The sequence below is a fragment of the Dendrobates tinctorius genome, unplaced genomic scaffold, assembly GCF_039654945.1.
Source record: "Dendrobates tinctorius isolate UK_male_01 unplaced genomic scaffold, ASM3965494v1 ptg000020l, whole genome shotgun sequence".
NCBI classification, from domain to species: Eukaryota; Metazoa; Chordata; class Amphibia; order Anura; family Dendrobatidae; genus Dendrobates; species Dendrobates tinctorius.
Window position 1 is genome coordinate 45516236 of NW_027361688.1, and position 72089 is coordinate 45588324.

Below are 72089 nucleotides of genomic sequence, written 5' to 3' on the forward strand. Positions count from 1 at the left end.
CCATGACAAGATAGCCAACTTTGGTTGGCAAAGGTATATACTGTTGGTCCAGAAGGTACACAAGTTTGGTTAGGGCACAAATCTTTCACACTCTGTCATCCTGCCAGTGTACTCTGCCTTGAGGTGACATAAAGTATAGTGCAAAATTGTCCCTCATTACTGAAACCGTCACAGAACTTCTAGTGGTAATGTCATGGTAATCTTGCAAGGTGGTTTCTTCAGAGGTGTCCTCAATGGAAATGGGTTCCTTGCAGATAACAAAGTTGTGGAGTACCACGCACGCTTTGATCACCTCGTCCACAGTTTCTGTCTTGAGGTTGATCGCAGTCAATAGGACCCGCCATTTGGCTGTCAGAATACCAAAGGTACATTCAACCATTCTTCTTGCTCTTGTGAGGCGGTAATTAAAAATGCGTTTTGGTCTTGTCAATCCTCTGCTAGAGTACGGTTTCAAAAGGTGTTCTGACAGCTGGAAGGCTTCATCCCCTACACAGACAAATGGCATAGGTGGACCAGATGTTTGCGGCAGCGGTCTAGGTGGTGGGAACTGGAAGGTGTTTCCATACAGTTTACGCCCCATGGCAGACAGTTTGAAAACTTGAGAGTCATTGGAGCGGCCATAGGCCCCAATATCAAGCGCAATAAATTTGTACTCCGCGTCAGCGATGGCCATGAGGACAATTGAAAAATATTTCTTGTAATTGAAATATTCCGATCCCGATCCAGCTGGCTTTACAATGCGGATATGTTTCCCGTCCACAGCGCCCAAGCAGTTTGGAAACTGACATATCTGTTGAAACTTGTCAGCAATTTCAATCCACCTCTCTGTTGTGGGCTCTGGTAAAAACTCTTCAGCTAAGGAGTCCCACAGTGCACGGCATGTGTACTTCACAATTCCAGATATGGTGGAAATCCCGAGTCTGTACTGGAAATGCAGTGACGAAAGGGATTCTCCAGTTGCAAGAAATCTGTGGGGAATTAAAAAACAATAAATTAGTTTTAAATCACAGCATTACATACCAAAACTGACCTATAACACTTGGAGATACAAACTACCACCAACAAGATTGCAGTGAAAGTGTGCTCTGATGCGAGCATATCCAATAAATGTGGCTTACCTTAAAGTCACCATCAGACGCTCTGCGGGTGAAACAGAGAAGCGGCAATAGGTGTCCGCTTTTCTTATGAGGTGTGCAATGCGCTCCACCAAGTAATCAAAATTCTCCATTTTCATCCTAACATATCCAAAAAATTTATCCGGGTTTCGTCGAAGGTCCATGCAGAGTGTAGAATAGACCCCACGAGTCATTCTCTTGGCTGTGATGGGGTGGATCCACAAACGTCGTCTACGATGCCTGATGCGCTGCTGTCTCACTCTCTCCTTCTCCAGAACAATCACCCTCAAACGATTCGCCTCCGCTATAAAATCCGCCAAATTCTTCAAAATATTTCCAATGACAACATCCATCTTCGCCAGTAACTTGCTCTTCTCTCCAACCTGCACTTTCTCCTCTACAACCTGTCAAAGAAGGGCTGTAGGAACATGCTATATATAGTTTTCCAGTAGCCAATCCCGTTCGGAAGGCCACAAGGGTCAATTTTAAAAACCGGATCCGGCGTAATCCGTCGAAAAACGGATAGAAAAACGGATGAACCGGATGAGACGGATCCGGTTTTGTCTGTCAAGAAAAAGACGGATCCGGCAGAAAACCGGATCCGTCACATCCGGTTTTACGAAACATTTGCCGGATCCGGCGTTCCGGCACGACGCCGGATCGCGCCTGACGCCGAAAACCTGATGTGTGAAAGTAGCTTAAGATGGTGGGGAATGGTCGGGCCAGTCCATAGCTTCAATGCCTTCATCTTGCAGGAACAGCTGACACACTCCAGCCACCTGAAGTCTGGCATTGTCCTGTATTAGGTGGAACCCAGGGCCAACTGCACCAGCATATGGTCTCACAAGGCTGAGGATATCATCTTGGTACCTATTGCCAGTCAGGCTACCTCTGGCGAGCACATGGAGAGCTCTGCTGCCCTCCAAGGAAATGCCACCCCACACCATTATTGACCCACTGTCAAACCGGTCATGCTGAAGGATGTTGCAGGCAGCAGATCGCTCTCCACGGCATCTCCAGACTCTGTTACGTCTGTCACATGTGCTCAGTGTGAACCTGCTTTCATCTGTGAAGAGCACAGGGTGTCAGTGGCGAATTTGCTAATCCTGGTGTTCTGTGGCAAATGCCAGGCATCCTGCACAGTGTGGGGCTGTGAGCTCAACCCCCATCTTTAGACGTTGGGCCCTCAGACCATCATCAAGGAGTCAGTTTCTAAACGTTTGTGCAGACACATGCACATTTGTGGCCTGCTAGATGTCATTTTGCAGGGCTCTGGCAGTGCTCATCCTGTTCCTCCTTGCACAAAGGCAGAGGTAGCGGTCCTGCTGCAGGGTTGTTGCCCTCCTTCGGCCCCCTTCATGTCTCCTGGTGTACTTGCCTGTCTCCTGGTAGTGCCTCTAGCCTCTAGACACTACGCTGATAGACACAGCAAACCTTCTTACAAGTAATAGAAAAAACTGACGGCACATCTAGAACTAGTCTGAATAGGTGCATACCAAAAGGCAACTTACATATTAAATAGAAAATGGTAGCACACCAAATATGAAATATGTGACATACGAATAGCAAAATGGCTTTAGTAATACATTTCATAATGGCTTTTGTAAGGCATATCAAATATGAAATAAGTGAAATATGAATAGCATAATGGCTTTTGTAATCTAGAAAAACATATGAGATACTTAGCACAAAATTTGGCCAAAAGATGTGAGCCCATTCACCAACGACAAGGTGATCTCAGATTGAATGGGTCCCTATACTGACTGCCTGGTGTGAACTGACCTCTGACTAGTAACATGATAAAGCCTGTATATATAGGACGATAGGAACCAAACATGTGATTGAATGCGATTAAAATTACCACTTGATGAAGGGCGGAGTGCTCAGTCAGAAAACCAGTATACAAGTAATAGAAAAAACTGATGGCACATCTAGAACTAGTCTGAATAGGTGCATACCAAAAGGCAACTTACATATTAAATAGAAAATGGTAGCACACCAAATATGAAATATGTGAAATACGAATAGCAAAATGGCTAGTCTGAATAGGTGCCTTTTGGTATGCACCTATTCAGACTAGTTCTAGATGTGCCGTCAGTTTTTTCTATTACTTGTATACTGGTTTTCTGACTGAGCACTCCACCCTTCATCAAGTGGTGATTTTAATCGCATTCAATCACATGTTTGGTTCCTATCGTCCTATATATACAGGCTTTATCATGTTACTAGTCAGAGGTCAGTTCACACCAGGCAGTAAGTATAGGGACCCATTCAATCTGAGATCACCTTGTCGTTGGTGAATGGGCTCACATCTTATGTACAGCAAACCTTCTTGTCACAGCTCGCATTGGTGTGCCATCCTGGATGAGCTGCACTACCTGAGCCACTTGTTTGGGTTGTAGAGTCCGTCTCATGCTACTATGAGTGTGAAAGCACAACCAACATTCAAAAGTGACCAAAACATCAGCCAGAAAGCATTGGAACTGAGATGTGGTCTGTGGTCCCCACCTGCAGAGCCACTCATTTATTGAGGGTGTCTTGATAATTGCCAATAATTTTCATCTGTTGTCTATTCCATTTGCACAACAGCATGTGACATTGATTGTCAATCAGTGTTGCTTCCTAAGTGGACGGTTTGATTTCACAGAAGATTGATTTACTTGAAGTCACTGTATATTCTGTTGTTTAAGTGTTCCCTTTATTTTTTTGAACAGTGTATATATTTACTTTTGGTGGGGCCTCAGCACTACTCCTGTCCTGCTGCTGTCGCTTACGTCGGTACTGGTCTCGGCAGCTGTGCCACCGTCTAGTGACATCAGGCACTGCAAAGTAGCACAATAAATGTTTTAACTTTCAATCGCAGTGTTTGCCTTGCAAAATGTAGGGTACAGTGTAATGTGTACACATACTAGCCCATATCTGTTTGACCACACAGTCAAAACTCCATATTAGCATGTATTTACACAGGATTCAGTTACAAAAAAGATTCCGGAAAAAGGAGTTACAGATTCATTAAAACATTTTTATTCAAATATTTACCATAATACACAAAAAAGAATATGATAGCAAACAAACAGGTGCCCCATGACATCAAGAGACACAGAGGTGAAGATCTTTTTTTATAAATAACACAAAGCTCTTTGTAAAAATCCAAGGTAAAAATATACACACGACAGTATGCACAAAATGGAACAAGTCTCTTAGATACTCGACAAAAGAAAAAGAGATTAAAAAACAGAGGCTATAAAGGATTAGGTTTAGTACCTCAAGTAATAAGTAGTCATACTAAAGTGCCTAAGTATCTGCATATATATTCATAAATGATCCAAGATGAGCAAATTACATTACCTATACCTACACATAGCGATATATTCAAGTAAGTCTTGTGATAAAACACTCCGGGATCGCCTTTGCTGGGGTCAAAGGTCACGTGCATTCAGCATGAAACTCAGGCGCAGAGCGGGGATTCGTGTATAACTGACCCTGGGTCAGGTTTATTAACGGTGAAAGCAATGCAAAAGGAAATAAAACATAAAACAAATCCTTGCCTGTCCGGCACTAACTAAACAATGGACAACCTAACTACCAACTGGCGGGCTTCTCCCGTCCAGCCAAACCACAGTTGCAGTGGGCACTGCTTCCACTCACGTGTGTGTCTCTCACACAGACAGGCTCTCTGTGTTCCCAGGCTGAGACACTCACACAACCACCTTGCATCCTTATATATCCACCTCCCATTATCCATTAGTAAGCAGGTGCGATACTGACCAGACTAGGCCACATAGGAGAGGAATCTGGGCGAGATATACCTGCCCTCATCCACTATTCCCACATGATTCTCACATATCCCCCCCTTCTGCTCAGACCACTCTGGTCGAGCAATGACACCCGCCAAACAGTGCACTCGGGACAGGGCATCTGCATTCCCCATCTGTACCCCTGGGCGGTGCTCCACCGTAAAAGTGTAGGCCTGCAGGGCAAGGAACCACCGGGTCACCCGGCTATTCCGTTCCTTGTTCAAGTGCATCCACTTGAGAGGGGCATGTTCAGTGATCAGCCTGAACTTTCGGCCCATCAGGTAATATTTGAGGGCCTCTAGAGCCCACTTAATGGCTAGGCACTCTTTTTCCACGACTGCATACCTTTGCTCATGTTTATTCAGCTTCCTGCTGAGATAGAGGACTGGGTGTTCCACTCCGTCCCTCACTTGTGAGAGTACGGCCCCGATACCGGTATCAGAGGCATCCGTTTGTACCACAAACTCGCTGCGGAAGTCTGGAGTCACCAGTATGGGCTGAGAGCAAAGTGCCCGTTTTAGGCTATGGAAGGCTTCTTCAGCCGCTAAACTCCATTTAATCATGACGGAGTCTTTCCCTTTTGTAAGATCCGTCAGGGGGGTAGCGATGGCTGCAAAATTGGGTATGAACCGGCGATAATAACCGGCGATCCCAGGAAGGCTTGCACCTGCTTCTTGTTGACAGGTTGTGGCCAGTCCTGAACCGCCTGAATCTTATCAACCTGGGGTTTAACAACACCCCTCCCAATTACATACCCCAAATACCGGGCTTCTTCTAGCCCGATGTGACATTTCTTGGGGTTCGCGGTTAGACCTGCCTCCCACAGGTCGTCAATCACAGCTTGTACTTTCTGGAGATGAGTCTCCGAGTCCAAGCTGTAAATGACAATGTCGTCCAAATAGGCCGAAGCGTACCGCCTATGTGGCCTCAGGACTCGATCCATCAGTCTCTGGAAGGTCGCTGGTGCTCCGTGCAGTCCAAACGGCATATACACATACTGAAATAGACCTTCTGGGGTAGCAAATGCCGTCTTTTCTCTGGCAGCCTCCGCCAGAGGGATCTGCCAATACCCCTTTGTTAGGTCTAGGGTCGTAATATACCGGGCTTTTCCTAACCGATCTATTAACTCATCGACCCGGGGCATTGGGTAGGCATCAAATTTTGAGACCGCATTCAGTTTCCTGAAGTCATTGCAGAACCGGATGGTGCCGTCCGGTTTAGGAATTAGCACAATCAGGCTGGACCATGCACTGTGCGATTCCTCAATGACTCCTAACTCTAACATTGCCTTCACTTCTCGGGAAACGGCTTCACGGCGCGCTTCCGGGATTCGGTAGGGCTTTACGTGAACTGTGACACCAGGTTCCGTTACGATGTCATGTTTCATTAGCATAGTCTGCCCGGGTTTTTCTGAGAAAAACTTTTGGTTGTGAAGTAGAAACTGCCTGACTTCCGTCTTTTGCCACTCCGAGAGAGTCTCTGCAACCCGTACCTCCGGTACGGTATGCGAGCAGACAGGACGGGCCAGCTCCGCTGACAAGGCAGACCGATCCTTCCAGGGCTTTATCAGATTTACATGATAAATCTGCTCAGGTTTCCGTTTACCTGCCTGGTATACTTTGTAGTTTACTTCACCAACTCTTTCCTTGATCTCAAAGGGGCCCTGCCACTTTGCCAGGAACTTACTGTCCACCGTGGGGACCAGGATCAACACCCTATCTCCGGGTGCAAACGTACGGATCTTGGCGCCCCTATCATAGATTCTTTTTTGGGCTCCTTGAGCTTGTATCATGTGTTCTTTGACGATAGGCATAACAGCCGCAATACGGTCCTGCATTTGTGTGACGTGATCTATCACTGTTTTAAATGGAGTGACCTGACCCTCCCAGGTTTCTTTTGCAACGTCTAACAGTCCGCGAGGACGTCGGGCGTACAATAACTCGAAAGGCGAGAATCCCGTGGAAGACTGGGGTACTTCCCTGATGGCAAAAAGCAAATACGGAAGTAAATAGTCCCAGTTCTTCCCATCCTTGTCTATCACCTTTCTCAGCATCTGCTTCAGAGTTTTATTGAACCGTTCGACCAACCCGTCTGTTTGAGGGTGATACACGGATGTGCGTAACGGTTCGATTTGTAACAATCGGCAAAGCTCCTTCATTATCCTGGACATAAAGGGGGTCCCCTGGTCGGTGAGTATCTATTTTGGTACACCGACCCGACTAAACACATGCACCAGCTCCTTGGCAATCGTCTTGGTGGCCGTGTTACGCAAAGGGATGGCCTCCGGGTAACGAGTGGCATAATCCAAGATGACCAGGATATGTTGGTGTCCACGTGCAGACCGTGGAAGGGGCCCAACTAAATCCATCCCAATCCTCTCAAACGGGACTTCAATAATAGGTAGGGGTACCAAAGGGCTACAGAACCGGGGCTTAGGTGCAGAGGCTTGGCAGTCAGGACAAGACTCGCAATATACACGAATATCGTGATGCATGCCTGGCCAAACAAAACAGTGTAATATCCTTTCGGTGGTTTTCTGGACTCCCAGGTGACCTCCCATCACATGTCCGTGGGCCAGGTCCAGGACCTGCCGCCGGTAGGGTTTTGGCACGACTAATAGTTGCACCGTATCTTCCCCCTTTTTCTCTATCTGATAGAGTAAATCATTCTCCAGAACCATGTAAGGATATGCCAGCCTAGAGCCAGGTTCTACGGGCACCCCATTTATCACTTTCACATTTGTCCTAGCCTGAGAAAGGGTAGGATCCTTTATTTGCTCGCTTTGGAAGTCATCTTTCTGAACTTCTAAATCCGGCAAACGGGGAGGTGGACGGCTGTCAGCCTCCTCCTCTTCCCCGGTCTCCTCATTATCACCCCCCATGACTGAAAACGGGAACTGCAGGTCATTTCCCGCAGACTCTTCCCCCGAGTCTTCCAGGGAGACCTCTTCCAGGGGTTCGGGACCCACACGCTCCCTGGGAGAAGAATCATGTACACTATTACCCGAGGGCATCAACTGATTCTCCCACAATTGCTAGAAGTGGGGAAAATCCCGGCCAAGGATAACATCATGCAATAACGCCGGGACGAGTCCCACTTTATGTTGCACAGACCCATAGGAAGTTGTAATGCATATGACTGTGGTGAGGTACGAACAGGTGTCTCCATGCACACACGTTACAGAGAATTTGTCTGATGGCCCAGTCGGGGCTGGCACCAGACTGGCCTTCACCAGAGTCACCACACTTCCCGAGTCTAACAATGCCACCACATTTTTGCCATCAACAGTTAAATCACACAAGTGTTTTTCCACATCCTTTTGACCGGCATTCACACTCACTACCCGTGCAACCATAGACATGCGGTTTTTAGAGTCTGTGACGTCGCAATGCATGGGTTCAGTAGTGACCAGACAGTTCGCAGCAATATGTCCCATCTCTTGGCAGCGGAAACACCTAACGGGCCCCTTGCTTAGACCATAGTTCGTTACTCTCGGCCTCGCAGTGCGGGCAGTCCCGTTTTCCTCCCCCACTGTCTTAGGGATTTTTCCATCTCCCCTACTCCCTGGAACAGTCTTACCGGTTCCACGTGGAGACGATGAAGAACGAGGTGGGGTAGCGTCGTCTCGTAGTCCTTCCGCCACAGAGTAACGTTCAACCAGATCCACCAGTTGATCTGCCGTCGTAGGATTTCCATGGCTTACCCACTTCCTCAGGGCTGGCGGTAGAGCTCTCAGGTACTTGTCCAGGACGACTCTCTGGATTATCTCTGGCGCTGTCAACACCTCGGGTTGTAGCCACTTCTTCGTCACGTGGATCAAGTCGAACATCTGGGACCGCGGTGGTTTATCCGGCTGATAAGTCCATTGATGCACTCTCTGTGCCCGGACAGCGGTCGTCACTCCCAGCCGGGCCAAGATCTCGGCTTTCAATTTGTCAAAGTCCTGCGCAGCTTCAGGTTCCAGGTCATAATACGCCTTTTGGGCCTCACCGGAAAGAAACGGGGCAATAAGGCCGGCCCATCGTGCCTTCGGCCATTTTTCTCGCACCGCCGTCCGTTCAAACGTGGTCAGGTATGCCTCGACGTCATCATCAGGCGTCATTTTCTGCCAGTACCGACTCACGTGAATCACTCTCGACTCGGCTTCCAGGTTAAGCTCAGGTAAGCTTGCCAAGCGCTGCGCCACCTGCTGGAGAAGCGAACGATCGGTAGCTGTCATGTCCACCAACTCCTTCAGCTGGGCCATCATCACCCGATTAGCTTCTTGCTGGACGGCGGTGGACTGTACCAGCGCTTTCACCACGTCCTCCATGCTCATGCTTGCAACGTGATGCCCGCATTCTCCACCACAATGTGATAAAACACTCCGGGATCGCCTTTGCTGGGGTCAAAGGTCACGTGCATTCAGCATGAAACTCAGGCGCAGAGCGGGGATTCGTGTATAACTGACCCTGGGTCAGGTTTATTAACGGTGAAAGCAATGCAAAAGGAAATAAAACATAAAACAAATCCTTGCCTGTCCGGCACTAACTAAACAATGGACAACCTAACTACCAACTGGCGGGCTTCTCCCGTCCAGCCAAACCACAGTTGCAGTGGGCACTGCTTCCACTCACGTGTGTGTCTCTCACACAGACAGGCTCTCTGTGTTCCCAGGCTGAGACACTCACACAACCACCTTGCATCCTTATATATCCACCTCCCATTATCCATTAGTAAGCAGGTGCGATACTGACCAGACTAGGCCACATAGGAGAGGAATCTGGGCGAGATATACCTGCCCTCATCCACTATTCCCACATGATTCTCACAGTCTCTTAAATACAAAAAAATAGGAGAGACTAGCAGCAAGAATTGAAACCAACAAGGCTCAGTGCCTCTAATATTCAATGGCAAGAAAAGTACTGTGTAACATATAGAATCCCACTGTCATATAAGTACACAATTGCGGTATGCATAATTTACCTGAAGTAAGCACAAACGTAAAGTGAATTAGCCAAAAGACTCTCAAAAGCTAGACATCATGCCACGATCCAAAGGAATTCTAGAACAAATGAGAAACAAAGTAGATCTGTCAGTCTAGAAAAGATTATAAAGCCATTTCTAAAGCTTTGGGACTCCAGCAAACTACTGTGAGAGCCAATATCCGCAAATGACGAAAACATGGAACAGTGGTGAACCTTCCCAGGAGTGGCCAGCCAAACAAAATTACCCCAAGTGAGCAGCGATGACTTGTCAAGAGGTCACAAATGACTACTTAACAACATACAAAGAACTGCAGGCCTCACTTGTTTCAGTTAATGCCAGTGTTCATGATTTAACCATAAGAAATTGACTGGACATAAATTGCCTGCATGGCAGAGTTCTAAGTCAAAGACCACTGACAAGCAATAAGAACATAAAGCCTAGTCTTGATTTTGCCAAAAAACATCTTGATGATACCCAAGACTTTTGGGAGAACTCTGTGGACTGACTAAACAAAAGTTGAACTTTTTGGAAGGTGTATGTCCCATTACATCTGGCGTAGAAGCAACACAGCAAATCAGAAAAGAAACATCATACCAAGAGTAAAATATGGTGGTGGTAGTTTGATAATCTGGGGTTGTTTTGCTGCTTAAGGACCTGGAAGACTTGCTGTGTAAATGGAACTGTAAATTCTGCTGCCTATCAAAAAATCCTGAAGGACAATGTCCAGCCATCTGTTTATAATGTCAAGCTGAAGCGCATTTGGGATATGAAGCAGGACAATGATCCCAGCAAATCCACCTTTGAATGGCTTAAGAAATACAATATTAAGACTTTGGAGTGGCCTAGTCAAAGTCCTGACCTTGAACAGATTGAGATGCTGTGGCATGACCTTAAATAGGTGGTGCATGCTTGGAAACCCTCCAATGTGGCTCCAGAGCATTGCCAATAGATGCTACCATGGAAGCACCACCACTGGCACCATTTTGCTGCAACCAAATTTTCTTTCTTAAGCAAAATGTTGTTGGCGAATACACAGTGGCAGCTATCACTTGCCAGTAGATGTTACTGCACAAACACCACCAGCGGTGCCTTTTCTGCAGGAAAAAAAATTTGACCTGTCATAAGCCCATAAGGATGCATATGTAAGCAGAGCACCACATAAAGCCCCACCCATAAGCCCACCACGAAGCACGAGAATTTCATTAACTGAAAACTGCAAATGCAGATTAATCTACAACCACAAGACTAATTTAATCAACCCAGGTATTATTTTATTTAGTATAACTCTGCCAATCTGACAGTGTCTGTGGTTTACTGAGCAAAATTCTGCTAAAGCCTCTTTCACACTTCCGTTTTTGACAATCAGTCAAGATCCGCCAATTTTGAAAAAAACCGGATCCGCCATTTTTATTTGCTGATCTGTTTTTTTCCCCATTGACTTTCATTATTGGAGGATCCTGACTGATTGCCGTCCTTTGCATCCGTTTTTTTGAGTATCCGCCACAATGTTAGTGTCCGTCAACATCCTCAAAGATTTCCAAACGGAGATTGCAACTTATTTTGGCCGGCGGATCCTCCAGACACTGAATTAACCCCAAATTCTGTCTGGGTGCCGGACAAAAAAAAAATCTCTCTCTCTCCCTCTCTCTCTCTCTCTCTCTCTCTCTCTCCGATTCCTTTAAATTTCCTCATTTTCAGGATCCGTCTAAAAACGGATCCTATGCCATCCGTTCACATCAGTTGAGAATGGATCCACTTGTCTGCCTTTTTGGCGGATTTTAACTGATGCAAATAACTGAAGTGTGAAAGAGGCCTAACAGGTTTGCTTTAAGGATGGGTCACCAATATCTAAGTAATGGACACCCTTCTGACCGATTCTCATATTGTGGTGAATTTAAGAAAATATTGATCTAAGATTATTAGATTACAGTCACATTTTCTATTGGTTGCAATGAGATAAAATGTTGCTGTTTAGCTTATGGTGCTCTATGTAAGAAGTTTGTTGTCTTATGACTTCAATATTTTCTAGAACAAGGCAAAAAAAATACCAGAGTTTAGGGAGTTATGGTCCATTCAGTTTGCATTCTTATGACAATTGTTGTCTGTGGGAAGTGAGAGACAATTAAATCTTGGGATACTAGAAGACGAATATACCCTTTAGTGGTGACAAGTTATATAACTCACACTGTTTAATGGTATAAATTACCTCTCCTATGGTTCCAAAGCTCTTCCTTTAATTATAAAGTCTGGCATACCAAAATTAAAAGCCAAGCAATAAGAGGGGGGATAGCGACCTACTTTGCAGCCTTTTTTGGAATTGTGTTACCTTTTGTATTGTTTTATCTTCAAGCTGAAAATTGCTAAAACTTTTTTCCGAGGCTGATTGAGTGAGCAAAAACACTATCATATGACTGTCTTACTTTTATGGAATAAATTCAGAAAGATAAAATAGAAAAATTTAATATGAAAGAGTAAAAAGTATAAAAATTTTGGGAAGAAAAATACTGTTTTGGGCATTGGGTTACATTGGGAAATAGTCATATGCTTAGTATTGTATATAGATAATAGTTTTTTCTAGTCATATAACTAGAGGATCAATAGTGTTACATGTATACAATCTCACTGGTTAAAAATTATTTTTCAAGAAGCATCCAAAAACTGAAATGGGACCTTTTGAGTGAGAATGATCATATAATATTCCAAGACTTTAAGTTAAAGGAAAATTGACACATTGGACAATAAGTCAAATGTACCAGCAGTTATACAACAGCAAAACTTGAGCACATCAATGTGAAGTTTTTATGAAGCATTTTTTAAAAAAAAATATTTAGTATAACTTTTAATTTATTGATCGGCGGTCTATCTGATATGCAAGCTAAAAATTTTAGTCAATAAGTTACAATAAGGCTAAACTTTTTTTGCACAAATCAGTATTTGTCCGCTCATGCAATTCTGCTTTATAATGTTAACTTGGGACAGAATTTGTATGGTGACAGGGTCCCAGTAAAAAGAGCCTTTCACTGAATTTAATAGTTTAAACTAAGCACTTGTCATGTCGGACGCTGTTCACACCACAGCGTCCGGCAGGCAGAGGTAGTTCCACCTCCAGCCACTATAGCCTCAGTGGCGCCGGCTTGATCTTCAGGCTCTCGGGGGTTAATCCTGCTGGAGATCAGGTTGGAAGGTTAGTCACGCCCACGGTCTTTAAATAGTCTTACTGGCATATGGGCGTCGCCGATTATAGCTTGTGTTTCATACCAAGTGGTTCCGGTCTGGAGTGGAGGTGTTCAAGAGAGAGAGATTCATATCTGGTGTCGTATGATCCGTCGTTATCCTTTCTCCTTCCCATATTTGTGTTTAGTTGTGCCCTGTTCACATTACTGTATATTCCTGTGTGTGTGCGGCGCAGTGCAGTTTAAGTTCTCCCTGTCTGTCTTATTTGTCTGGGAGCTTTGGTGGTGTGACTCCTCACTGGGTGGAGGGTGGAGGGTTAAGTGCAGGGCTGAGCAGGAGATAAGGAAAGGTCGGAGGCTCAGGCATTTGCACCTTCAGCAAAAACCCTGGGTTGAGGGTCAGACAGGGTTTCCCCTAGTAAAAGGGACACCACAGGGGCCCCGGGTATTTCAGCCTTAGTTGAACTAAGCCCCCGTGACATTATAATCGGCCCACATTTTTTCAGGAGTCCATGGATCCATTAGATTCCATAACCCACCACTTGGCGGCGCTGTCCATACAGGTCTCCGAGTTGAAAGGGGCAGTTCAGCAGCAGGGCCTGGTAGTAGCAAAGGTGCAAACGGCATCTGCAGGTATCGGTGCAGAGCCGAAGTTTCCGCTGCCAGAACGATTTTCAGGCGATCGCAGCAAATTTGTCGTATTTCGGGAGGCCTGCAAATTATACTTCCGCATGCGGCCAATATCCTCAGGTAATGAGGCCCAGCGAGTAGGGCTGGTGTTGTCATTACTGAGTGGTGACCCCCAAGCATGGGCATTTTCCTTACCAGCTGACTCTGCTACATTTCATTCGGTCGATAATGTTTTTTCTGCCCTCGGGCTCATTTACGATGACCCTGACCGACTGGCTCTAGCGGAATCTAAAATCCGCGCCCTCCGCCAGGGGGAGCGCTTGGCAGAAGACTATTGTTCGGAATTTCGCCGCTGGGCTGTAGACACACAGTGGAATGACCCAGCACTGCGGAGCCAGTTTATTCATGGGGTATCAGGGAGGGTGAAACAAGCCCTCCTGATGTATGAGACTCCGGCATCATTGGAGTCTGCCATGAGTTTGGTGATACGTATTGATCGCCGTTTTCATCAGGGGGCACAGGAGACGCTACCTCTGGGGGAAAACAGAGGTGCAGGTGTGGTTGAAGTAGATGAGTCCCCTGAACCTATGCAGATTGCTGGCGTGGCACAGGTTCAGCCTCGCGCTCCGGGATTCCGGAAGCCCGGAGCATGTTTCTACTGTGGTAAAGGAGGTCATTATGTTAACGTTTGCCCGGTACTACCTAAGAGGGTCACACCGGCGGAAAACTGTTAAGCTCAGAGGGTATGGAGGAGACCCAACTGAGCGTATGCATATCCTCCATGATGGTATCTCAATGTATGCTCCCTGCCAAGGTTATTATCACCGGCAGAGAGCTACCTATATCAGTGTTTGTGGATAGCGGTTCCGCCACCAATCTCATAGATGAGGAGTTTGCACACACCGCCGGGTTTAAGATCGAAAAACTTCCTCACCCCATACAGGTGGTGACCATTAATGCTGTTCCCCTCCCTCAAGGGGAGATTACTGAGTTTGTGGCAGAGGTGAAACTCCACATTGGGGTCCTACATTCTGAGTCGGTTACATGTAGGGTCCTCCGTAATCTCCCAGCTCAAATGGTCCTGGGTTTTCCATGGCTGTCCAGGCACAACCTGGTAATTGATTGGAAAACTCAGGACATAGTACAATGGAGTGGTTTCTGCCAAGACAATTGCTTGGCCACATGTGTGTCCGCCATGACGCCCAGCCTGCCAGAGGCTTTGCAGGATTTCGCGGATGTTTTCTCTGAGAAGGGTTGCTCAGAACTGCCTCCACATAGAGCCTATGACTGTGCGATTAGGTTAAAACCCGGGGCCAAATTACCTAAGGCCAGGATGTTTAATATTTCTGGTCCTGAGAGACAAGCTCTGAAAGACTACATCGCGGAGAGTCTGAGCAAAGGTCACATCCGGCCTTCGTCCTCGCCTGTAGCCGCGGGGTTTTTCTTCATTAAGAAGAAAGATGGGGGGTTACGCCCGTGTCTGGATTTCCGAGAGTTAAACCAGATTACTATCCGTGATCCCTACCCAATGCCGTTGATCCCGGATTTGTTCAACCAGGTAGCGGGGGCGAAATGGTTTTCCAAGCTGGACCTCAGGGGGGCGTATAACCTCATAAGGGTCCGTCAGGGGGATGAGTGGAAGACGGCGTTTAACACTCCTGAGGGTCATTTTGAGAGTCTGGTTATGCCGTTTGGGTTGACCACCGCGCCTGCCGTTTTCCAACATTTTATTAATGATGTATTTGCTCATGTCCTGGGGAGATTTGTGATTGTATACCTGGATGATATCCTCATTTATTCTAGCGATCGGGACACTCATTTGGAGCATGTTAGGCAGGTGTTACAGTTGCTCCGGGAGAACCAGCTCTATGCTAAGCTGGAAAAATGTTTATTTTTTGTCCAGGAGTTGCCCTTTTTGGGATATATTGTGTCCGCAGCCGGTTTTAAAATGGACACCGCTAAGGTGCAAGCGGTGTTGCAATGGGAGAGGCCGGAGAGTCTGAAAGCACTCCAGCGGTTCCTTGGGTTTGCGAATTATTATAGGAAATTTATAAAACACTTTTCGACTGTCGCCAAACCGCTCACGGACATGACAAAAAAGGGTGCTGATCTGGCGAACTGGCCTGAGGTGGCTATACGTGCATTTGAGCGTCTGAAGAATAGTTTTGCTTCAGCCCCCATTCTGGTGCAACCAGACGTGTCTAAACCTTTTGTGGTAGAGGTTGATGAGTCGGAGGTGGGAGTGGGGGCAGTACTGTCTCAAGGCTCGTCCTTGAGCGAGATGCATCCATGCGCCTACTTCTCCAAGAAGCTGTTGCCGGCCGAACGGAATTATGATATCGGCAACAGGGAGTTGTTGGCCATCAAACTGGCTTTTGAGGAATGGCGACACTTCTTGGAGGGGGCGGCTCACCAGGTCACAGTTATCACTGACCATAAGAATCTGCTCTACCTGGAGTCGGCCAAGCGTCTGTCCCCTAGGCAGGCTCGCTGGGCATTGTTTTTTACTCGTTTCAATTTTCTTGTGACGTACCGTCCCGGGGCTAAAAACACCAAGGCGGATGCTTTGTCTAGGTGTTTTCCGGGGGGAGAACCTCGGGAAGAGCCGGTACCCATCCTCCAGAAAGGGGTAGTGGTCTCGGCTCTCACGACTGAGGTAGAGGCGGAGATTGCCGAGGCCCAAGAGGAGGTACCACCAGGTCTTCCCGCCAACAAATCATTTGTACCCCTGCATCTTCGGCTTAAGGTGTTGAAGGAACACCACGATTCGGTACTGGCTGGTCACCCAGGGGTGAAGGGCACCTTAGAGCTGGTATCGCGTCGTTTCTGGTGGCCCAAAATCCGGCAGGACGTGGTCTCGTACGTGGCAGCTTGCATCACGTGCGCTAGGGCTAAGTCACCCCGAACCCGTCCTGCTGGCACGCTACAGCCTCTGGGGGTACCCAATAGGCCATGGACAGAAATCTCCATGGATTTTATCACTGACTTGCCAGCCTCGGCAGGGAACACGGTCATCCTGGTGGTTGACCGTTTTTCAAAGATGGCGCATTTTGTGGCGTTGTCTTCTTTGCCCAATGCTAAGACGTTGGCTCAGGTATTTGTGAAGGAGGTGGTCAGACTCCACGGAGTACCGTCTGACATAGTATCTGATAGGGGTACGCAATTTGTGGCGAGGTTTTGGAAAGCTTTTTGCTCAAGGTTGGGGATCAAGTTGTCACATTCATCGGCGTTTCATCCACAGTCTAATGGACAAACTGAGCGCATGAACCAAAATCTAGAACAGTATTTACGATGCTTTGTGTCCGACAACCAGGAGGAGTGGTCTACTTTCCTTCCTCTGGCCGAATTCGCATTAAATAATCACCGCCAAGAGTCATCAGGAGAGTCTCCATTCTTTTGTGTGTACGGTCAACATCCTCAGTTTTGTACCTTACGTCAGGGTGACTCCGGGGGTGTCCCGGAGGAGGATCAGCTAGGAGCCCAATTGTCATCAGTCTGGAGGCGGGTGAAACAGCGTTTGTTGAGCATGAGTGCCAGGTACAAACGGGTGGCTGACAGTAGACGCGTGCCAGGTCCGGACCTGTGTGTGGGTGAATGGGTGTGGTTAGCTACGAAGAACATAAAACTCAAAATCCCATCTTTAAAACTGGGTCCAAGGTTTATTGGGCCTTTTAGGATTTCTGCCATCATTAACCCAGTGGCTTATCGGTTGGAACTTCCTGCGGTGTACAGAATACATAACGTTTTTCACAGGGCTTTATTGAAAAAGGTGGTAGGCTTGGTGGACACGACGCCGATGCCACCTCCAGTCATGGTGGATGGCGAGTTAGAGTTCGAGGTCGCCAAGGTAGTGGACTCTCGAGTAGTACGCCGTACTCTTCAGTATTTGGTGCACTGGCGGGGGTATGGTCCAGAGGAGAGGTCTTGGGTTCCAGCCTCAGACATACATGCGGATCGGCTGGTCAGTTCTTTTCACCGTCGTCATCCGGACAAGCCGGGTCCTATGAGTCTTGAGGGCCCTGGGGTCCCTCGTAGAAGACGGGGTACTGTTATGTCGGACGCTGTTCACACCACAGCGTCCGGCAGGCAGAGGTAGTTCCACCTCCAGCCACTATAGCCTCAGTGGCGCCGGCTTGATCTTCAGGCTCTCGGGGGTTAATCCTGCTGGAGACCAGGTTGGAAGGTTAGTCACGCCCACGGTCTTTAAATAGTCATACTGGCATATGGGCGTCGCCGATTATAGCTTGTGTTTCATACCAAGTGGTTCCGGTCTGGAGTGGAGGTGTTCAAGAGAGAGAGATTCATATCTGGTGTCGTATGATCCGTCGTTATCCTTTCTCCTTCCCATATTTGTGTTTAGTTGTGCCCTGTTCACATTACTGTATATTCCTGTGTGTGTGCGGCGCAGTGCAGTTTAAGTTCTCCCTGTCTGTCTTATTTGTCTGGGAGCTTTGGTGGTGTGACTCCTCACTGGGTGGAGGGTGGAGGGTTAAGTGCAGGGCTGAGCAGGAGATAAGGAAAGGTCGGAGGCTCAGGCATTTGCACCTTCAGCAAAAACCCTGGGTTGAGGGTCAGACAGGGTTTCCCCTAGTAAAAGGGACACCACAGGGGCCCCGGGTATTTCAGCCTTAGTTGAACTAAGCCCCCGTGACAGCACTTCCTCCAGTTGGTGGTGCGCCACTAATTCTGAAACAGTTTATCTTTTTTTGTGTCCATCAGTTCCAAAACTTAGCACATTGAAAATCAAGATGGAAATTTTCCCTTCAAGTGAACACCACTATTTCCACTCATTTGGCTGTCCTGGTTCACGGGCTACACTTTTACTCAGGTCTGGTCCAATGTGTTAATAAGGACCTTTCACTGGATTTATTTTAATTTTTATTTAGTAGCTCTTCCAATTAATGTTGCTACTCTGATTCTAGAACAGATTTATCTTGTAAGCCTTGCTCTTCCAAAGTTATGCCCCAGTAATAATGATAAAAATTTTACTTTCAACCAACTAAGCGTCTATCATAAAACTGTTTTGCAGGCATGGCTGTGCTTTGCGGCTATGTACCCACGTTGCAGAAATGCAGCAGAAATTTCCACAACATGTCCGCACTCCTGCCGCTGGTAATACGCATGCGAATTCGTATGCTTTTTTTCCCCACGGAAAACAAGCGTTTTGCAAGCGTTTTTCGCTTGCAGAATGCTTGCGCATTCCAAGCGATTAGCATTGCTTGGAAATGTGATAGGTAGGATGTTAAAATAATAATTAAAAAAATTGTTATTCTCACCTTCCGATGGCCCCCGATCTGCTCTGTGGTGCCCCTAGCATCTTCCGGTCCCAGTAATGGTTTGCGCGAAGGACCTGAGATGACGTGACGCTCACGAGAGTGTGACGTCATCAGCGGTCAAGAAGCATCCAAAAACTGAAATGGGACCTTTTGAGTGAGAATGATCATATAATATTCCAAGACTTTAAGTTAAAGGAAAATTGACACATTGGACAATAAGTCAAATGTACCAGCAGTTATACAACAGCAAAACTTGAGCACATCAATGTGAAGTTTTTATGAAGCATTTTTAAAAAAAAAATATTTAGTATAACTTTTAATTTATTGATCGGCGGTCTATCTGATATGCAAGCTAAAAATTTTAGTCAATAAGTTACAATAAGGCTAAACTTTTTTTGCACAAATCAGTATTTGTCCGCTCATGCAATTCTGCTTTATAATGTTAACTTGGGACAGAATTTGTATGGTGACAGGGTCCCAGTAAAAAGAGCCTTTCACTGAATTTAATAGTTTAAACTAAGCACTTCCTCCAGTTGGTGGTGCGCCACTAATTCTGAAACAGTTTATCTTTTTTTGTGTCCATCAGTTCCAAAACTTAGCACATTGAAAATCAAGATGGAAATTTTCCCTTCAAGTGAACACCACTATTTCCACTCATTTGGCTGTCCTGGTTCACGGGCTACACTTTTACTCAGGTCTGGTCCAATGTGTTAATAAGGACCTTTCATTGGATTTATTTTAATTTTTATTTAGTAGCTCTTCCAATTAATGTTGCTACTCTGATTCTAGAACAGATTTTATTTATCTTGTAAGCCTTGCTCTTCCAAAGTTATGCCCCAGTAATAATGATAAAAATTTTACTTTCAACCAACTAAGCGTCTATCATAAAACTGTTTTGCAGGCATGGCTGTGCTTTGCGGCTATGTACCCACGTTGCAGAAATGCAGCAGAAATTTCCGCAACATGTCCGCACTCCTGCCGCTGGTAATACGCATGCGAATTCGTATGCTTTTTTCCCCACGGAAAACAAGCATTTTGCAAGCGTTTTTCGCTTGCAGAATGCTTGCGCATTCCAAGCGATTAGCATTGCTTGGAAATGTGATAGGTAGGATGTTAAAATAATAATTAAAAAAATTGTTATTCTCACGTTCCGACGGCCCCCGATCTGCTCTGTGGTGCCCCTAGCATCTTCCGGTCCCAGTAATGGTTTGCGCGAAGGACCTGAGATGACGTGACGCTCACGAGAGTGTGACGTCATCAGCGGTCATTCGTGCAAAGCATTACTGGGACCAGAAGATGCCGGCAGCGTGGTGAGTGGCGGGAAAGACTCCGGGGGCCTCCGGAGGGTGTGTATATCACTATTTTTTATTTTTATTCTATTTTTTACAGGATTATGGTACCCAGGGCCTGGAGGACAGTCTCCTCTCCTCCAGACCCTGAGTACCATCTGCACATGGTCTGCTTACTTTGTGCATGGTGGGCATAGCCACATGCGGAAAGTAAGCAGATCAATGCATTACTATGGGTGCAGAATCGCCATGATTCTGCAAAAAGAATGGGCATGCTGCGGATTTTTCCACTACGCGATTCCGCAGCGGAAAAACGCTGGGAAAACGCAATGAAAAACGCAACGTGTGCACACAGCCTGAATGTCAGTACTTGTGGGGGTTGTGGAGAATGATTGTGTGAGGACATCATACTCCATGGGGAGCTGTGTGGGGGGGCTGAGTGAGGGCAACGCATGGTGTGGGAGCTCTGTGTAGACATCATACTGCATGGGGAGCTAGGTTTGGATGTCACACTGCATTTGGAGCTGTGTGGAAACATACAGTATATGATGAACTACACTAACAACCAAGGGGGAACAAATTTTTGAACTTTTGACTTTCAGGCTCAAAATCTCACCATCCACTACAGCTTCAAATGTAAGACTACCATCTTTTTATAGACAATCATCTTGGCTATCTCATACATAAATTTGACTTGCAACTATTTAGCATATGATTAGTTATGCAGATTCTTGAAATTTTAGCCTGAAAATTCAAAAGTCCAAAACATTGTTGCCCTTTTTGCTTGTCAGTGTATGTGGAGACATCATACTGTAATTTGGGATATCATACTTTGTGGGGACATCATACTGTATGGGAGACTCTGTGAGGACATCATACTGTTTAAGAAGCTGTGTGGACACATCATACTGTTTGATGGGGCTTCATACTGTTTGTGAGGCTGTGTGAGGACTAGTGTTGAGCATTCCGATACCGCAAGTATCGGGTATCGGCCGATACTTGCTGTATCGGAATTCCGATACCGACTTCCGATATTTTTTCAATATCGGAATTCGGCATCGGAATCGGAAGTTCAAAGTTGATTGACAGCCTGACGTCATCATGATGCGCGGTGTGTGCGCATCATGATGCGCCGTCATTTCGGGCCTTCCGGGGGTCTCTGCTGGCCTGCCGGGGGGCTGTGTGGACTGCCCGGGGTCTGTACCGGCCTGCCGGGGGGCTGTGCCGGCCTGCCGGTGGTCTGTGCACCCTGTGGGGGTCTGTACCGGCCTGCCGGGGGGCTGTGCCGGCCTGCCGGTGGTCTGTGCACCCTGTGGGGGTCTGTGCCGGCCTGCCGGGGGGCTGTGCCGGCCTGCCGGGGGGCTGTGCTGATGTCCGGGGGTCTGTGCAAGCATCGTCCGATGGGACAACAAGTCCCATCTGGCGATGCCTGCTACCATGACAGTGATTGACACATTAGCCAATGATGGGACAGTAGTAGTCCCATCATCCGGCTAATGTGTTAAATGTTAAAAATAAAAAAAAATAAAAAAAAAAATACTACATACATACTACATACATACTACATGCATGCTACATACATACTACATGCTACATACATACTACATATATACTACATGCATACTACATACATACTACATGCTACATACATACTACATATATACTACATGCATGCTACATACATTCTACATGCTACATACATACTACATGCTACATACATACTACATATATACTACATACATACTACATACATGCTACATACATGCTACATACATACTGCATGCTACATACATACTACATACATACTACATACATACTACATACATACTACATGCATGCTACATACATACTACATGCATGCTACATGCATGCTACATACATACTACATGCTACATACATACCACATACATACTACATGCTACATACATACCACATACATACTACATACATACTACATACATACTACATGCTACATACATACTACATATATACTACATGCATGCTACATGCTACATACATACCACCTACATACTACATACATACTACATACATACTACATGCTACATACATACTACATATATACTACATGCATGCTACATACATACTACATACATACTACATGCTACATACATACCACATACATACTACATACATGCTACATGCTACATACATACTACATATATACTACATGCATGCTACATACATACTGCATGCTACATGCATGCTACATACATACTACATACATACTACATGCTACATACATACCACATATATACTACATACATACAATACATTCATACAATACATACATAGACATACAGTACATATAACATAGAGTAACATACTTACCAATACTTGTCACATTGTTCCCCGAAGCCATTGTCTTTTCCGGAATAAATATTAACATAACAAACCACAAAAATACTCACCCACGATCCGAAGCAGTCCACGAGTGTGTCCCACGACGATCTTGGGTAGAGAACTGCAGCATCAGCTGATGCTGCCGTTCTCTACGGGCTGCAGGAATCCAATGACGGAAGGTAGGTATCCTTCCGCACTGTATTCCTCCGCCACTTAAAAAAAAAAAAAGTCCCTAGTCTCACTTTATGCCATTGCTGTGTGGGAATTTCCATCTGATGCTGCAGTTCTCTACCCAAGATCGTCGTGGGACACACTCATGGACTGCTTCGGATCGTGGGTGAGTATTTTTGTGGTTTGTTAAGTTAATATTTATTCCGGAAAAGACAATGGCTTCGGGGAACAATGTGACAAGTATTGGTAAGTATGTTACTCTATGTTATATGTACTGTATGTCTATGTATGTATTGTATGAATGTATTGTATGTATGTAGTATATATGTGGTATGTATGTAGCATGTAGTATGTATGTAGTATGTATGTAGCATGCATGTAGCATGCAGTATGTATGTAGCATGCATGTAGTATATATGTAGTATGTATGTGGTATGTATGTAGCATGTAGTATGTATGTAGCATGCATGTAGTATGTATGTAGTATGTATGTAGCATGCATGTAGCATGCAGTATGTATGTAGCATGCATGTAGTATATATGTAGTATATATGTAGTATGTATGTAGCATGTAGTATGTATGTATCATGCATGTAGTATATATGTAGTATGTATGTAGCATGTAGTATGTATGTAGCATGCATGTAGTATATATGTGGTATGTATGTGGTATGTATGTAGCATGTAGTATGTATGTAGCATGCATGTAGTATGTATGTAGTATGTATGTAGCATGCATGTAGTATATATGTAGTATGTATGTAGCATGTAGTATGTATGTAGCATGCATGTAGTATATATGTAGTATGTATGTAGCATGTAGTATGTATGTAGCATGCATGTAGTATATATGTAGTATGTATGTAGCATGTAGTATGTATGTAGCATGCATGTAGTATATATGTAGTATGTATGTAGCATGTAGTATGTATGTAGCATGCATGTAGTGTATATGTAGTATGTATGTAGCATGTAGTATGTATGTAGCATGCATGTAGTATATATGTAGTATGTAGTATGTATGTAGCATGCATGTAGTATGTATGTAGCATGCATGTAGTATGTATGTGGTATGTATGTAGCATGTAGTATGTATGTAGCATGCATGTAGTATATATGTGTTATGTATGTAGCATGTAGCATGCATGTAGCATGCATGTAGTATGTATGTAGTATGTATGTAGTATGTATGTAGCATGCATGTAGTATGTATGTAGTATATATGTGGTATGTATGTAGCATGTAGTATGTATGTAGCATGCAGTATGTATGTAGCATGCATGTAGTATATATGTAGTATGTATGTAGTATATATGTAGTATGTATGTTGCATGTAGTATTTATGTAGTATGAATGTAGCATGTATGTAGTATGCATGTTGTATGTATGTAGCATGTATGTAGCATGTAATTTTTTTTTTTTTTTTACATTCAACACATTAGCCGGATGATGGGACTACTACTGTCCCCTCATTGGCTAATGTGTCAATCACTGTCATGGTAGCAGGCATCGCCCGATGGGACTTGTAGTCCCATCGGACGATGCCTGCACAGCCCCCCGGAGCCTGCACAGACCACCGGCAGGCCGGCACAGCCCCCCGGCAGGCCGGCACAGCCCCCCGGCAGGCCGGCACAGACCACCGGAGCCTGCACAGACCCCCTGGCAGGCCGGCACAGCCCCCCGAAAGGCCCGTACAGACCCCAGAGAGGCTGTACAAGGCAAAAACAGGGTTTTTCTTATTCCGATACCGGAAGTCCCATAGACTTGAATGGGACTTCCGGTATCGGAATCGGCGATACCGATACTTTTTTTAAAGATCGGCCGATCCATTCCGATCCGATACTTTGAAGTATCGGACGGTATCGCTCAACTCTAGTGAGGACATTATATTCTATAGGGGTACTATGGGGACATCAAACTGATTTGTGAGCTGTTGATCAAGGTGCAAGGGCTATATTACATGAGTAGCATGATTTACTGTTTTTATGACATTTATAAAAAAATTATATGTTTTTTATTAGCTGCTACCGGTAAGAATATACTGTTTATTACAATAAACCCTATCATTATATTGATTAGCATTAGCAGTGAGTCACCAAACTTAATTTGACTCAATATTAAGTAATGAGTAGCTTTCCTAATATTAAGCCTTACTAATGTTTAGTAAGACTTGATTTTATGACGATAATGGTGAAAAATACCCTTACTAGACTTTCACAAGATTTTTCTGCCTACAGATCGTTCATCCGTCAAGTTACCAAGGCTCAAGATTGGGCCAAAGACTCCTAAATAATAATAATAAAGCAATGATTAGCTTAACTAATATTAAACCTTAGTAATATTAAGTAAAGCTTGATACTAATAGCAGAAAAGACCCTGGTGGACCTATCTAGGCTTTCTAAAGATCGATCGATCATCCTACAGAGCATTCATTGATCAAGTTGCCATGGATTGAAATAGAGATAATAAAAATAAAATAATGAAAATTAAAATAAAACAATAATAATGAACAGAATTAAGTTTGGCCTCTTGGTTCAAGCCTCTACAACAGTAATGTACTCTCAAGTGACTCTTTGGGAAAAGCAAGTGCCCACATCTGCATTGAACCATCACAGACAGTAGACTAAATGATTTCTTAAACAGAAATGCAGAGGAATTTGTTTCACAAGAAAAGCAGAGACTATGTTGGCTTTCAATGATGGGTTCAAGTCCACTAGGCCTGATACTTTGAAAGCTTTCCCAGTTGACAAGTGACATACGCTTTTCCACTGGACTAACAATGATTAGGCAAGATACCATTAGACATGGACGATTAAGAGCGTGAGGCTAATTATTGTCACGAAAGCAATATTAGGGAATTTTAAAGACATTCTCACAGAAAACATTTCTGCATGAAAATTGTGTGAATATCAGCAAAAGAAGAATCTTACTCATTTTTTAATCAACTGGAATAACACACTAGTTTCCTATCAATCTCATGCAGACAGGAAAACATAAAGCGCAAATCTCATCTGCATATTATTTCTTCATGTTGTTTTTATCAGCAAACCAAGATCCCTGTAATTGAAGTTAATAGGTGTAAGATCTCACAATCATTTTTCAATTTGGATTTGTTTCAGAGAACCGTGAAGTTGTCATGAATTTATGATCATTATTTGCACCCTAAGAGCTCAGAAAAATCTATGGCCTAAGGCGAAAGGAACATATGAAAGAACCATATGGATTCTTCCCACCATGCTTCGTTTCATATCTTCTTATCACTTGAAACCATTTATTACAAATTTATCTCAGAATATGCTTGATCTTCCCTTCTAATTTTTGAACTTTGCTATAATTTCCTATTCCTATTCAGCGATACATAAAGGCTACACGAGTTCACAGGGATCTTGAAAATGGAAGAATTCAAAATACAAAACATAATAGAAAGTTGTAAAAAGCTTTACAAGTGATTCAGTAAGAATATCTTATTAAAGACCAACTATTATAATACACTATATATATATATATATATATATATATATATATATATATATATATATACTACTAGAAACAATATTACTTTTTATTTAGCGTAAACAAACTCTGAGGCACTTTAAAGTGTAGAGGAAAAATGTACAAACAAAAAAGGCAATATATACAGTGACTTGAAAAGGTAATCATACCCTATGAACTTTTCCACATGTTTTCACTTTACATCTACAAACGTAAATGTATTTTATTGGGATTTATGTGATATAGAATCACAAAGTGACAAGTATTTAGGTGTAAAGGAAACAATACATGGATTTCTGATTATTATAAAAATATAAATCTAAAAACATATAAATCTATAAATCTAAAAAAGTCACATAATTAGTAAATTGAGTCCTCATTTGTGTAATTTATTCTCAGTATAACTACAGCTATTCTGTGAAGGTCTCAAATGTTTGTTTGAGAATTGTATGGAATAAACAACTTTATGAAAACCAAGGAGCACACCAGACAGGTAAAAGATAAAGTTGTGGAGAAGAATAAAGCAGGGTTAGGTAATAAAAAAGAAATACCCCAAACTCTGAACATCTCACTAAGCAATGTTCAATCTATCATTCAAAAATGGAAGGAGCATAGCACAACTGCAATCCTACCAAGACATTGCTGTACACTTAAACTGACATCCCAAGCAAGGAGAGCACTAATTACAGGAGGAGCCAAGAGGTCCAAGTTCACTCTGGAGAAAAAACAGAGATCCACAGCTAAGGTGTGAGATTCTGTACACAGGACAACTATAAGTCAAATACTTCAACAATCTGGACTTTGTAGAAGAGTGGCAAGAACAAAGCCATTTTTTAAAACAAGTCATAAGAAGGCCTGTTTGCAATTTGCAAAAAAGCCATGTGGATGACACAGGTAGCATGTCAAAGATAGTGTTCTGGACAGATGAGATTAAAGTAGAACTTTTTGTGCTAAATGCAAAATGCTATGTGTGGCATAAATTTAATACTACACATCACCCTAGAAACCCCATCCCCACTGTCAAACATGGTGGTGCAGTACCATGCTGTGAGAATGCTTTGCTTCAGCAGGGACAGGGAACCTGAACAGATTTGATGGAAAGTTGAATAGCACTAAATACAGGGCAATCCTGGAGGAAAACCTGCTAAATGCTGCAAAGGTTAACTTTCCAGCAGGAAAACAGCCTTAAACATTACTGCCACAGCTATAATAGAATGTTTTACATCAAAGCATATTCATTAGTAATAAGCAACTATGCTAGCCATTGCTTAATAATCGATTGAGCATCGGTGTGCTAGTTATTTGGTCTAGTATTGCAGGTGCTCGAGCGCCATGCTTGAGTCTTCGCTCTGCATGCTTGGCACCTGTTAGACAGCCAATGAGCATGTGATTGGTAATCGTACATCGTAATGCCATAGCCATGTTGGATACTGTTGGGTACGTGGTCGTTTCCTGAGGAAGAAGTGCTGGACTCTTCAAAACATGTTGAATAGAATAAAAACCACATGTTTGAATAAATTGCTGAAATTTGATGTCTTCCATACACAGCAGTGTGGGAGACATCCACAAATTATTCCTATCTTTATACATTGTGGATGCTGGCATTGCTGTGATTGGCTGGCGGCATCGCATCTTGAGGTCTTATATAAGACCCGGTGAAGCAATGCTCGGCACACTGTGTTCAGCACCTGTTCAGAAACAGTTGTTATAAGATAGAGAGTGTATTTCAGATCAGGAAAAAAGTCAAGAATTAATATTGCTATTGCAGTACTTGTGTACCGCTGTTGCAGCATTAATATAACAGTCCTATTTGAGGCTAAATATTTTCCTTTCTGTAGGGAAACCACTGTTTCCTGCATTCAGTGGAGGGCAAATTTAGGAATAGAAGAATCTAGGCAGGGTTTAATATGACTATTGCAGTACTTGTATACCGCTGCTCATGCAGGTGAAATTGTGCCTGCTGCAGAAGCACAACAAACATGAGACCAAGCTTCTTTACCCACTTTTCAGAGGGTAGTGGGACACCCCCCTTGAAACTACAACAATGCGAACAGGTGGTCAGTTGGAAGACAGATAATGCTTCCAGTATGTTTCCCAGAACCATTCTGTCTACTACAAGGTCCAGTCACACTAGTCAAGAGTCTGAACCACATAATCCTTGCTCTGATCCTTGCTCCTCCCACCATGGTGAGTTCCACAAGAAAAAAGATTCTACACTTGGACTCTCAGAGGAGTTCTTTACATTTCCATGTTTTTATTCAGGCCTTTCACCCTGCACGTTTCAAGAGGGACAGGAGGAGCTCAAGTGTAGTGATGCCCAGGTATTTGAGCAGCCACACTCAAAAGAAAATGACTGTGGGGAATGTCAATTTGTGTCTTAAGAGGTAGATGATGATGAGACAGAGTTGCCAACAGGAGGAGGAGGAGGAAGAACAGGAGATATTTGACTGCACTATTGAGGTTATTACCCAAACCACCTTCATCCCATCTACTCAACGCATATGGACTGAAGAGGAAAAGAAAGGGGTGGTGGAGATGGAGAGCCAACCTCCTCATGGGCATAGGGAAGTCTTGCCTGTGGAGAGTCTGGCACACATGGCTTACTTTATGCCCCACTGCATTTCATATGACCCTCAAGTTATATGCATTTTAGCCAACACTGATTACTGGTTGTTCACCATTCTTGACCCATGCTACAAAGAGATCTTTCCATCTCTTCTTCCTGTGGCATAGAGGGCTAATAAAATGGTGCAAAACCAGAAAGCCCTACTCGAACATTTAGTAACGAGATTCCCGTCTGACAATGCTGGTGGCAGAAGTCATAGATCTTTTGTCAAACAAGGAAGGGAGACAAGGGAGATACATTAGGTCCAACAAAGGCAGGGCAAAGTTATCAGATGTCTGGGACAGTTTAATTATACCCTCACAGCTCCCAAGCCTTGAAGTGCAAGGAAGACTGACAAGGAGAGAAAAGGTTTTAAAGATGGTGAAGGAGTACCTAGCCAATTGTACCAGTGTCTTCCATAATTCCTCTGTCCTGTACATCTATTGGATTTCCAAGTTGGACATGTGGCATGAAGTCTCCCTCTGCATCTTGGAGGTGTTGACCTGCTAGCATTTAGTCAGAGGAGGTTTTTAGTGCTGCCAGGGATTAATAACTGATAGGCGCATCTGCTTGTCAATAGTGATGGGTGAACCCTCAGATGTATGGGTCAAGTGGGTTCAGCTGAACAGTTAAAAAAAAGTAAGGTTTGGGTAGCAGAAGAGTACTAGTACCCGAATCAGGATCCCATTCACTTGAATTTGAGGCCAAAATGTCCAGGGTTTGCTATGCTGTCATGTGCATAGCATCATGGCAAACACTGCCTCTGATCAAAGAGTGAGGGCTCCCATGTTGTCAGATGACAGCATGCAACCACAGCGTTGACAGGATGTAAAAATTTTACCTCTAATCAAAAGCAGAGGCTGATGGGACTACTACTCCCATCAAAGGTTTGATTTGTCCAGTGAGCAGTGAACATAGTAACATAGTAACATAGTTATTAAGGTTGAAGGAAGACTTTAAGTCCATCTAGTTCAACCCATATCCTATCCTAACTTGCCCTAACATGTTGATCCAGAGGAAGGCAAAAAAAAACCCATGTGGCAAACAGTAAGCTTCACATTGGGGAAAAAATTCCTTCCCGACTCGACATACGGCAATCAGACTAGCTCCCTGGATCAACGCAATATTAAGGAAACTAGTGTATATACCCTGTAATATTATACTTTTCAAGAAAGGCATGCAGTCCCTTCTTAAATTTTAGTAGGGAATCACTCATTACAACATCATATGGCAGAGAGTTCCATAGTCTCACTGCTCTTACAGTAAAGAATCCGCGTCTGTGAGTATGCTTAAACCTTCTTTCCTCCAGACGTAAAGGAAGCCCCCTTGTCCCCGTCACAGGTCTAAGAGTAAAAAGATCATTAGAAAGGTCTGTTCCCGCATATATTTATACATTGTAATAAGATCACCCCTAAGCCTTCGATTTTCTAAACTAAAAAAACCCCAGTGTAATAACCTGTCTTGGTATTGCAGACCCCCAGTTCCCTAATAACCTTGGTCGCTCTTCTCTGCACCCGCTCCAGTTCAGCTATGTCTTTCTTATACACCGGAGACCAGAACTGTACACTGTATTCTAAGTGTGGTCGTACTAGTGACTTATATAGAGGTAAAATTATGTTCTCCTCATGTGCATCTATGCCTCTTTTAATGCATCCCATTATTTTATTTGCCTTTGCAGCAGCTGCCTGACTCTGGCCATTAAATGTGAGTTTGTTGTCCACCCATACACCCAGGTCTTTTTCAGTGACAGTTTTGCCCAGTGTTTTACAATTAAGCACATAATTAGACATCTTGTTCGTTCTACCCAAGTGCATGACCTTACATTTATCCCCATTAAAGCTCATTTGCCATTTATCAGCCCAAGCTTCTAGTTTACATAAATCCTCCTGTAATATAAAATTGTCCTCCTCTGTATTGATTACCCTGCAGAGTTTAGTGTCATCTGCAAATATTGAAATTCTACTCTCTATGCCCCCTACAAGGTCATTAATAAATATGTTAAAAAGAAGCGGGCCCAAAACTGACCCCTGTGGTACCCCACTGCTAACCGTGACCCAGTCCGAGTGTGCTCCATTAATAACCACCCTTTGTTTCCTATCCCTGAGCCAGCTCTTAACCCACCTACACATATTTTCCCCTATCCCCATTGTTCTCATTTTATGTAGCAACCTTTTGTGTGGCACCGTATCAAAAGCTGAAGGTAAAAAATAACTATTAGTTCAAAAAATTAAAAAATACCATACAAATGGTGTCCATCACTAAATACACAGTGGCTCAGAACCTAGAATGATTGACGCGTTTAAGTCTTATTCATGATCTCATACTACTCCCATCAGTCTATGCCTGCTCCCGCTATTAACAGCAATAGCAGGCTGCGGCTGATGTCTGCGCTATAATTAAAAAAAAGCAGCCTGGGTTCCCCTTTATTTTTTATAACCAGCCAGGCAAAACTGACAGATGCCAGCTGCAGCCCTCGGCTGACATCTTTAGTATGACTGTTTATCAAGAATAGAGGAGTTCCCACACCATTTTTTCAATTATTTAATTAAATAATTGAAAAAAATGGAGTCTTCCCCATTTTTGACAGCCAGATAAGCTAAAGAAGACAAACTCCCACTCTCACTGTTATTAGAGGCAGGAGGCGTAGGCTGATGGGAAAATCAGTCCCATCATCTGACTCCAGTGATCAGAAGTAAACTTTTTACTTATTGTCGCAGCTGCTGGCTCATGCTGTCCTCTGACAACATGGGAATTGCATCGCTCTGAAAGTTGGTATTAATCTTATCATCGATCAGAGCCGCCGGTGTTTCTCTCACTGTCATTCAGATGACAGAGTGAGAAGCACCCGGAGTTGAGTATCACAAACCCGAACAGTAACACGGACTTCTTGGTGAAGTCCGTGTCGGGTTCCGTGCTCAAACAGTACAGTTATATGTTAAAATTTGGGCACCCCTATTAATGTTAACGTTTTTTCTTTATAACAATTTTGGTTTTTGCAACAGCTATTTCAGTTTCATATATCTAATAACTGATGGACTCAGTTATATTTCTGGATTCAAATGAGGTTTATTGTACTAACAGAAAATGTGCAAACTGCATTTAAACAAAATTTGACCGGTGCAAAAGTATGGGCACCCTTATCATTTACTTGATTTGAACACTCCTAACTACTTTTTACTGACTTCCTGAAGCACTATATTGGTTTTGTAACCTCATTGAGCTTTGAACTTCATAGCCAGGTGTATCAAATCATGAGAAAAGGTATTTAAGGTGGCCACTTGCAAGTAGTTCTCCTATTTGATTCTCCTATGAAGAGTGGCATCATGGGCTCCTCAAAACAACTCTCAAATGATCTGAAAGCAAAGATTATTCAACATAGCTTTTCAGGGGAAGGATACAAAAAGTTGTCTCAGAGATTTAACCTGTCAGTTTCCACTGTGAGGACCATAGTAAGGAAATGGAAGAACACAGGTACAGTTCTTGTTAAGCCCAGAAGTGGCAGGCCAAGAAAAATATCAGAAAGGCAGAGAAGAAGAATGGTGAGAACAGTCAAGGACAATCCACAGACCACCTCCAAAGACCTGCAGCATCATCTTGCTGCAGATGGTGTCACTGCATCGGTCAACAATACAGCGCACTTTGCACAAGGAGAAGCTGTATGGGAGAGTGATGCGAAAGAAGCCGTTTCTGCAAGCACGCCACAAACTGAGTCGCCTGAGGTATGCGAAAGCACATTTGGATAAGCCAGTTACATTTTGGAAGAAGGTCCTGTGGACTGATGAAACAAAGATTGAGTTGTTTGGTCATACAAAAAGGCGTTATGCATGGAGGCTAAAAAACACAGCATTCCAAGAAAAACACTTGCTACCCACAGTAAAATTTGGTAGAGGTTCCATCATGCTTTTGGGGCTGTGTGGCCAATGCCGGCACCGGGAATCTTGTTAAAGTTGAGGTCGCATGGATTCAACTCAGTATCAGCAGATTCTTGACAATAATGTGCAAGAATCAGTGACGAAGTTGAAGTTATGCAGGGGATGGATATTTCAGCAAGACAATGATCCAAAACACCGCTCCAAATCTACTCAGGCATTCATGCAGAGGAACAATTACAATGTTCAGGAATTGCCATCCCAGTCCCCAGACCTGAATATCATTGATCATCTGTGGGATGATTTGAAGCGGGCTGTCCATGCTCGGCGACCATCAAACTTAACTGAACTGGAATTGTTTTGTAAACAGGAATGGTCACAAATACCTTCATCCAGGATCCAGGAACTCATTAATAGCTACAGGAAGCGACTAAAGGCTGTTATTTTTGCAAAAGGAGGATCTGCGAAATATTAATGTCACGTTTATGTTGAGGTGCCCATATTTTTGCACCGGTCAAATTTTGTTTAAATGCAGATTGCACATTTTCTGCTAGTACTATAAACCTCATTTGAATCAAGAAAAACAGCTGAGTCCATCAGTTATTAGATATATGAAACTGAAATAGCAGTTTCAAAAACCAAAATTGTTATAAAGAAAAAAGGATAACATTAATAGGGGTGCCCAAACTTTAACATATGACTGGTAGATGTTCGGTACGGACCCCAAACTTTACTGTTTGGGTTCACTCTTCTTTGCTTGTTAGCTGAAAATGCTGACAGGCTGACTCTTATAAAAATTAACAAGGCTTTGATTGGCCCAGACTTCTCAACCAAATTAGATGACAGCTGCAGAAAATAAAGCCAACCTAATGTAGGGTCATTCAAAATCTTTATTAGGCCATCAGGTGACTCTCAATCAAAATCTTTACAAGGTCATCAGGTGACTCTCAGTCAAAATCTTTATTAGGCCATCAGCTGACTCTCAATCAAAATCTTTATGGGGTCATCGGGCAGCCCTCACTCAAAATTTAAAGAGGGTCATCATGAGACCATCTCAATTTTTCCAGGCATGAGGCCTACCTCTATAATTCTCTTACATATACAGCTCTGGCAAAAATTAAGAGACCACTGCACAGTTTTATAAAAATCAGCTTCTCTACATGTCTGACAGCCATTCCATTCCAGTGTCAGTTGAATTCCAACCAGAGTACACCTCATTCTACTTAATGTGCTTCTGATTAGGTGGTCACCTGAACCAAATCTTATTTAGCGAAGGAAAGTATAAAAAAAAATCCTGCTGTGGTGTTCACAATCCTCTTGCAATAGGACAAGCTGGATGGCAAAACAAGTTCTGGTAATATCCCAAAAGTAATAGGAATGAACAAATAACTTTTAACCATGCAAAGGAGCTTAAAAGAAAAGTCTTAAGGGAGGAAGAGAAGGGCTCAATTCTGGCTTTACTAGCATTTTCATGTTGCCTCCATACTTAAAATTTCTAAGACATCAGTCCATTACAATAAGGTCAAGCAGCAGACATTGAAAACAACAATGCTACAGACCGGCAGAGGGCAAAAACGACTCTCCACTGACCGGGATGACAGTCATCTTATTCGAATGTCACTAAGCAACCGTAGTATGACATCAAGTGACCTACAAAAGGAATTGCAATTTGCAGCTGGAGTGAAATGCATGGCAAGAACAGTTCGTAACAGGCTCCTAGAAGTAGGGCTCAAGTCATATAAAGCTATAAAAAGCCTTTCATCAATGAGAAGCAAAGGAGAGCCAGGCTGAAGTTTGTCAAAGACAATAAGGATTGAACCATAGAGGACTGGGGTAAGGTAGTCTTCTCTGATGAGTATAATTTTCAGCTTTGCCCAACACTTGGTGACCTAATGGTTAGACGGAGACCTGGAGAGGCATACAAGGCACAGTGTCTTGCAACCACTGTGAAATTTGGTGGAGGATCGGTGATGATCTGTGAATGCATCAGCAAGGCTGGAATTGGGCACGTTCATCTTTGCGAAGAACGTATGAATCAAGCCGCATACAAGGTTATCCTGGAAGAACAGCTGATTCCTTCTGCTCAGGCAATGATCCCCAACTCTGTGGACTGGTTTATCCAGCAGAGCAATGCGCCATGCCACACAGCTAGGGCAATCAATGTGTGGATGAAGGAACACCACATCAAATCCCTGTCATGGTCAGCCCAATCTCCAGATCTGAACCCCATTGAAAACATCTGGAATGTAATCAAGAGGATGTTGGATAGTCACAAGTCATCTAAGAAAGACTAACTGCTTAAATTTTTGCGCCAGAAGCAGTGTGAAAGACTGGTGGCAAGCATGCCAAGATGCATGAAAGCTGTGTTTAAAAATCATGGTTATTTCACAAAATATTGATTTCTGAACTCTTCCTCAGTTAAAACATTAATATTGCTGCTTGTAAATGACTATGAACTTGTTTTATTTGCATTATTTGAGGTCTGAAAACACTTTTTTTTTTATTTTGACCATTACTCCTTTCAGAAAAGAAAACTAAATTTATTGCTTGGAAATTCGGAGATATGTTGTCAGAAGGTTGTAGACTAAAAGAACAATTTACATTTTACTCAAAAATATACAGTATCTATAAAGAGAAAAATCAGAAAAACTGAACATTTGGGAGTGGTCTCTTAATTTTTGCGAGAGCTGTATATATACACTCACTGGCCACTTTATTAGGTACACCATGCTAGTAAGGGGTTGGACCCCCTTTTGCCTTCAGAACTGCCTCAATTCTTCGTGGCAGAGATTCAACAAGGTGCTGGAAGCATTCCTCAGAGATTTTGGACCATATTGACATGATGGCATCACACAGTTGGCGCAGATTTGTCGGCTGCACATCCCTGATGCGAATCTCCCGTTCCACCACATCCCAAAGATGCTCTATTGGATTGAGATCTGGTGACTGAGGAGGCCATTTGAGTACAGTAAACTCATTGTCATGTTCAAGAAACCAATCTGAGATGATTCGAGCTTTATGACATGGCGCATTATCCTGCTGAAAGTAGCCATCAGATGTTGGGTACATTGTGGTCATAAAGGGATGGACATGGTCAGCAACAATACTCAGGTAGGCTGTGGCGTTGCAACGATGCTCAATTGGTACCAAGGGGCCCAAAGAGTGCCCAGAAAAAATTCCCCACACCATGACACCACCACCACCAGCCTGAACCATTGATACAAGGCAGGATGGATCCATGCTTTCATGTTGTTTACGCCAAATTCTGGCCCTACCATCCGAATGTCGCAGCAGAAATCGAGACTCATCAGACCAGGCAACGTTTTTCCAATCTTCTACTGTCCAATTTCGATGAGCTTGTGCAAATTGTAGCCTCAGTTTCCTGTTCTTAGCTGAGAGGAGTGGTACCCAGTGTGGTCTTCTGCTGCTGTAGCCCATCTGCCTCAAAGTTCGACGCACTGTGCGTTCAGAGATGCTCTTCTGCCTACCTTGGTTGTAACGGGTGGTAATTTGAGTCACTGTTGCCTTTCTATCAGCTCGAACCAGTCTGCCCATTCTCCTCTGACCTCTGGCATCAACATGGCATTTCCGGCCACAGAACTGCCGCTCACTGGATTTTTTTTCTTTTTCGGACCATTCTCTGTAAACCCTAGAGATGGTTGTGCGTGAAAATCCCAGTAGATCAGCAGTTTCTGAAATTCTCAGACCAGCCCTTCTGGCACCAACAATCATGCCACGTTCAAAGGCACTCAAATCACCTTTCTTCCCCATACTGATGCTCGGTTTGAACTGCAGGAGATTGTCTTGACCATGTCTACATGCCTAAATGCACTGAGTTGCCGCCATGTGATTGGCTGATTAGAAATTAAGTCTTAACACACAGTTGGACAGGTGTACCTAATAAAGTGGCCAGTGAGTGTATATATATATATATATATATATATAAATATATATATATATATATGCCCAAACCCCATAACCTCACTCTCCAAAATCACTGAAGGGGAGCTAATTCGTCTCTTCTCCAAATCGCACCTCACAACCTGTGCACTCGACCCCATCCCACCTCCTCTCCAACCTCACCACCACTCTCATCCCATCCCTAACTCACCTATTCAACCTATCACTAACGTCCGGTACCTTCCCTTCTGCTTTCAAACATGCCACAATCACGCTTATCCTTAAAAAGCCAACCCTCGACCAAACCGCTATGTCCAGCTATCGCCCAATAACGTTGCTACAATTCGCTTCCAAACTCCTGGAACAGCACGTCCATGCTGAACTTTCCTCCCACCTATCATCTAACTTGCTCTTTGACAATCTACAATCTGGTTTCCACCCCCATCACTCCACTGAGACAGCCCTGACCAAAATTACTAACGACCTACTTACAGCCAAATCAAATGGACAATACTCTATACTCCTGCTTCTAGACCTGTCCTCTGCATTCGACAAAGTTGACCACTGCCTCCTACTACAGATCCTCTCCTCCTTCGGCATCAAAGGCCTTGCCATATCCTGGATCTCCTCATACCTTTCCAACCGGACATTCAGTGTCTCCCACTCCCACACCACCTCCTCATCCCACCCTCTCTCTGTTGGAGTCCCCCAAGGCTCTGTTTTAGAACCCCTACTCTTCTCAATCTATACTCTTGGTCTGGGGCAACTCATAAGGTCCCACGGATTCCACTACCACCTTTATGTTGATGACACTCAGATCTACCTCTCTGGCCCAGACGTCACCTCTCTGCTGTCCAGAATCCCAGAGTGTCTATCAGCCATATCCTCCTTCTTCTCCTCTCGCTTCCTCAAGCTCAATGTGGACAAATCTGAACTCATCATCTTTCCTCCATCTCACAGATCTTCCTTACCCGACCTAGCTATAACAATTAATGACATCACACTTTCCCCAGTACCGGAAGTCCGCTGCCTCGGAGTATCCTTTGACTCTGCCCTGTCCTTCAAACCGCACATCCAAGCTCTTTCTACCTCCTGTCGCCTCCAGCTCAAAAATATTTCCAGAATCTGTCCTTTCCTCAACCCTCAATCTACTAAAATGCTTGTGCATGCCCTCATCATCTCCTGCCTCGACTACTGCAACATCCTTTTCTGTGGTCTCCCTGCTAACACCCTCGCACCTCTCCAGTCCATCCTTAACTTTGCTGCCCAACTAATTCATCTCTCTCCTCGCTACTCCTCCACTTCTCCCCTCTGCAAATCTCTTCACTGGCTCCCATTCCCTCAGCGTATCCAGTTCAAATTACTAATACTGACCTACAAGGCCATCTATAACCTGTCTCCCCGATATGTCTCTGAACTAATCTCCCGATACCTTCCCTCACATAATCTCCGGTCCCCCCAAGACCTCCTTCTCTCCTCCACACTTATTTGCTCCTCACCCAACCGCCTCCAAGACTTCTCCCAAATAGCCCCTATTCTCTCGAATTCTTTGCCCCAACAAGTCCGACTATCAACCACATTTGGATCCTTCAGATGGAACCTGAAAACCCACCTCTTCAGGAAAGTCTACAGCCTGCAATGACCCGCTACCTCCTTCTCTCTCACCACTACCGGTGATATCACCTCAACCAACACCGGAACTGCTGCAACCCACCAACCTACTGTCTCCTTCCCCACCATCCTGTAGCATGTAAGCCCGAAAGGGCAGGGTCCTCTCTCCCCTCTGTATCAGTCTGTCATTGTTAGTTTGTTTACTGTAAGTGCTATCTGTAATTTGTATGTAACCTCTTCTCATGTACAGCACCGTGGAATCAATGGTGCTATATAAATAAATAATAATAATAACATACACTGTATATATATATATATACTCCTACTTTATATACGCAATGTATACATTATACTTTACTTATAAAGCTTATGCACTAAGTGCAAGAGCCGTAAAACATTTTCACCAGGGGGATATACATATTATTACATATTATATACTGTGTGAAGGGTTAATACTAAAATCAGAGCTGAAGTTTCGTTTTATCCATTCTCTGAAGGTTTCAGTTCTCCGTTTTTGTTGCTGATAAGATAAATTTTTGTAATTGGCATGGGCTGTCATGAAACCAGACTGTTCTCATCAGGTGCAAAGATAAGGGGCTCGGGGGGAGTGTAAAACTCTGAAGTATATGCCATTATACTACTTTCTATTTGGATACAGACATATATGTAGTTTCCGGTTTTCTTGCAATAGTATTTGCTTATAAAGTGAAATGATGCTATTGGTACTTGAGAACCTTGCATAATTAAGCAAAAGATTATAAAAGATGTGACTAAAATAAAGGGGCTTAGTGATCTGCCTCGATCCTCCTGTACAGAGACCCCGTCTCCATGTGGTCCTTTCAGTTGCTAGCAACACTGGAATAATTTGGACATCACTGGCTCAACCGTGAAGGGTTAATTTAGCCTTCCCTAAATAGCTCCCTCGACAGCTGTATGTAGACCTCCTGGTGTATATGTTTTTCGACCCTTGCACTTAGTGCATAGGCTTTAAAAGTCTTGGAGTCACACTCCTTAGAGATGCAAAAACATATTTTATGAGGTCCTCCTCTGTGTGTCTTCCGAGGGTGTATCGCAATCCCTCCTTCTAATTTTTGGCAGTTCTTGCACTCACTGCAAATGCTTTACTATTCTAGTAGTCCCACTTCTTAATAATTTTAACAGAATGTGTATGAGGCTCTTCTTTATGTCTAAGGCTGGTTTCACACTAGCGTATGGCCGAGCTGCGGAGGGCTGCGGATTTCCTCCGTGAAGCTCCACCCATGGCTGCACCTCCTCCGGTCAGCTCCACCTACGTCTGCATGCGTAGTGCGTACCCTATCTTTAGCATTGGGTATGCAGGCCATGCCGATGTATGCGGATGCCTCCGCATGCGACCTGCACCGAACGCAACGAGTTGCATTTTGATCCTTGGGAGATCATACCTGGAAACTAGTACAGACTGGAAAGGCAAATCCAGCATAGGATCGAGGAATAATTATCATAAAAGCAAAGTTTTATTGAATAAATGGTAAAAAATTTAAGTATTTAAAAAAGCGCTTATCAGAGTCATGCTCAACTGACGTGTTTCGAACTATGTGTTCTTATTCATAGTATGGCATGTCATACTATGAATAAGAACACATAGGTCGAAACGCATCAATTGAGCATGCCTCTGATAAGTGCTTTTATTAATAATTGAATTTTTTAACCATTTATTCAATAAAATGTTTTTCAGATAATTTTTCCTCGATCCTGTGCTGGATTTTCCTTTCCAGTCTTTCTTTCCGGAGGAAATTTACACAAACAGCGGGTGAGCTGGATGTCAAACTCCTTTCTTCTTTTCACTACACTGGGAACAAGTACAGTATGAGAGAGATTAAAGTGGAAAATTCAGATTATTGAAAAATGAATTAATATACTGGGTATTAGAAGTCTGAAAATTGGGACCAATGTGCTGGTGCTTGTCATATGAAGAACAATTCAAATGTACATAACTGAAGTAAATAAATTCTAACTTTATTTTTAGCAATAAACCATTTACAGTTTTACTTATGAAAGAGGCTTCACTGTGATGGATATACTTGGCCTTAGTTTGACTAGGACCAATGTGGAGAACCTTGTTTCTGAGACTGATAACTTTTAGAATTTTATTCTAAATGAAATGGGCAACCAGTGCAATGACTTGAACAGGATGGAGGCATTAAAAAAATGACTAAATTTTAGTAGATCTGTCCAATGGAGCTTTAGTGCAGTCTCATATAGTTAGGTACTGTAGAGTGGGAAGATTTTTGCCTATTTTTCCCCAATCAGCAATGAAATTATTTCCTTAAGATGGAAAGTAAAAGGAGAAACAGCCTACCTTAACGAATAAGCCAGTATGAAGACATTTGATTAACTAGACTCACTCGAATTGGGCCAGGAAATTCAGTGTGCATTTAACTCATTTGAATTGCTGGTTAAAGTCACTCATTATTAGTGTTGAGCATTCCGATACCGCAAGTATCGGGTATCGGCCGATACTTGCTGTATCGGAATTCCGATACCGACTTCCGATATTTTTTCAATATCGGAAGTCGGCATCGGAATCGGAAGTTCAGTTGATTGACAGCCTGACGTCATCATGATGCGCGGTGTGTGCGCATCATGATGCGCCGTCATTTCGGGCCTTCCGGGGGTCTCTGCCGGCCTGCCGGGGGGCTGTGTGGACTGCCCGGGGTCTGTTCCGGCCTGCCGGGGGGCTGTGCCGGCCTGCCGGTGGTCTGTGCACCCTGTGGGGGTCTGTACCGGCCTGCCGGGGGGCTGTGCTGATGTCCGGGGGTCTGTGCAAGCATCGTCCGATGGGACTACAAGTCCCATCTGGCGATGCCTGCTACCATGACAGTGATTGACACATTAGCCAATGATGGGACAGTAGTAGTCCCATCATCCGGCTAATGTGTTAAATGTTAAAAAAAAAAAAAAAAATACTACATACATACTACATGCATGCTACATACATACTACATGCTACATACATACTACATACATACCACATACATACTACATACATACTACATACATACCACATACATACCACATACATACTACATACATACTACATAAATAACACATATATACTACATGCATGCTACATACATACTACATGCTACATATATACTACATGCATACTACATACATACATACTACATATATACTACATGCATGCTACATACATACTACATGCTACATACATACTACATATATACTACATACATACTACATACATACTACATGCTACATACATACTACATATATACTACATGCATGCTACATACATACTACATGCTACATACATACTACATATATACTACATGCATGCTACATACATACTACATGCTACATACATACCACATACATACTACATACATACTACATGCTACATACATACTACATATATACTACATGCATGCTACATACATACTGCATGCTACATACATACTACATACATACTACATATATACTACATGCATGCTACATACATACTACATGCTACATACATACCACATACATACTACATACATACTACATGCTACATACATACTACATATATACTACATGCATGCTACATACATACTGCATGCTACATACATACTACATACATACTACATATATACTACATGCATGCTACATACATACTACATGCTACATACATACCACATACATACTACATACATACTACATGCTACATACATACTACATATATACTACATGCATGCTACATACATACTGCATGCTACATGCATGCTACATACATACTACATACATACTACATGCTACATACATACCACATATATACTACATACATACTACATACAATACATTCATACAATACATACATAGACATACAGTACATATAACATAGAGTAACATACTTACCAATACTTGTCACATTGTTCCCCGAAGCCATTGTCTTTTATGGAATAAATATTAACATAACAAACCACAAAAATACTCACCCACGATCCGAAGCAGTCCACGAGTGTGTCCCACGACGATCTTGGGTAGAGAACTGCAGCATCAGCTGTTGCTGCCATTCTCTACGGGCTGCAGGAATCCAATGACGGAAGGTAGGTATCCTTCCGCACTGTATTCCTCCGCCACTTAAAAAAAAAAAAAAGTCCCTAGTCTCACTTTATGCCATTGCTGTGTGGGAAATTCCCACACAGCAATGGCATAAAGTGAGACTAGGGACTTTTTTTTTTTTAAGTGGCGGAGGAATACAGTGCGGAAGGATACCTACCTTCCATCATTGGATTCCTGCAGCCCGTAGAGAAAGGCAGCAACAGCTGATGCTGCAGTTCTCTACCCAAGATCGTCGTGGGACACACTCGTGGACTGCTTCGGATCGTGGGTGAGTATTTTTGTGGTTTGTTATGTTAATATTTATTCCGTAAAAGACAATGGCTTCGGGGAACAATGTGACAAGTATTGGTAAGTATGTTACTCTATGTTATATGTACTGTATGTCTATGTATGTATTGTATGAATGTATTGTATGTAGTATGTATGTAGTATATATGTGGTATGTATGTAGCATGTAGTATGTATGTAGTATGTATGTAGCATGCATGTAGCATGCAGTATGTATGTAGCATGCATGTAGTATATATGTAGTATGTATGTTGCATGTAGTATGTATGTAGTATGTATGTGGTATGTATGTAGCATGTAGTATGTATGTAGCATGCATGTAGTATGTATGTAGTATGTATGTAGTATGTATGTAGCATGTAGTATGTATGTAGCATGCATGTAGTATATATGTAGTATGTATGTAGCATGTAGTATGTATGTAGTATATATGTAGTATGTATGTAGCATGTAGTATATATGTAGTATGCATGTTGCATGTAGTATATATGTAGTATGCATGTTGCATGCATGTAGTATATATGTAGTATGTATGTAGTATATATGTTGCATGTAGTATATATGTAGTATGCATGTTGCATGCATGTAGTATATATGTAGTATGTATGTTGCATGTAGTATATATGTAGTATGTATGTTGCATGTAGTATATATGTAGTATGTATGTTGCATGTAGTATATATGTAGTATGCATGTTGCATGTAGTATATATGTAGTATGCAGTATGTATGTAGTATATATGTAGTATGTATGTTGCATGTAGTATATATGTAGTATGCATGTTGCATGTAGTATATATGTAGTATGTATGTTGCATGTAGTATATATGTAGTATGTATGTTGCATGTAGTATATATGTAATATGAATGTAGCATGTATGTAGTATGTATGTAGCATGTATGTAGTATGTAGTATGCATGTTGTATGTATGTAGCATGTATGTAGCATGTAATTTTTTTTTTTTTTTACATTCAACACATTAGCCGGATGATGGGACTACTACTGTCCCATCATTGGCTAATGTGTCAATCACTGTCATGGTAGCAGGCATCGCCCGATGGGACTTGTAGTCCCATCGGACGATGCCTGCACAGACCCCCGAAGCCTGCACAGCCCCCCGGCAGGCCGGCACAGCCCCCCGGCAGGCCGGCACAGCCCCCCGGCAGGCCGGCACAGACCACCGGAGCCTGCACAGACCCCCCAGCAGGCTGGCACAGCCCCCCGGCAGGCCGGCACAGACCACCGGAGCCTGCACAGACCCCCTGGCAGGCCGGCACAGCCCCCCCGAAAGGCCCGTACAGACCCCAGAGAGGCTGTACAAGGCAAAAACAGGATTTTTGTTATTCCGATACCGGAAGTCCCATAGACTTGAATGGGACTTCCGGTATCGGAATCGGCGATACCGATACTTTTTTTTAAGATCGGCCGATCCATTCCGATCCGATACTTTGAAGTATCGGACGGTATCGCTCAACTCTACTCATTATACTTTAAGTTTTTTTTTCAAACACTAGAGTCTAACAAATGAAGGAGATGCAAAAAAGAAAAAATATAATATTCATCTTGCTTCACACTTGCATTGGCACCGCATTTTCCCAACCTGTCCTTCACTAGCTTGGTTCCTCCCTTCTACTCTAGTTATCTCTTCTGACAGGCTTCTTCAGTCTTCAGCATCTCATGTACTTACTAGATCAAACCCGATGTCATTACATGTGTTGCCCCATTACATTATGATATCTCATGTGACCTTGTCAGAGCCTGAAGGTTAAACAAAATTGAAGACAGAAGACTGGAGTTGGAGAAAGGCGGCAAGTAGATATGAGCGAGTATACTCGTTGCTCAGGTGTCCTCCGAGAATCTTGGCATGCTTGGAGATTTAGTTTTTTGTAAACGCAGCTGCATGATTTGCGGCTGCTAGACAGCCTGAATACATGTGGGGATTGCCTGCTTGTTAGGGAATCCAAACATGTATTCAGGCTGTCTAGCAGCCGCAAATCATGCAGCTTTGTTGACAAAAACTAAATCTCCGAGCACATCCAAATACTTGGAGGACACCCGAGCATGCTCAGGAAAACCCGAGCAACGAGTATACTCGCTCATCAATAGCAGCAAGCAAATGGAAAACCAGGCAGGGAGCTGTTGTTCCCTGAAAAATGAGATGCATGGTGTGTATAATGCTTTTTTAACCTTTTCCCTGCCTTAAAATGATAAAGTAAGCCACCATTTTGCTTTATTCAAGTAAATCGAATTGTGAAAAATCAAGTTGTGGGAATTCCAAAGAAATTCAAAATGTTTTTGATTTGCCTTAAATTAATTCACTCGTCCCTACCTACTTTGTTTCTGATCTACTTCCTTTCAAGCTTAGAGTATTAATGTGCCTCTCATCTTCTTTCTCTAACTTCTTCATTCGGCCTCTCACAATTCTCCTACACAAGAGGACGGGAATAATTTGGACCTGGTTTTCTCCCATCCAGGCTCGCTGCATGACTTTACTACCTCCCCTCTCCAGCTCTTGGACCACTACCTTCTTTCCTTCTCTGTCAAGAATTGTCTCCTCACCCGGGACACCCCCACTTACCACACTTATCAGAATACACGTACCATTAATACCCAGCAGCTTATGGATAATCTCCACACATCTTTAGCCCCCATCTCCTCCCTCTCCTGTCCAGACTTAGCATTGTCACACTTCAATAATATGAAAAATGAGGATGAATGAACTCATGGAGATCAACATCCAACACTGCGGAGACACCATCACATGTTTCTCAATGCAGTGATTCTAGAGCAATGCCCCCATCCCTTATGGGAAATATGCAAAAACATGCAAAACACAAGCCGCAGAGACACCATCACATGTTTCTCAACGTAAGCAATGACTAGCCAGGTCTTTCCCCCGGGAAGGAACAACCAAGGGAAGGGCAGTCTCCAATGAAGGAAACCATCTATGCCAAAACATGGTATCCATCCACAGACAACTGTTTCAGGGTATTGCCCCTCATCAGTGTGGAGCAGGAAACTGGCTAGTAGGAGCAATGCCTAGTAAAAGACTGTGAAAAATGAGGATGAATGAACTCATGGAGATCAACATCCAACACTGCAGCGACACCATCACATGTTTCTCAACACAGTGATTCTAGAGCAATGCCCCATCCCTTATGGGAAATATGCAAAAACATGCAAAACACAAGCCGCTGAGACACCATCACATGTTTCTCAACGCAAGCAATGAATAGCCAGGTATTTCCCTAGGAAGGAACAACCAAGGGAAGGGCAGTCTCCAATGAAGGAAACCACCTATGCCAAAACATGGTATCCATCTACAGACAGCTGTTTCGGGGTATTGCCCCTCATCAGTGTGGAGTAGGAAACTGGCCAGTAGGAGCAATGCCTAGTAAAAGACTTCAATAATACCCAACACAGACAAAGGCAGCCCTGGCACACAATGCAAACACGCTTTTTTCAGCGCTGCTCAAGGTGTGCAGAGCGGCAGTGGAGAAAATCTCTCTTAGCAGAAGAATTCATCCACTATAAGTTCAAGCTCAAAACCTATAACTCTGCCCTTCATTTGGTCAAACAATCCTACTTCACCACCTTCATCACCTCACTATCCAACAACCCAAAATGACTTTATTGCGTGATTGCAGACAGTGTCTTTCCTTTCCTGTCCTGTCTAGTCAGTGTGGGCCCCATCATTTGCTCAGTCTATTTTCCTGCCTGCGTTTTTGTGTTTTCATCTTGTCTCACCGACAATATAAGTTTGGGGGCTGTCTATTCCTTTGGGGTCTGCTCTGGGGCAGTTTAGATTTACCCTTTCCTGCTTTAGGCTTAGTTAGCTCTCCGGCTGTGCCGAGGCATCTAGGCTCATCGTAGGTATGCTCCACGACTACTGCTAGTTGTGTGGATAGGATCAGGAGCCTGCAATTCGCTTAGTTACCAACCTCTCTGGTTTTCTGTGGCTTAGCTTGGCTTCTCTTCTCCTCGGTGACCCAATCATAACAGACACCTAGCCCCAACCTATTTAAGTGAGCTTTGAAACCCATTTCTTCAAAGAAGCCTACCACATCAACTACTCAGTAAACTAACTTTGCCTTGTCCCCTCCTTCCAAATATTATTCTGAATCTGCACACTACTATTCATCTGTCTTCACACCCTCACACCCTCCATGCACACGATAACTGCACTTGATACTTGACTATTGCACTTAAACACATGGACTGATGACCGGATCATGCAGCTTTATATGAAAATCCCTGTTTATTATAATTGCCAGACCTGAAATAACAAGCACTTTTCACCTACTGTGTCCCCCCATTTCCTTGTAGATTGTAAGCTTGCGAGCAGAGACCTCACTCCTAATGTCTCTGTTTAAATTGTCTTAACTTGTATTGAATTTATTGTCTGTACATGTCCCCGATAAACTGTAAAGTGCTGCGGAACATGTGGGCGCTAAATAAATAAAAATTATTATTATTAATGTGATATGACTCAACTGATCCTACAGAAAACTATCTAATGGTCACTCCTTGAAGGTCTGCACTCAAGGTGCATTTATGCATATTGAAAACCCACTAATTGGCAAAAAATTCTATATATTCCCATGGGGTTTTAGGCAGTGTTTGAATGTCTGCTTACTATTTTGTCAATTGTTATCGATGCTTCTTTTTATTCCACATTTTAACTAGTGAAAGAATTTTTGGAAAGCTGTGCCAATAGCCAGTCAAATTAAACAAAACAAATACATCCTGACAATAGATTCCTTTAAGTCTGTGTATCTGTTGCCCGTCCAGAAACTTTCAATTATAGATCAGATGCAAGCGGATCAAGTACTTTCCGTACAATTCCACTGGTGTACAAATCATCATGGTCTGCAAGTGAGAACACAGCATGGAGCAGAATTATCAAAGAGTAACATTTTGGTATCCTTAACTTCCATTACCAGTAAGCAGAGATAAGGAGTGTTATACTTTATAAACCCTTGAGAAATCTTGACCCAAGTGTTCCGCATTATACAGTCAAGGTTCCTTGATACTCTGCAGGTGCTCTTCCCCTTATTCTTCCTGTATGTGCCAGCCTGATACAGGATGAAATGATTTTGTTACATTTTTACTCATTTTCGGTGGTAAGATTGTAAATTTCTTTCTGCTGCCTACTCCACATAAATATTTCAGCAAAATAGAATCTCTCAAAATTGGGTTTTTCACCTCACTCTCTTTCATACTTGGCTGCTATGTGCCTGGCTATTTATTCAGCTTAAAATACTTATCTTCTTCGAAATATACTCACTCCTATCAACATGAACCAACCTTCCCCCCAAAAAAATTCCTGAGGTAGGACAGCTTCACACATTTATCAGCAAATGAAGTGCTATCACATCCCATAACATTTAATATTATTATTGTAATTGTTGGGGAAAACTGAATGTGACATGGACAACATGGAATGCATGATTCATAGAGAAGGGCCAAATGTAAAAGTGGGTAATAGCATAGAAATTGCATAGCTATCCATGCGGATGGAAAAATAAAGAGTAGATGTAGAGGGAAATACACTTATTACAGTGACAAAACCTAAGCTAATTTTACATAGAATACGTCTGTATTTTTTAAACATTTTTGTAAAATATCAGCTACCATTTTTACTGCATTCTTGTTTTCTCTGATGACTTGTCTACATGTTCCTCTGTCGTTTGACATGCATCTTAACATGTCACAGCAAAATGGAAAACCTTACATTTTTCCAGAATTTTTTTTTATTAAGAAATACTGTTTTGCACCTTTCTCGACTGAAGAGTTGTGTTCCTTTCCCTTACTCTATTGCTGTCACTCTTTGCTGTACTCCACTTTGGGTTTCGCTACTTGCCTGGCAAACCTCTTTGAAATCATTATCCAAGGCCCCTTAAGGTCAACTTTAGACACACCTATGTGTCTAAGTATTCAGTCAGTGTAGTTTTCAGTATCTATTTGTTTGGAGTTTGCCATTAATCGGTTTCTTTTGGGTAGAAAAATCTCTTCAAACTCCTGTGATGTCTACAACTCAAATCTACTAAAGATGAGCAGGTCTTTTGAAATTCAAGTTTGTTGAATACAATGAAATTTCCCACCAAAAATTGATTTGTAGTGAATACATTTGCACAGATTTCAGTACTTGAAACCAGAGAGAGTGAGAATCACTAATCGAATTCCCAGGTTTTTGAAGTTGCATTGGACCATGTCAAAAAATGTGACACAAATTTGACTTGGTCAAAAAATCAGCAGCAAATGTTAATAACTACAAAGGGTACTTGCAGGGCCGGTTGTAGGCAAACTGGGGCCCTAGGCAAAGTTTAAAATGGGGCCCCAAATGCTAACATATTGCACATCACACAGAAGCATTTTGATTGTAGTTACATGCGCTGCGTTCAGGCCACTAAATGAGTGTGATTGACAATATTAAAGTCGTTCAACACTTGTTTCCCGGCCTCTTTCCACCGTCTGAGAAAGAATGATGGGGACAGAACAATCACTAGTAGATCAATCTGTCCCCATACAGTATCATGTTATCAGCAGCACATCTACAGTTTACACCCCATAGTCCTCCATATAATATAATGTGCCCCATAGTCCTCCATATTGTATAATACACTTCTCATAGCCCTCCATATATTAAAATACACTGCCAGTCCAACATATAGTATAATACACTCCTCATAGTCCTCCATATAGAACAATGCACCACCATAGTCATCCATGTAGTACAATTCACTTCCCATAGTATAATGCACCCCATAGTTCTTCATATAATGTATTCCCCATAGTCCTCAATACAGTATAATGCAGCTACCCCACAGAGTATAATGCAGCTACCCCATAGAGTATAATGCAGCCCCGCCATACAATATAATTTAACCCCCATAGAATATAATGCAGCCCCCTCTCTTATAGGATAATGCAGCCACCCCTTAGAGCATAATGCAACTACCCCACAGAGTATAATGCAGCCACTCCACAGAATATAATGTAACCCCGCTATAGAATATAATACAGCCCCCCTCATATAGTATAATACAGCCCCTCCATAGAATATATTGCACCCCCCATAGAATATGATGCAGCCCCTTATATAGTATAATGTAGCCCCTTCATAGAATACAATGTAACCCCCTCATAAAGTATAATGAATCCCCCATACAATATAATCTAGCTCCCATAGAATATAATGCAGCCCCCCATAGAATAAAATGTAGCCTCCTCATATAGTATAATGTAGCCACCTCATAGAGTATGATACAATCACCCCCATAGAATATAATATAATACAGCCCCCCATAGAATATAATGTACCCCTCATACTATATAACAGCCGCATAGTATATAGCCCAGCCCCACATGGTATACAGCACAGCCCCACATTGTAAACAGCACAGCCCCACATCGTATACAGCACAGCTCCACATGGTATATAGCACCCAGCACCACATGGTATATAGCGCCCAGCACCACATGGTATATAGCCCAGCCACACATGGTATATAGCCCAGCCACACATGGTATATAGCACCCAGCACCACATGGTATATAGCACCCAGCACCACATGATATATATAGCGCCTAGCACCACATGGTATATAGCACCCAGCACCACATGGTATATAGCACCCAGCACCACATGGTATATAGCACCCAGGACCACATGATATACAGTCATATGTTAAAGTTTTTGCACCCCTATTAATGTTAACCTTTTTTCTTTATAACAATTTTGGTTTTTGCAACAGCTATTTCAGTTTCATATATCTAATAACTGATGGACTCAGTTATATTTCTGGATTCAAATTAGGATTATTGTACTATCAGAAAATGTGCAATCTGCATTTTAACAAAATTTGACCGGTGCAAAAGTATGGGCACCTCAACATAAAAGTGAAATTAATATTTCGTAGATCCTCCTTTTGCAAAAATAACAGCCTCTAGTCGCTTCCTGTAGCTATTAATGAGTTCCTGGATCCTGGATGAAGGTATTTGTGACCATTCCTGTTTACAAAACAATTCCAGTTCAGTTAAGTTTGATGGTCGCCGAGCATGGACAGCCCGCTTCAAATCATCCCACAGGTGTTCAATGATATTCAGGTCTGGGGACTGGGATGGCCATTCCAGAACATTGTAATTGTTCCTCTGCATGAATGCCTGAATAGATTTGGAGTGGTGTTTTGGATCATTGTCTTGCTGAAATATCCATCCCCTGCGTAACTTCAACTTCGTCACTGATTCTTGCACATTATTGTCAATAATCTGCTGATACTGAGTTGAATCCATGCGACCCTCAACTTTAACAAGATTCCCGGTGCCGGTATTGGCCACACAGCCCCAAAGCATGATGGAACCTCCACCAAATTTTACTGTGGGTAGCAAGTGTTTTTCTTGGAATGCTGTGTTTTTTAGCCTCCACGCATAATGCCTTGTTGTATGACCAAACAATTCAATCTTTGCTTCATCAGTCCACAGGACCGTCTTCCAAAATGTAACTGGCTTGTCCAAATGTGCTTTTGCATATCTCAGGTGACTCTGTTTGTGGCATGCTTGCAGAAACGGCTTCTTTCGCATCACTCTCCCATACAGCTTCTCCTTGTGCAAAGTGCGCTGTATTGTTGACCGATGCACAGTGACACCATCTGCAGCAAGATGATGCTGCAGGTCTTTGGAGGTGGTCTGTGGATTGTCCTTGACTGTTCTCACCATTCTTCTTCTCTGCCTTTCTGATATTTTTCTTGGCCTGCCACTTCTGGGCTTAACAAGAACTGTACCTGTGTTCTTCCATTTCCTTACTATGTTCCTCACAGTGGAAACTGACAGGTTAAATCTCTGAGACAACTTTTTGTATCCTTCCCCTGAAAAGCTATGTTGAATAATCTTTGTTTTCAGATCATTTGAGAGTTGTTTTGAGGAGCCCATGATGCCACTCTTCATAGGAGAATCAAATAGGAGAACTACTTGCAAGTGGCCACCTTAAATACCTTTTCTCATGATTTGATACACCTGGCTATGAAGTTCAAAGCTCAATGAGGTTACAAAACCAATTTAGTGCTTCAGGAAGTCAGTAAAAAGTAGTTAGGAGTGTTCAAATCAAGAAAATGATAAGGGTGCCCATACTTTTGCACCAGTCAAATTTTGTTTAAATGCAGATTGCACATTTTCTGCTAGTACAATAAACCTCATTTGAATCCAGAAATATAACTGAGTCCATCAGTTATTAGTAGAGTTGAGCGATACCGTCCGATACTTCAAAGTATCGTATCGGATGGTATCGGCCGATCTTTAAAAAAAGTATCGGTATCGCCGATTCCGATACCGGAAGTCCCATTCAAGTCTATGGGACTTCCGGTATCGGAATAAGAAAAACCCTTTCCTGCCCTTGTACAGCCTCTCTGGGGTCTGTACGGGCCTTTCGGGGGGCTGTGCCGGCCTGCCAGGGGGTCTGTGCAGGCTCCGGTGGTCTGTGCCGGCCTGCCGGTGGTCTGTGCCGGTGGTCTGTGCCGGTGGTCCCACGCAGCAATGGCATAAAGTGAGACTAGGGACTTTTTTTTTTTAAGTGGCGGAGGAATACAGTGCGGAAGGATACCTACCTTCCGTCATTGGATTCCTGCAGCCCGTAGAGAACGGCAGCATCATCTGATGCTGCAGTTCTCTACCCAAGATCGTCGTGGGACACACTCGTGGACTGCTTCGGATCGTGGGTGAGTATTTTTGTGGTTTGTTATGTTAATATTTATCCCGGAAAAGACAATGGCTTCGGGGAACAATGTGACAAGTATTGGTAAGTATGTTACTCTATGTTATATGTACTGTATGTCTATGTATGTATTGTATGAATGTATTGTATGTATGTAGTATATATGTGGTATGTATGTAGCATGTAGTATGTATGTAGCATGCATGTAGTATGTATGTAGCATGCATGTAGTATGTATGTAGCATGTAGTATGTATGTAGTATGTATGTAGTATGTATGTAGCATGCAGTATGTATGTAGCATGTATGTAGTATGTATGTAGTATATATGTAGTATGTATGTAGCATGTAGTATGTATGTAGCATGTAGTATGTATGTAGCATGCATGTAGTATATATGTAGTATGTATGTAGCATGCATGTAGTATGTATGTAGTATGTATGTAGTATGTATGTAGCATGTATGTAGTATGTATGTAGCATGCAGTATGTATGTAGCATGCATGTAGTATGTATGTAGCATGCATGTAGTATATATGTAGTATGTATGTAGCATGCATGTAGTATGTATGTAGTATGTATGTAGTATGTATGTAGCATGCAGTATGTATGTAGCATGCATGTAGTATGTATGTAGTATGTATGTAGCATGCAGTATGTATGTAGCATGTATGTAGTATGTATGTAGCATGTATGTAGTATGTATGTAGCATGCATGTAGCATGTATGTAGTATGCATGTAGTATGTATGTATGTAGTATTTTTTTTTTTTAACATTTAACACATTAGCCGGATGATGGGACTACTACTGTCCCATCATTGGCTAATGTGTCAATCACTGTCATGGTAGCAGGCATCGCCCGATGGGACTTGTAGTCCCATCGGACGATGCTTGCACAGACCCCCGGACATCAGCACAGCCCCCCGGCAGGCCGGCACAGCCCCCCGGCAGGCCGGTACAGACCCCCACAGGGTGCACAGACCACCGGCAGGCCGGCACAGCCCCCCGGCAGGCCGGTACAGACCCCGGGCAGTCCACACAGCCCCCCGGCAGGCCGGCACAGCCCCCCGGCAGGCCGGCAGAGACCCCCGGAAGGCCCGAAATGACGGCGCATCATGATGCGCACACACCGCGCATCATGATGACGTCAGGCCGTCAATCAACTGAACTTCCGATTCCGATGCCGACTTCCGATATTGAAAAAATATCGGAAGTCGGTATCGGAATTCCGATACAGCAAGTATCGGCCGATACCCGATACTTGCGGTATCGGAATGCTCAACACTAGTTATTAGATATATGAAACTGAAATAGCTGTTGCAAAAACCAAAATTGTTATAAAGAAAAAAGGTTAACATTAATAGGGGGTGCCTAAACTTTAACATATGACTGTATATAGCGCCCAGCACCAAATGGTATGTAGCGCCCAGCACCGCATGGTATATAGCCCCGTCCGCAGAGAATGGCCCCACAGTCCAGCACACACAATATATTAATTAAAAAAATAACATTATCCTCACCTCCTCCTCGTGCCTGCGCTGCTCCCAGCGCCTGTCTACTGCTCCTCTACATGACTGGCATACAGTGAGAGCGCAATGACGTCATCGCGCACCCGCTGTGTCACAGGCAGAGCGGGGAATGATGGGAGAGGGAGCGTCAGCTGATGCTCTCTTCTCCATCATTGCGACGGCGGTGGCAGGCGGAGCTGGGGGGGCAGGCGGAGGGGGGAGTCGGCGCTGGGGGCAGGCGGGCCTCCCTGCCTCACAGGGGCTCCATAGCGGCTGACAGCATGATGTGCCGCTAGCTGGGGGCCCCTGGGGGAGCGAGGGCCCTAGGCAGCTGCCTGGTTTGCCGGCCCCTAACGCCGACCCTGGGTACTTGTGAAGATCTGAGGTGGTGGGTTGTAATAATCACCTAGGCAGGTTAAATATGCAACTATTTGTTATTCCTTATGTCCATGGTCTTACCACAACTCTGGTTAGTTGGTCAAATTACATTGCCATCATTCCACAAGACCACAACCCAGAGCTAGTAGTTCCACTGCAACCATATTAGGTGATAATCACTGTCTCCCAACTTTTGGTTGGCCCACCACTTTTGTATCTCCCACCAGTATAGTCTGTAGTCACAGTTCACGTTCCTCCAGACGACAGATAACACAACTGTAGCACATGTGCATATCTCCATCCAACAGAAACAGTTCTTAACATAGTTCCTCAAATCCAGATGACAGATAACATGACCGCAACACATGTGTAAAGCTCTAGTCAGCAACCGATCTCCAATCTCGATAGACCATCAATCTTGGGCACCAGGACCTCAGCAAAAGATCCTTGCCCCTCAATATCCCTAAACTAACTCACTCACTAAAAATGGGGCTTATGGCTCTCCCTCTCCTGTGATCTGCTCCCTGGATGGGCAGAAGTGTTCACACCCTCCCCCTTAAACATTTACTGCAGAATGTTCCAGAAGTCTAATCTCCAGCTTGTCTTCAGGGTTGTATATTAGGGATGTGTCAGGAACACCACACTGCACTTGCTCAATGAACCAGTGCGCGTGTCCTGAGTAAGAAAAACTGTGCTCAGCGATACCTGTGGAGCGGGCAGCAGCAGAGAAGGTGCGTGCTTCAGACCAGCAGGACCTAAAGAACGTGACTGCTGGGGGTGTGGCCTAACCCTCAGAGAGCTAGGAGATGCAGGAAAACTCCTAGCAGGGTAACTACGTGACAAAGTTACCAAGGGCCATAGACAGGCTGGGGTCAAAGCACGAGATAGCACGACAAAACCAGAGGATAGACAGAATGGGGAGTCAGGACATAGCCAATAAGTCATACACGGAGATAGCTGCAAAGTACAAGAGAGGCGAGCAAAGAATAGTCAGGTCACAGGCAAGGAGTCATACACAGAGATGGTAGCGCAGTACAGAATCAACAGGCAAACTCACAATGGGGGAAAGGAACGGGTCAGAACCATATAAGCAAGCTAGAAGACAACGAATGGGCACAGGCACACAGGTGTCAACACACTCGGCCAATGGCAAAAGTATAACTGACAGGGATTGGAGCTTCCCAGGGCAATAAGAAGCTCTCCCTGAACCAAAGAGAGGCCACAATAATTAACCGCAGGCGTGCAGGTCAAAGCCTGCACTGGGCTCAAGACATTAACCCCTGACATGCAGGTCAAAACCTGCACTGGGATCATGACAGGATGACCACTGCAGAGAGGAGCAAAAATACTCGTGCCTTCAACAGATGCAGGACAGAAATGCTAATGTAGGCCTTATGTATACTTGAGATCCAGCACTCATGTCTTCCTCTGCTTACTGTCACTAAATAGAAACATTGATTCGTGAGGCAGAACACTTTTATTGAGAGATTTGTGCACCTAAAACTGATGAAGGAAGAAAACTAATAATGTCGGAATCACTAGTCAAATCAAGTGAACACATATAATTCCTGTAAAAAACTATTTTATTTAATAATATTAAAAAACACAATTTTCCCAGTGAAAAAATAGTGGCAAATGCCACAATATAGAAAAAAGACCTAAACTGAGATGCTGCACAGCCCGAGATTTGGCCTCTCTGATACCTTCCTATCCATGGAAGTTGGCACCCTAAAGATCACAATTTTTGGCGCCCCCACTCCACAAGGACTGTCCCTCGCTCCCCTATCGGTCCCTGATATCACAGGTGTGAAAACAATATCCGATAGTGCAGAAATGAATAGTAAAAGTGCTCTGGATATAATGCAAACAATCTCAGAAAAAATACACGCCAATAAAAACAGATTATCACATCATGATAATCAGAGGTCCACCATATATCCGCAGTAAATTAGACATGCCCTGACAATGGAGCATCCATGGAGAATAAAGATTAGAGAAGTGGCCACTTATCATGTATGGTGTCACCCCAATGCGCTTCCCTGTGCCAGCGGTTCATCAGGAGGCATAGAAGATAGGTATGATGTCCGACATGTCAGATACCATGATGCTTGCCTCTCTTGTACTTTGCAGCTATCTCCGTGTATGACTCATTGGCTATCACTTTGCATCATGGTATCTGACATGTCGGACATCATACCTATCTTCTATGCCTCCTGATGAACCGCTGGCACAGGGAAGCGCATTGGGGTGACACCATACAACACCATATGTTTCTCCCCGTTTCATTTCATATGTCTCCCTGTACTGATGATGAAGCCAGTTTATTTCACTGTAATCCAGTCCTGGTTTCCTTAGTGATCAGCATGGAAAGGACTGGTAGTTCCCCCTCCACTTATTCAATCCAGGTTTTGGTTTCCTGACTGGTCCAGCTGATATTATCAGGAGGAGCAGGAATCTCTCAGTCTATTGTCTGCTGAGCTGGGAGCTGACACAGTAAGATAACATGGACTTGTTTGCTGTTATATAGGTTTATTTTGTAGTTAGCCTGCTATTGTTAGTTAGTGGCCAGACGGCCTTAGACATTTTATTTCATGTTTGGCATGGGTAACATTGGATAACAAGTGTGCACAATAAATATGCCGTGTCCATATTGCTAGTCTGCTGAAGTGACTTCATAGCCACACGCTTGTGCCAAAGCAAAGATCCTAGCTGAGCTATCTATTCCCCACAAATGGTGTTTCGAATGCGGGCACTTGTGGCTGCTGGACTGTGACTGCAGAGAAAACGCTGTGTATGTCCTGGCTGAAAGCTTCTGCGCTTTTGAAGAGCCAAGAGTCCAGTAATATGGAGGAACTAGTGAAGCAGTTATTGCAAGCAAATGTGCAACAACAGCAGACTAATACATGCTTCCAGAAGGCTCTGGAGCAGCAACACCAGATGCAGCAAGAGCAGTTGGAGGCAATAAAACAGGCCTTGGTTCGGCAACCCCGAGATGAGGGAGACCGTGCACAAAGCGCTGCTAGTGCGCAGAAAGCCGTACAGAAGACTTTGCTTAAAATGACCACAGACGATGATGTGGAAGCATACCTCACTATGTTTGAACGTATTGCAGAACGTGAGCACTTACCACTGGACAGATGGGCTGAGGTAGTGGCTCCATTTCTGAGCGGAGATTCACAAAATGCCTATTATGATCTGAGTGGAGCGTATGCTATGGACTATATCAAACTCAAAGGCGAAATCCTGGCAAGGCTGGGAGTAAACACGTATGTACGTGCACAGAGGGTGCATTTATGGAATTTTGTGGAGCATCAGCCAGCCCGCTCACAAATGCATGATCTCATCCATCTAGTAAAAAATGGCTGCAACCGGAGGCTTTGACGTCCGCACAGATGGTGGAGCGTGTTGTTCTAGACAAGTACCTGCGGTCCTTACCCGCTAAGATCCAGAGGTGGGTTGGACAGGGTGACCCAACTACCGCTGACCAGTTGGTGAATATGGTCGAACGCTACAATGCTTCTGAAAGCCTACTCCAAGGGACGTTAGCACCCCACTGGCCCCCCAAGAAATCGCTGGAGAGTCCTGCGAAACCTACTCCATCTTCAAAAGAAGAGAACGTCACAATGAAGGGTAGCAGACCTACAAAGGACTATGGAGGTGGTACGGGCTCACATCAAGCCAGCAGACCTCGTCTGGGATCTCCATCGAGGAGACAAGGGCCTATACAATGTTGGCGATGTCGCGGGCTTGGCCATGTAGCAGCTAACTGCCCAATGACTACAGAGCCAATGGACTGTAATGCTATGAGGCGTCTTTCATTATATGTGCAGTCAGTCTGTGTGGCGGAGACCCTCACGGGAAATGAACAACACGTGTGCCATGTCGAGGTTGACGGTTATAGTGTGAATGCTGTCTTGGATTCCGGCAGTCAAGTAACTTTGGTACATGCCAGTTTGGTGGACTCTAGCGCCCTAACGAACTTAACCGTGGGCATTAGTTGCATCCATGGGGATACTAAGAACTACCCCACTGCCTGGGTTACCCTTGCCATGCCAGTAGGGACCAAAAGACATCAGGCGGCAGTCATAAAGTCTATGGGACACAGTGTAATCCTGGGGAGAGACTTTCCCTTATTTTGGGACTTGTGGAACTTCAAAAGTGGCATGAACCCTCTAGTTGAAGACGGTGCTCCGGAGCTAGCCCCTGAACCATTGCAGCAAGACGACGGAGAACTCATCTCAGAGGAAGTACTAGAATCTGTGGACTCTCCTCTGGCTGTGTATGCAGGCGAGGCAGACCAGCTAGAGGATGTTTTAGAAATGCCTGACCTTGAGGTGGCCCGTGGTAAGTTCGGGACCGCTCAGCACCAGGATCCTACTCTAGCAAGGGCGTGGGAAAACATAAAGGTCTCCGAGGGAAGACCATTGTACCCAGGGGCTCAAAACGAGTTCCCACACGTGGCGGTGCAGCAGGATATGTTGTATCACATAGACAAGGTGCGAGGGGTGGTGGTAGAACAACTAGTGGTACCTAAGTCCTTTCGCCAGGTAGTTTTGGAGTTGGCACATAAACATCCCTTGGGAGGACACCTGGCGGTAGAAAAGACAAAACACCGTATTCTGCAACGTTTCTTTTGGCCGGGTCTAGTGGGAGACGTGACCCAGTACTGTCGGTCATGTCCTACGTGTCAATTGACCACACCTATGTCACATTTTAGAAGCCCCTTAGTGCCCTTACCAATAATAGAGGTGCCCTTCGAGAGGATAGCAATGGATATAGTCGGTCCATTAGTTAAATCTGCCAGGGGTCATCAGTACATTTTGGTAGTATTGGATTACGCCACGCGTTATCCCGAAGCAGTGCCCTTGCGGAATGCCAATGCGAAATCAATTTCAAAGGAGCTGGTTAATATGTTTTCCCGCACCGGCATTCCGAAAGAGATACTTATGGATCAAGGGACCCCCTTTATGTCTCGTATACTTAAGGATTTATGTAAACTGCTAAAAATCTCCCATTTGCGTACCTCAGTATATCACCCTCAGACTGATGGTTTGGTGGAGCGCTTTAACAAAACCCTAAAGGGAATGTTGAAAAGGGTGGTGGATAAGGACGGGAGAGATTGGGATGCCCTACTACCATACCTCCTGTTCGCTATACGTGAGGTACCCCAATCCTCCACAGGCTTTTCACCTTTTGAGTTGGTTTATGGGCGGTGTCCTAGAGGCCTGTTAGATATTGCCAAGGAGACTTGGGAACAAGAGGTGACTCCTTATCGCAGTGTAATTGAACACATAACACTTATGCAGGACCGAATTGCAGCAGTTATGCCAATATTTAAAGAGTGTTTAGAGCGCGCACAACATGCCCAAAGCACGGTATACAACCGAGCGGCAAAAACACGAGTCTTTCAACTCGGAGACAGGGTGTTGTTATTGGTGCCTACCATAGAGAATAAATTTCTTGCGAAATGGCAGGGACCATACGAAGTGCTGGAACGAGTAGGTGAAGTAAATTATAAGATACACCAACCAGACAAGAGAAAGCCCGAACAAATATACCACATAAACTTGCTTAAGGCCTGGCGGGACAGGGAGAGTCTGGTGGCAGGAGCTACCCTTGAGGATGGGCCTCGAGGGGCACCACCTTCTAAGGTAAAGGACCCCCAGGTAGCTCCGCCAGAAGTGGGTATTGCAGACACGCTATCCGAAAGCCAAAAACGAGAGACCAGGGAGTTCATACAGAGGAACGCAGATATTTTCTCGGAACTTCCTGGCCGGACTCACCTAATTAAACATGACATTATTACTGATCCACAGGCGCGGGTACGGCTTAAACCATATCGAATTCCGGAGGCTCGGAGACAAGCCATTGCCCAGGAAGTGAAGAAGATGTTAGAGCTCGGGGTCATTGAGGAGTCCCGGAGTGATTGGGCTAGCCCTATCGTACTGGTGCCCAAACCCGATGGGACTATCCGATTTTGTAACGATTTTCGGAAAGTAAATGAAGTATCGAAATTCGATGCCTACCCGATGCCAAGAGTCGATGAACTGATAGAGAGACTGGGTTCGGCTAGGTACATATCCACTATTGACTTAACAAAAGGTTATTGGCAGATTCCCCTCACGGAATCAGCCAAAGAGAAAACTGCCTTTGTTATGCCTCAGGGATTATTCCAGTACCGAGATATGCCATTTGGGTTGCATGGTGCCGCAGCCACCTTCCAACGTCTAATGGATATTGTCCTAAAACCCCATGGCCAGTATGCATCTGCATACTTGGACGACATTATTATCTTTAGCAATGACTGGGACACACATTTGTCAAAAGTACAAGCCGTCTTAGACTCCTTAAAAACAGCTGGGTTGACTGCCAATCCCAAGAAATGTATGTTGGGATTGGAAGAGGCTCGCTATCTGGGATATAGCATAGGGAGAGTTGTCGTGAAGCCTCAAGCCAATAAAGTGGATGCTATTCAAAATTGGCCACGACCGGTAACCAAAAAACAGGTTGGAGCTTTTTTAGGGATCGTTGGTTATTATAGGCGGTTCATCAAACATTTTGCGACCATCGCAGCTCCTCTCACAGATCTTACTAAGGGGTCGAAATCTGTCACAATAAAGTGGAACGCAGAAGCAGAGGAGGCCTTTCAGCGATTGAAAACAGTCCTCTGTGACCAACCAGTGTTGGTTGCACCAGACTTTAAAAGGGAGTTTATTGTCCAAACAGACGCCTCTGGGGTGGGCCTCGGCGCGGTTTTGTCTCAAGAAGTAAATGGCGAGGAACACCCAGTGGCCTATCTAAGCAGAAAGCTTACGAGAGCAGAAAAGAACTACAGTGTAGTTGAGCGGGAAGCCCTGGCTGTGAAATGGGCCCTGTGCACCTTGCGCTATTATTTACTAGGTCGCCAGTTTAGGCTAGTGACGGACCATTCGCCCCTAACATGGATGTCCCGGGCAAAAGAAGGCAATGCACGGGTGACACGCTGGTTCTTAGCATTACAAGGGTTTAAATTTTCCGTTGAGCACAGGGCGGGCACAGCGCACAGAAATGCAGATGCGTTGTCTAGAATGCACTGCTTGTTGACTCGTCGTGTCCGACCCCACGGGCTCGAACAGAGGAGGGGGGTGTGTGAGGTGCCAAGGGGAGAGGTACTAGAAAACAGGTATGTTTCTCCCCGTTTCATTTCATATGTCTCCCTGTACTGATGATGAAGCCAGTTTATTTCACTGTAATCCAGTCCTGGTTTCCTTAGTGATCAGCATGGAAAGGACTGGTAGTTCCCCCTCCACTAATTCAATCCAGGTTTTGGTTTCCTGACTGGTCCAGCTGATATAATCAGGAGGAGCTGGAATCTCTCAGTCTATCGTCTGCTGAGCTGGGAGCTGACACAGTAAGATAACATGGACTTGTTTGCTGTTATATAGGTTTATTTTGTAGTTAGCCTGCTATTGTTAGTTAATGGCCAGACGGCCTTAGACATTTTATTTCATGTTTGGCATGTGTAACATTGGATAACAAGTGTGCACAATAAATATGCCGTGTCCATATTGCTAGTCTGCTGAAGTGACTTCATAGCCACACGCTTGTGCCAAAGCAAAGATAGCTGAGCTATCTATTCCCCACAGTATGTATGTATGTATGTGTGTATGTCCGGGATTGGCATCCGCACCATCGCAGCTACAGCCACAAAATTTGGCACAGTCACAAGTTTGGACCCCGAGAGTGTCCTAGGCTATGCTGTGAGGTGAAATTTTAACCTCGCGCGTTACAATTCACCAAACAATTTTGCCCCTATCTACATAATGGGGAAAAAGTGTGTGTGTATCAAGCCCCGCCCCTCATTATGATGTCATAATGGTTGCTATGGCGACACTGATGTCATCATAGGTTGCAAGCCCCGACGCTCATTATGATGTCATAATGGTTGACTATGGGATGGAGAATGTGTGATGGGTATATGGGCACTGGACTATGGGATGGAGGATATGTATGACGGGTATATGGGCACGGGACTGTGGGATGAAGGATGTGTGATGGGTATATGGGCACTGGACTATGGGATGGAGGATATGTATGATGGGTATATGGACACAGGACTATGGGATGGCGGATATGTATGATGGGTATATGGGCACGGGACTATGAGATGAAGGATCTGTGATGGGTATATGGGCACTCGACTATGGGATGGCGAATATGTATGATGGGTATATGGGCATGGGACTATGGGATGGAGGATGTGTGATGGGTATATGGGCACTCGACTATGGGATGGAGGATATGTATGATGGGTATATGGGCACGGGCCTATGGGATCGTGTATATGTATGATGGGTATATGGGCACGGGACTATGGGATGGAGGATAATTATAATTTGCTATAACTAACCACAGTTAGTTACTATGCCCGGGCAGCGCCGGGCTCTTCAGCTAGTTATTAAATAAAGTAGATTTTTACAGGGATTATATGTTCACTTCACCTTAAACTGATAAGCAGGCAAATCTCTGATAAACACAACAATAAGATCAATGTACCGGTGCTCTGTGCTGGAAAATGTCTGTGGAAAGCTTCTCACATTATATATTATTGGTGTATAGTGTTGAGCATTCCAATATCGCAAGTATCGGGTATCGGCCGATATTAGCTGTATCGGAATTCCGATACTGACTTCCGATACTTTTTTCATATCGAATACCGGAATCAGAAGTTCCCTTAATGCTATGAGCCCGCTGGCTTTGATTCAGCCAATGGGAATCCTCAGAAGTGTGGGCACATCCTGTTAGGCATGTAGGCTTGTTAACTATTGGCATGGCTGTGATTGGCTGCTGAAATGATGTCATGATGCACTATAAAAGCCGCCGCCGCCATATCTGGTCACTCTGCTGTGAATTCAGTTAGGGACAGGCTGCTGTTGAAGACTGTGAGGGACAGTTAGAAATAGCGATTCTACAAAACATATTGTGCTTTACCCAGGCTACATAAACCACCACTGTAGCTTGCTTTTCCCTAGCAGCAGTGTTCATAGCTGTGTGCAAGGGCTGTGTGAGTGCAGCTCATGCTGTGGAGTGGGTCCTGCAGCCATGTCTGGTTGTAGGCCGCCCAGCGTGCATCACTGCTGCCTCATACATATTTTTCTTTTTGAGCTGCTTATTTTTCAAAAATTCTATCTAGTGTGCTTCCATCCGTATCCATATACGCTGGTTGCAAACAATAGTAGTAGACAGCGAAGCCTTTCTGCAGCTTTTCAGGGCTAGTGCCCACTTAGCTGCACTGTTCACGGCTGTCTGAGAGGTCTCTGACTGTGTGTGAGTGCAGCTCACGCTGAGTAGTGTGTCCTGCAGCTACGTCTGGTTGTAGGCCGCTCAGCGTGCATCACTGCCTCACACATATTTTTCTCTTATTGCAGCTCATTTTTTCTTCTCCTATTAGTGTGCATCCATCCGTATCCATATATGGTGGTTGCAAACACTCTAGGAGTAGACAGCGGAGCCTTTCTGCAGCCTTTCAGTGCTAGTGCCCACTTAGCTGCACTGTTCACGGCTGTCTGAGAGGTCTCTGACTGTCTGTGAGTGCAGCTCACGCTGAGTAGTGTGTCCTGCAGCTACATCTGGTTGTAGGCCGCTCAGCGTGCGTCACTGCCTCACACATATTTTCCTTTAATTGCAGCTCATTTTTTCTTCTCCTATTAGTGTGCATCCATCTGAATCCATCTACATTGGTTGGTTGCAAACACTATATTGGAGTAGATAGAGGAGCCCTTTTTCTGGCTTGTGCCCTTCAGCTGCAGCCAGATTAGTATTACCCAATTTTTTTGGAGCCTCATCTTTTGCATTGTAAGTTACCTGCCTGCATTGTAATAGCTCCAAAAAGTTGGTGATACTATCACTTTCAAATCTTTGGTCACATCCATTTAGTTTTTTTTTAACAAAAAAAAACCAATAAAGTTCACCAAACACTACATTTGAAAGTTGTGTAGGCCACATTAGCTCCTATTAAAGTGTAGTCCACACACACACTTCATAAAATTAGTGTTTCTTCTACCTGTAACCAGCTGTTCAGGAATAAGCACACTAAGCCCCCCCTTTGTACTTTTCTGCCTATCTTTATCAGTCTAGCAAGATGAAGAAGGCAGGGAGTAAGGCACGTGGGCGTGGGCGTGGAGTTTCAGCAGGGTGTAGACGTGGGGATTCTGCAGGGAGAGGACGTGGGTATTCTGCAGGGAGAGGACGTGGGGATTCTGTGCCTGCTGCGGGCACCAGTGAGTCAGCATCTCCCAGTTTTAGAAGACAACAGTCCTTTATGCGCAACTTTGTAGGACCTCGCCGTACCCCACTGCTGCGGGAGGAACAGATTGAAGCCGTTGTCGCATGGATGGCAGCTAACGCATCGACTTCAATGACTTCCACATCCTCTTAGGGCAAGAGCACTGAAGAGCAACCATCTGTCTCTTCACCACCTGCCAAAGTGCCCAGGCAGTCAGAAGCCCTGGACAGGAGCAATCACTGTCTCTACTTCTGTTCTCTGAATCTGTTGGCTTGGAAAGAGGGGGCCAGCCAAGCAGCATGCCAGAATGTGAAGAAGAGGGAGTATGCAGTGATGCGCAACTTCTTTGTCCCTCTGAATCTGAAGAGGCGGGTGGGCCAGTGCCTATGGTCAGCACACCTCAGTACGCATCAGATGATGACGAGACACAGGTGCCACTTTCTGGTGCGTACGGTGCTGGTGAGACAACCCAGGAGAAGCAGGTGTTTGAAGAGGGGAGTGTAGATGATGAGGTCCTTGACCCATCATGGCGTGAGGAACAGTAAGGTGGTGGGAGCAGCTCTGAGGAAGAGATTCCCCGGATGACCAAAACAGGAGGGAGAGGGAGGGGGAAGACTTGGTTGCCTGTAGCCTCCACTTCGGCACCCGTTAGGAGCATTCCTCTTTCAAAAGGCAAAACGGGCGCTCCCAAGACTTGCAGTGCGTGGTCCTTTTTTGACACACTTGCAGATGACATTTGCATTGTCAAATGCAAGCTGTGTCATCAGAGAGTCAAAAGAGGGAAAAATGTCAGCAACCTCAATACCACTAATATGTGGAAACATGTGTGGACCAAGCACGAGGTGGAGTTACACAGACACACTGAAGATGTAGGCCAACCTACAGCACAACCTACCACCTCTTCAGCTCGTGTTGTGGCCTCTTCCTCCAGCTCACACACAGCTGGTTCGGCTTCCTCCAGGATCACCAAGGAAGAACCTCTGGCACTGTTGTCCGGAGACCCTGTCACATTCCACCCACAGCACCACGTTCCCAGTCATCCTCACACTCCCAGGCCACTCAACAGCCATCGGTAGCACAGGCAAGGGATAAAAGGCGGCCATACTCGGCAAACCATCCCTGAGCACAGGCTCTGAATGCTGGCATTGCCAAACTACTGGAACTTGAAATGCTCTCATTCAGGCTGGTGGAGACTGACACCTTCCGGGACTTCATGGCATTGGCAGTCCCACAATACACCCTGCCCAGCCGCTTTTATTTCAGCAGGCGAGCCGTCCCTCCCCTGCAGAAACATGTGGAGGGAAAAATAAAACATGCTCTACTAAAAGCCGTTAGTAGCAAGGTCCACCTGACCACCGATGCGTGGACCAGTAACCATGGACAGGGATGATACCATTCCCTCACTGCCCATTGGGTCAATGTTGTGGAGCCGGGTACAGATCTGGAGAGTGGCGCTGTATGTGTTCTGCCAACTCCACGGATTGCAGGAATCCAGTCTGTACACATAGACTCCTCCTACTACTCAAGTTCCTCAGAAACAGCGCAGCAGGAGCCTGTTACGACCGATATGAGCACAGCCGTGGCCAAACGTCAACAGGCCGTACTCAAATTAATTTCTTTGGGGAATCAAAGCCACACAGCACAGGAGCTCTGGAATGCCATCAAGCAGGAGAGCGACGTGTGGTTTGTGCCAGCAAATCTCCAGCCGGGTTTAGTAGTGTGTGACAATGGCCGAAATCTGGAGGCAGCTCTTGGCCTAGGCAACCTCACTCACATCCCATGTCTGGCACATGTGCTGAACTTGGTCGTGCAGAGCTTTCTGAGGGACTATCTGGATCTTAATGCACTGCTGCACAAGGTCCACATAGAGTGCGCTCACTTGCGGCGTTCCAGCACGGCAAGATCGCGCCTTGCTGCTCTGCAGCGCTGATTACGCCTTCCGGAACATCGCATCATATGTGACCTACCCACCAGGTGGAATTCAATGTTATATATGTTGGAGCGGTTGTGTGAGCAGCAGGCAGCAGTCATGGAGTACCAGCTGCATCAGGCGCAAACAAGTCGCACTGTGCGCCGGTCACACTTCAGCACGACTGTGTGGGCCTCTATGAAGGACATCTGCCTCGTTTTGCGTGCCTTCGATGATTCCACGTAGATGGCGAGTGCAGATGATGCTTCAAAAAACACTGCAAGCACTAAGGGATGAGGTTTTGGAAGAGGTTGAAGATGAGGAGTCCCAAATGCCATCTGCATCTGGACAGTCTGCGCTACGTGGTTCCTCACAAAGGCCTAGGCAGGGGACACTTTGTGAGGAGGATGAGGAGGAGTCGATGGAGGAGGAAGACATCTCTCCAGAGGAGGGAGGTACACAAAGCTCTAGTCAGTATGTACAGCGAGGGTGGGGTGATGCAGAGCAGGCAGAGATCACGCCTCAAGCAGAGGACAGCGGTTCTTTGGCAGTTGGGAGTCTGCAGCACATGGTTGATTTCATGCTGCAGTGCCTGAGAAACGACCGCCGCATCGCCCACATTCTCTACACGGCTGATTATTGAGTGTACACCCTCCTAGATCCTCACTACCGAGACAACTTACAAAGCCTCATACCAACGTTGAACTGGGAGCGTAAACTGCGGGAGTACCAAGACACACTGGTGCAGTCCATCATGTTTTCCATTCCACCCGACAGCAGTGGTGCTAGTGCTTTACAAAGCAGCTCTGTGCGTCGAGGCAGTGGAGGAAACTTGGCACAAAGAGGGAGCAGAGGCAGCGCCTCAGCACAAGGCAAGACCACTATGGCCCAAACGTGGCAAACATTTTGTGTGTCCGCCACAATTGTCTACACCATCACAGACGGCTCCAGTCAGCAGGAGGCAACGTTTCCGTCAGATGGTGACAGACTATGTGTCTTGCCCTGTCAGTGTACTCCCAGATGGCTCTTCCCCCTTCAAGTTTTAGGTCTCTAAGCTGGATACATGGCCAGAGCTTAGCCAGTATGCATTGGAGGTGCTGGCTTGCCCTGCTGCCAGTGTATTATCGGAACGCGTCTTCAGTGCCGCAGGTGGTGTACTAAGATACCATCGCAAGCGACTATCTTCCGATAACATCGACCGGCTTACTTTTCTGAAAATGAACAAGGCCTGGATCTCTCCAGAATTTGCCAGTCCTCTTCCCGACTAAATAATTGGTTGGCAACTGTATCCAGGTCTCCTGTTGTGTTCATGTTTCTACCACCTGAACTATAATCCCTGGGCTTCAACACAGCCAGTTGTCGCTCAGATGTGTCGCCTGCACAGAGAAAAACACACTAGCTCCTGTGTTAGTGGGGTTCAGTAACGCCAGCTGCTCCCCTGCTGTGTGGATAGCAAAGTCTCCTGCTCCATCCATATTCAAACTCCTACTGATTTTTAACCGTGCTCCACCTAGGCCTCTGGCTCCTCTGTCTCTAGTATTTCCCCTGGCCTCCAACCCCGCCAGTTACAGCTCTGTAGTGGATCAGCACAATCCCCACTTGTTCCTGTGTTACTTGGGATCAGTCACATCAGGTGATCCCCTGATGTGTGTCCGGCAAGGTCTCCTGCTCTGTCCACATTCCCATTACTAGTAGTGTAAATGAGGACAGAGCAGGAGACCTTGCCGGACACACATCAGGGGATCAACTGACGGGACTGAGCCCCAGTAACACAGGAACATGTGTGGATTGTGCTGACGCCACTTCAGAGTTGTAACTGGCAGGGTATAAGGCCAGGGGAAATACTAGAGACAGTGGAGCCAGAGGCCTATGTGGAGCACGGTTACAATCAGTTGTAGTCTACAACCTCTATAAAACCAGCTGCAAGTTGGCCTCCGCCTGCTGCATCCTGGGCTCCAACAACGCCAGTTGGTATTCAGAAGTGCTGTCTTCACAGAGAAAAACACACTAGCTCCTGTGTTAGTGGGGTTCAGTAATGCCAGCTGTTCCCCTGCTGTGTAGACGGCAATGTCTCCTGCTGACGCCACATGCCCAAAACATCAGGCCTCAGCCTGCTCCATGCCTCATCCTGGGCTCCAACAACGCCAGTTGGTGTTCAGAAGTGTCGTCTTCCCAGAGAAAAACACACTAACTCCTGTGTTAGTGGGGTTCAGTAACGCCAGCTGTTCCCCTGCTGTGTAGACGGCAAAGTCTCCTGCTGCCTCCACATGCCAACAACATCAGGCCTCAGCCTGCTCCATGCCTCATCCTGGGCTCCAACAACGCCAGTTGGTGTTCAGAAGTGCCGTCTTCACAGAGAAAAACACACTAGCTCCTGTGTTAGTGGGGTTCAGTAACGCCAGCTGTTCCTCTGCTGTGTAGACGGCAAAGTCTCCTGCTGCCTCCACATGCCCAAAACATCAGGCCTCAGCCTGCTCCATGCCTCATCCTGGGCTCCAACAACGCCAGTTGGTGTTCAGAAGTGCCGTCTTCACAGAGAAAAACACACTAGCTCCTGTGTTAGTGGGGTTCAGAAACGCCAGCTGTTCCCCTGCTGTGTAGATGGCAATGTCTACTGCTGACTCCACATGCCCAAAACATCAGGCCTCAGCCTGCTCCATGCCTCATCCTGGGCTCCAACAACGCCAGTTGGTGTTCAGAAGTGCCGTCTTCACAGAGAAAAACACACTAGCTCCTGTGTTAGTGGGGTTCAGTAATGCCAGCTGTTCCCCTGCTGTGTAGATGGCAAAGTCTCCTGCTGCCTCCACATGCCAACAACATCAGCCCTCAGCCTGCTCCCTGCCTCAACCTGGGCTCCAACAACGCCAGTTCTTGTTCAGAAGTGCTGTCTTCACAGAGAAAAACACACTAGCTCCTGTGTTAGTGGGGTTCAGTAACGCTAGCTGTTCCCCTGCTGTGTAGACGGCAAAGTCTCCTGCTCCATCCACATTCAAACTACTACTGATTTTTAACCGTGCTCCACTTAGGCCTCTGGCTCCACTGTCTCTAGTTTTTCCCCTGGCCTCCAACCCCGCCAGTTGCTGCTCTGAAGTGGCGTCTGCACAATCCACACTTGTTCCTGAGTTACTGGGGCTCAGTCACATCAGTTGATCCCCTGATGTGTGTCTGGCAATGTCTCCTGCTCTGTCCACATTGCCATTACTGGTAGTGTGAATGAGGACTGAGCAGGAGACCTTGCCAGACACACATCAGGGGATCAACTGATGTGACTGAGCCACAGTAACACAGGAACAAGTGTGGATTGTGCAGATGCCACTTCAGAACTGTAACTGGCGGGGTTGGAGGCCAGGGGAAATACTAGAAACAGTGGAGCCGGAGGCCATAGTGGAGCAAGGTTACAATCAGTAGTAGTCTACAACCTCTATAAAACCAGCTGCAAGTTGGCCTCCGCCTGCTGCATGCTTCATCTTGGGCTCCAACACAGCCAGTTGTAGCTTGGAAGTGCCGTCCGCACAGATAGAAACACTTGCTCCTGTGTCTGTGGGGTTCAGTAACGCCAGCTTTTCCCCTGCTGTGCGGATGGCAAAGTCTCCTGCTGCCTCCAAAATCACGCAACATCTTATTTTCTACTTGCTCCAAGTAGGCCTCAGCCTGCTCAGAGCTCTGATCCTGGGCTCCAACACAGCCAGTTGTAGCTTGAAAATGCCGTCCGCACAGATAGAAACACTCGCTCCTGTGTCTGTGGGGTTCAGTAACGCCAGCTGCTCCCCTGCTGTGTGAATGGCAAAGTCTCCTGCTGCCTACACCGTCACACTACTACTGATTTTTAACCATGGTCCACTTCGGCCTCTGGCTCTACTGTCTCTAGTATTTCCCCTGGCCTCCAACCCCGCCAGTCGCTGCTCTGAAGTGTCTTCTGCACAATCCACACTTGTTCCTGTGTTACTGGGGCTCAGTCATGTCAGTTGATCCCCTGATGTGTGTCTGGCAATGTCTCCTGCTCTGTCCCCATTCCCATTACTAGAAGTGAGAATGTGGACAGAGCAGGAGACCTTGCCGGTTTCGGTGCTTCCTATGTGGGCTGCGGGTTCTGGTACTAAAGGCTGGTTTCGTAGTGCCAATAGGACAAGCACCCCCTGTTGGACTGTGGGATTCGGTAACTGCGTCCTGCTCGCGGCCTTGCAACTTTGTTGACTATGGGTACCTTCTGCTACCCATCTGGGTTCCAGCACTGTCAGCTGGTTCTCGGCAGTGTCTTTGGCACGGGTACTCCCTCCTGCCCAGCCGGGTTCCACCACTGTCAGCTGTTTCTCGGCAGAGCCTTTGGCCGAGGTGCCTCCTTCTCGGTGTCCGAGTTCCAGCAACATCTGCTAGTTCTTGGTAGTGCTTTAAAGCACAGGTACCTCCTGCTTAGAAACCATGTTCCAGCACCGTCAGCTGGTCCACGGTTGTGCCATTGGCTCTTGTTCCTTCTGCTACCCATCCGGGTTCCAGCACCGTCAGCTGGTTCTCGGCAGTGTCTTTGGCACGGGTACTCCCTCCTGCCCGGCCGGGTTCCACCACCGTCAGCTGTTTCTCGGCAGAGCCTTTGGCCGAGGTGCCTCCTTCTCGGTGTCTGAGTTCCAGCAACGTCTGCTGGTTCTTGGTAGTGCTTTAAAGCACAGGTACCTCCTGCTTAGAAACTGTTTTTCAGCACCGTCAGCTGGTCCACAGTTGTGCCATTGGCTCTTGTTTCTTCTGCTACCCATTCGGGTTCCAGCACCGTCAGCTGGTTCTCGGCAGTGTCTTTGGCACAGATACTCCCTCCTGCCCAGCCTGGTTCCAGCACGCCTGCTGTTTCTGGGTAGTGTCAACGTCACTTTGCCACCAATACGTTGTCCTGTCGTGTTGCGGTCAGGTTAGCCGAGTCTATGGTGCCTGCAGTTTCGGTGCTTCCTATGTGAGCTGCGGGTTCAGGTACTAAAGGCTGGTTCCGTAGTGCCAATAGGACAAGCACCCCCTGTTGGACTGTGGGATTCGGTAGCTGTGTCCTGCTCACGGCCTTGCAACTTTGTTGATTATGGGTACCTTCTGCTACCCATCCGGGTTCCAGCACCGTCAGCTGGTTTTTGGCAGAGCCTTGGGCCTAGGTGCCTCCTTCTCGGTATCCAAGTTCCAGCAATGTCTGCTGGCCCTTGGTAGTGCTTTGTAGCACCGATACCTCCTGCTTAGTAACCGTGTTCCAGCACCATCAGCTGGTCCACGGTTGTCCCATTGACACATCTTCATTCTGCTGCCCCTCCGGGTTCCAGCACCATCAGGTGGTCCTTGCTAGTTTCATTTGCTCTTGCAGCTTCTTCTACCCATCCGGGTTCCAGCACCATCAGCTGGTTCTCGGCACAGCCTTGGGCCTAGGTGCCTCCTTCTCGGTATCCAAGTTCCAGCAATGTCTGCTGGTCCTTGGTAGTGCTTTGTAGCACCGGTACCTCCTGCTTAGTAACCATGTTCCAGCACCGTCAGCTGGTCCACGGTTGTCCCATTGGCTCTTGTTCCTTCTGCTGCCCCTCTGGGTTCCAGCACCGTCAGCTGGTCCTCGCTAGTTCCATTTGCTATTGTTCCTTCTGCTACCCATCTGGGTTCCAGTACCGTCAGCTGGTTCTCGGCAGTTCCTCAGTCTTCTTGTACCTTCTGCTACT